The sequence below is a fragment of the Heptranchias perlo genome, chromosome 7, assembly GCF_035084215.1.
Source record: "Heptranchias perlo isolate sHepPer1 chromosome 7, sHepPer1.hap1, whole genome shotgun sequence".
Lineage (NCBI taxonomy): Eukaryota > Metazoa > Chordata > Chondrichthyes > Hexanchiformes > Hexanchidae > Heptranchias > Heptranchias perlo.
In genome coordinates this window covers 97,041,544-97,102,491 of record NC_090331.1, presented here as the reverse complement: position 1 = coordinate 97,102,491, position 60,948 = coordinate 97,041,544, and the positions used below count along the sequence as shown (strand labels likewise).

General features: G+C 48.2%; 2 protein-coding genes across 3 annotated transcripts in view; both read right to left on the bottom strand.

The window, feature by feature from the left end:
• Positions 1–1,625: 1,625 nt before the first annotated feature.
• Positions 1,626–33,580, bottom strand: rpe (ribulose-5-phosphate-3-epimerase). Of its 2 annotated transcripts, XM_067988146.1 has the most exons (6): positions 33,395–33,577; positions 27,334–27,413; positions 13,052–13,191; positions 3,755–3,889; positions 3,313–3,399; positions 1,626–1,999 (listed from the first exon to the last, which is right to left on the bottom strand). In XM_067988146.1, the coding sequence occupies exons 1-6, from the start codon at positions 33,514–33,516 to the stop codon at positions 1,877–1,879; spliced, it is 687 nt and encodes a 228-aa protein (XP_067844247.1). In that variant the 5' UTR covers positions 33,517–33,577; the 3' UTR covers positions 1,626–1,876. The 2 variants fall into 2 exon arrangements, with proteins under 2 accessions (XP_067844247.1, XP_067844248.1); XM_067988147.1 differs by lacking the exon at positions 3,313–3,399 and having other exon boundaries at positions 33,395–33,580.
• Positions 33,581–54,851: 21,271 nt separating this feature from the next.
• Positions 54,852–60,948, bottom strand: part of ftcd (formimidoyltransferase cyclodeaminase) — a 55,960-nt gene continuing 49,863 nt past the window's right edge. Inside the window, exons 13-14 of the mRNA XM_067988236.1 lie at positions 56,088–56,183; positions 54,852–55,088 (exon numbers count right to left, since the gene is read on the bottom strand). Coding sequence (XP_067844337.1) covers positions 54,990–55,088; positions 56,088–56,183 — 195 coding nt within the window. The 3' untranslated portion in view covers positions 54,852–54,989. The remainder of the gene's footprint in view (positions 55,089–56,087; positions 56,184–60,948) is intronic.

The following is a 60,948-nucleotide window of genomic DNA, read 5'->3' as shown; positions in this document are numbered from 1 at the left end:
GTGATGGGGTCACTGATAAAGTAACACTCCACTTTTGTTGTTTAAAAATTTTATTAACGGTGACCTGCTCACAACCATGTCAATCTTTACATTTCTGGGCTTCAACTGTCTAAAAGACATCAGCTTTCACAGTACAGGCCCTATTTTCACAATGGACTGAAAGCCCAGACAAGTCGAATATAAAGGCAAATGAGTAACAATTTTAAATTAAGCTTTTAAAAAATTTAATGTTTTAGTTACATCATCTCCTGATATGAGAAACTTTAGAATTTATTTTAGCCATCAGTGTATCTGAACTGCTTATACCGGCTGGCTATCTAAGGATTAATGTGTGACCACCAGATATGACTAGGGACTCAATCTTCCTGTTGCACTCAGGCCAGTGCAAAACAAGGCTCATATGAGGTTGGCTCAAATTTGTCCAAAATGACTTCAGTTCTAATATTCTCTCGAAATAAAAAAAAAGCTTTGCAGACATGACAAGAGTTGAACAGTGATGTCTGCTCTACCATAATTGAATTTGTACCTGGAGACAGAACAAGAGTTGGAACAACCTTGTAAATATTAAGTGAAACCATTGCTGGTTAAAATCTGATGACAAATGAAGAAGGAAGGAAAGCTTTCACTGATGATTAGTCTTGGAGTAAATCCCTCCTCCCCTCCCCCATCAGTAATTTTAGCAGAACTGTAAGTTTGTACTTACATGGAAGTAACATCCTCCCTCCACACACCCATATACAGCTTTAAAGCTTTGGAATGCAAAAGACCCATTGAATTATAGCTCTCTTTCACATGACATGGCAAGCAATGCAGCTCGTCCTCTGCTGCCCACAGAACAACTCCTTTATGCTGTGCAATGTGGACAGACTACGATATAGTTAAACCCTCAGCACACGTTTACTCATTTTTTCCTAAAATCGCAAATCAGTTGGATTCCTTATTTCCATCAGTCATCCCTTCAGAGAGGCGACAGACTTTTAAAACCCAAATTTAACTAAGGCTGATGATTTAGCATATGTTAAAGTTTTGGACATTTTTATCCTTCTACATCAAGGCTTACAGAAAAGTCTTGGTAATCTCTCATTTCTCGATTTGTTGGGAGTGGTTCACCAATCTTCATTTAAAGTCTCATTAATAGTCACAGTATTTAAAATATGCTGCTCAAAACATTTGTGCTACCCAAAGGTTTGACTCGTGCTTTATGCCAAGTTAGCTGATCACAGCTGGGGCACTGATAGGTGCATTACAGCACTCGTGGGTTAAGGATAACAGGAATGGGTTCAGTTGTGATACCAACACTCACCATTTAGGCTCACACATGACAGGTGACTTGGGGCAAAGTACTACAGCCAATGCCTTCAGCAGAAAATAATTCGTGAAAGTTTTACTTTGCTGGAAAGTTGCCTCGTTCAAGGAGTGTTTGATCAGTTCTTTACAAAAATGATGAAATATTAAGTGAGGTGGTGCTGGGACTTCAACATCTAACCTTTTAGTTGAGACATAAAACTTCTGTTTCTAAAAGGAAAATATTTCCTCAATTCCTTGCAGAAACCCATATAAAATGGAGCAAAATTACTGGAGCTTAATGAACATCAGTTCATATACTTCTCACACAAATACTTCCATGTTGTAATATTTTGCCATAGAGACATCTTTATTCAAACCAGAAAGGGGATTGAGAGAGGAGGGTTTCAGCCACAGAAAGTAATTTGTTGTTAAACATTTTCAGAGTACCTTGCCATCAGTGATCTGCAATTCTTTCACACTGTTTCAGTTTGTTGCATATTAGTTTAATACAACAACAGTGTTTTAAGTCCATCTCCACGCTAGCTGCAGGCACAGTAGGTTTACAAACCTACAGTTGCACTGTTGAATTTCACCTGTCCAGACAGCGCTTCTGAATAGCTTCCACACAAGCATTTCGGAGCAGGTTTATCACAGATCTGGGATCATCACTCTTCATGACTGCGCTGCCAGACACTATCATGTTTGCTCCAGCCTAAAAGAATTTCAGATTAAATATCACACAACAAAGCCAACGTTTGTGAAGCTCTAAGCTGCCTGTTGATAAATAGGCATTCTGTAGTTTGTTGAACACAAATAAAAATCACCCTGTGACACCATAAAGATATAATCTAGGGATATTTAATCAACATAGGAAAGTACTGTACTTTAGAAATGAGCACTGAAGGACTTGCATTTCCCTTCAGTTCTGTAGTATGGAGGAAATAAGGTAACCTTATGTAACCTTAAACTCAGTAACTTCAAGCTGTGTCTTTGCTAAAGTGAAGTGTATAATTGTTGAAAGAAAACAAAAGGGAAGGGAGAATGCTCAGAGCACCTCACAGATAATGAAGTACTTCTGAAGTGTAGTCACTGTTGTAATGAAAGAAATTTGGAAGCCAATCTGCACACATCAAAGTCCCACAAACAGCAATGAGATACACGACCACAATCTATTTTAGTTATGTTGGTTGAGGCCTAAATCTTGGTCAGCAGACTGGAAGAACTCCCTGCCCTTCTCTGAACAGTACTATGAAATCTTTTACCTCTAGCTGAGGGGGCAAACGGAGTCTCAGTTTAATGCCCCATCTGAAGGTTCAACCATCCAGAAAGTATCTAATCTTGTGTTTTAAATAAAACCAGCATGTCTTGAAGTGAAACAGTGTAAAGGTTTTGTACGAAAGACAGAACTAGAGAGCGTAAAAGGTGCACGTCAAAGTCACCGTTTTGCAGAGCTCTCCTGATGCCGCAATGTGGAGAGTCACTTCATGAGGGACAAAGAGCCGTGCAGACCAGAAGTTCCCAGAGTCAATTCCTGCTCTGTGCATTGTCAGCTGATCTCAGCCAGGACAGCAGTTCAGGTACTACAATTGGCTGAACACTCCTGGACCAGGGAGAATAATCACCCTGCTCCCAATTACTACCCAGTGACCCACTGCTGTAAAATGTACCTGTGGATGTTGGATGCAGACAGGAGCAGTATTATCTGGGGCTCCCCCCATGGCCTGCTGACATTCACTGTCTAGGCTCACACGTTAAAAGTTAAAGAATGAGGTAACAGGCGGCTGCCGATACCCATCGGAGGGTTAGCACCTTCAGGAAAACAATCTGGCGCTCTGCATCCATGTCCAGACACTCAGCCTGTGCTCCAGGTGAAGGATGGCATTGAGAAAATGTTACAGATGGCCGGTGGGCTGGCAGCTGGGTTTTTAATGGCCTTGCAAAATGGGGAGCAAAGGAATTTGATCCTATTGAGGCAATTATACATCAGAGATTGTGTGCGATTTGATTTTCGTTAGGGTGTAATACCTCTGCACATTTATGAATAGTGTCCGGCCCCACTCCTCCATCAACTTCAATATCCAGAGAAGGAAACTGCGTTCTCAACCAGTGGACCTAAAACAAAAGTCAAACTTAAGTTGCTTTTTGTCCCAAAACTCTTCCACAAATTGACAATCAATAGGGGGGGGGGGGGGGGGGAATTCCAGCCAAAGTGTCACACAGCTGAATGGGAACAAGCTTGTAACTGGTATACCAAGAAATTCTACACCTGCATTCGGATAGAAAAGAATGTGAAGAATTACATTGCAATTGTTTTATTTAATCAGAACTGAGCTGCTACACCCAATACAGCAGAAACTAACCTGTCCCAGCAGAAGTTATCTTGTAACTTTGTAAATGAAACTGATCAAACAGTGCAGCATGCCACAAAATACAAACAGTTTAAAGCATACCAAAATGGACCTTTTACCTTTGACATCATGTCATCCATGAATTTTTGACCTCCAAACCCAGGTTCCACAGTCATCACCAAGGCCATGTCGATCTGATTGGCCCATGGAGCCAAGCATTCTACAGTTGTCCCTGGTTTAATTGCCAGCCCCACCTGGAGAGGATGAAGACAAGGCACTGCATCACCAGCACGATTATCACACGATGCAGAGCTCTGCACTTTACATCAGCTTTAGACACTCACTCAGCTATTAATGTGTCCTTGCAGCAGTCAAGTAAAGGAAAGCCTGTAGAACGAGGCAGCACACTGAGTTAGAACAATGTTGGGAGCTGACAGAGACACCACCCACACTGATAAGATGGGTCGCCTCCCTCTGGCAGCTATAGGATCTGAATTTGGGCAGTTTCAAAGCAGTTCCTGTGGGACTGGAACTATTTGATTGTTCAAAACTTTCAAAATTCTGTTTAGAACCACAGAAAGGTTACAGCACGGAAGGAGGCCATTCAGCCCATCGAGTCCGCGCCAGCTCTATGCAAGAGCAATCAGGCTAGTCCCACTCCCCGCCCTTTAAATTTTTTCCTTTCAAGCAGGTACTTATCCAGTTCCCTTTTGAAGGCCTTGATTGAATCTGCCTCCACCACCCCCTCGGGCATTGCATTCCAGATCCTAACCACTCGCTGTGTAAAAAAGTTTTTCCTCATGTCGCCTTTGGCTCTTTTGCCAATCACCTTAAACCTATGTCCTCTGGTTCTTGACCCTTCCGCTAATGGGAACAGTTTCTCTCTATCTACTCTGTCTAGACCCTTCATGATTTTGAATACCACTCTCAAATCTCCTTGCAACCTTCTCTGTTCCAAGGAGAACAACCCCAGCTTCTCCAGTCTATCCACGTAACTAAAGTCCCTCATCCCTGGAATCATTCTAGTAAATCTCTTCTGTACCCTCTCTAAGGCCTTCACATCTTTCCTGAAGTGCGGTGCCCAGAATTGGACACAATACTCCAGTTGTGGCCGAACCAGTGTTTTATAAAGGTTCATCATGACTTCCATACTTTTGTACTCTATTCCTCTATTCATAAAGCCCAGGATCCCGTTTGCTTTTTTAACCGCTTTCTCAACCTATCCTGCCATCTTCAACGATTTGTGCACATATACCCCCAGATCTCTCTGTTCCTGTACCCCTTTTAGAGTTGTGCCCTCTAGTTTATATTGCCTCTCCTCGTTCTTCCTACCTGCATTTTTCTGTGTTAAATTTCATCTGCCACGTGTCCGCCCATTCCACCAGCCTGTCTATATCCTCTTGAAGTCGATCACTATCCTCCTCACTGTTCACTACCCTTCTAAGTTTTGTGCAAATTTTGAAATTGTTCCCTGTACACCCAAGTCCAAGTCATTAATATAGATCAAGAAAAGCAGTGGTCCCACTGACCCCTGGGGAACACCACTGTACACCTCCCTCCAGTCCGAAAAACAACCGTTCACCACTATTCTGTTTCCGTCCCTTCGCCAATTCCTGTATCCATGTTGCTACTATCCCCTTTATTACATGGGCTGCAATCTTGATGATAAAACTACCGTGCGGCACTTTATCAAACACCTTTTAGAAATCCACGTACACCACATCAACTGCATTGCCCTCATCTACCCTCTCTGTTACCTCATCAAAAAACTCTATCAGGTTACCTAAACATGATATGTCTTTAACAAATCCGTGCTGCCTTTCCCTAATCAATCCACCCTTGTCCAAGTGACTGTTAATTCTGTTCCGGATTATCGTTTCTAAAAGTTTCCCCACCACTAAGGTTAAACTGACTGGCCTGTAGTTGCTGGGTTTATCCTTACACCCTCTTTTGAACAAGGGTGTAACATTTGCAATTCTCCAGTCCTCTGGCACCACCGCCTTATCTACAGATGTTTGGAAGATTACGGCCAGTTCCTCCGCAATTTCCACCCTTACTTCCCTCAGCAACTTAGGATGCATCCCATCCGGACCGGGTGACTTATCTACTTTAACTACAGCTTCCTTTACTGAGACTCTGGCAGCATCTTCCTTGGTAAAGACAGATGCAAAGTATCCATTTAGTACCTCAGCCACACCCTCTGCCTCCATGAGTAGATCTCCTTTATGGTCCCTAATCGGCCCCACCCCTCCTCTTACTACCCGTTTATTATTTATGTGCCTGCAGAAGACTTTTGGATTCCCTTTTATGTCGGCCGCCAGTCTATTCTCATACTCTCTCTTTGCCCCTCTTATTTCCTTTTTCACTTCCCCTCTGAACTTTCTATATTCTGCCTGGTTCTCACTTGTGTTATCAGCCTGACATCTGTCATACGCCCCTTTTTTCTGCTTCATCTTACTCACTATCTCTTTTGTCATCCAAGGAGCTCTGGCTTTAGTTGCCCTACCTTTCTGCTTGTGGGAATGTACCTAGACTGTACCTGAACCATCTCCTCCTTAAAGGCCTCCCATTGTTCAATTACAGTTTTGCCTGACAATCGTTGATTCCAATTTACCCGGGCCGGATCTGTTCTCATCCCATTGAAATTAGCCCTCCTCCAATTGAGTATTTTTACTTTACAGTGGTCCGTGTCCTTTTCCATGGCTATTCTGAACCTTATGGTACTATGATCGCTGTTCCTTAAATGCTCCCCCGCTGACACTCGCTCCACTTGGCCCACCTCATTCCCCAGATTCAAGGCCAGCAATGCCTCCTTCCTCATTGGGCCAAGTATGTTTTTACATAAACCATTTTTTCTGTTCATCAAAGTGAAGTAGGCAGTGAGGAGGACACAAAGAGACTGCAAAAGGATATAAACAGGTTAAGTGAGTGGGCAAGAAGTGGTAGGAAGGATAGAAAAACAGAATATTTTTTAAATGGTGAGAAACTTAAATGTTAGTGTTCAGAGAGGCTTGGTGTCCTCGTACAAGAAACACAAAAAGTTAGCATGCAGGTACAGCAGGCAATTAGAAAGGCAAATAGCATGTTGGCCTTTATTGCAAGGGGGCTAGAGGAGAAGAGTAAGGAAGTCTTACTACAATTGTACAGGGCTTTGGTGAGACCTCACCTGGAGTACTGCGTACAGTTTTGGTCTCCATATCTAAGGAAGGATATACTTGCCTTAGAGGCGGTGCAATGGAGGTTCACTAGATTAATTCCTGGGATGAGAGGGTTGTCCTATGAGGAAAGATTGAGTAGAATGGGCCTATACTCTCTGGAGTTTAGAAGAATGAGAGGGGATCATGTCTGACTAATTTGATTGAATTTTTTGAGGGGGTGACTAGGCGTGTGGATGAGGGTAACGCAGTGGATGTGGTATACATGGATTTCAGTAAGGCCTTCGATAAAGTCCCCCACAGGAGACTGGTCAAGAAGGTACGAGCCCATGGAATCCAGGGTGCCTTGGCACTTTGGATACAAAACTGGCTTAGTGGCAGAAGGCAGAGGGTGATGGTCGAAGGTTGTTTTTGTGACTGGAAGCCTGTGGCCAGTGGGGTACCACAGGGATCGGTGCTGGGTCCCTTGCTGTTTGTGGTCTACATTAATGACTTGGATATGAATGTAAAAGGTATGATCAGTAAGTTCGCTGATGATACAAAAATTGGTAGGGTGGTAAATAGCGAGGAGGATAGCCTCAGTCTGCAGGACGATATAGATGGGTTGGTCAGATGGGCGGAACAGTGGCAAATGGAATTTAACCCGGAAAAGTGCGAGGTGATGCACTTTGGAGGGACTAACAATGAATGGGAGGACCCTAGGCAAGACAGAGGGTCAGAGGGATCTTGGTGTGCAAGTTCACAGATCACTGAAGGCGGCGGAACAGGTAGATAAGGTGGTAAAGAAGGCATATGGGATACTTGCCTTTATTAGCCGAGGCATAGAATATAAGAGCAAGGAGGTTATGATGGAGCTGTATAAAACACTGGTTAGGCCACAGCTGGAGTACTGTGTGCAGTTCTGGTCACCACACTACAGGAAGGATGTGATCGCTTTGGAGAGGGTGCAGAGGAGATTCACCAGGATGTTACCAGGGCTGGAGCGCTTCAGCTATGAAGAGAGACTGGGAAGATTGGGTTTGTTTTCCTTGGAGCAGAGGAGGCTGAGGGGGGACATGATTGAGGTGTACAAAATTATGAGGGGCACAGATAGGATGGATACTAAGGAGCTTTTTCCCTTCGTTGAGGGTTCTATAACAAGGGGGCATAGATTCAAGGTAAAAGGCGGGAGGTTTAGAGGGATTTGAGAAAGAACTTTTTCACCCAGAGGGTGGTTGGAGTCTGGAACTCACTGCCTGAAAGGGTTGTGGAGGCAGGAACCCTCACAACATTCAAGAAGCATTTGGATGAGCACTTGAAATGCCATAGCATACAAGGCTACGGACCAAATGCTGGAATATGGGATTAGAGTAGACAGGGCTGATGGCCGGCGCGGACACGATGGGCCGAAGGGCCTCTATCCGTGCTGTATAACTCTATGACTCTATGAAACATACAAGATTCTGAGGGGGTTTGACAGGGTAGATGCTGAGAGGTTGTTTCCCCTGGTTGGAGAGTCTAGAACTAGAGGGCATAGTCTCAGGATAAGGGGTCGGCCACTGAAGACTGCGATGAGGAGGAATTTCTTCACTCAGAAGGTTGTGAATCTTTGGAATTCTCTATCCCAGAGGGCTGTGAATGCTGAGTCATTGAGTATATTCAAGGCTGAGATAGATTCTTGGACTCTAGGGGAATCAAGGGATATGGGGATCGGGCAGGAAAGTGGAATTGAGGTTGAAGATCAGCCATGATCCGATTGAATGGTGGAGCAGGCTCGAGGGGCCGTACGGCCTACTCCTGCTCCTATTTCTTATGTTCTTACAAAGTTAATACAAGCCAATGAAAAGTGTCCAGGGCCAATGTCCGTCACTCCTAGGTCAGGTACAGCACGGTTATGTGCAAAATAATCGTACCAAATTAGAGGCAGTGTTGTGGGCTCATGTCCACTAGAAAATGGACTGAGACTGCTAGACTCATTTCACATAGGATCTTTACAACTACAAGAGACTTTCATCCCAACAAGATCTAGCTCCAGGTCTCAGAAGTGAAAGGCCAGTCTAGTATCTAACCGACTGCATCACAGACATCCCAGATATTAACGTCAATTTCTCTTTCTACATCTTTGTTTTAGGTTTAAAGCCACAATACCTCATACCTATGCGTCATTCTGATGATGAAAATACACAAACCAGGTGTATTTCTATAGGAACTGGCAGTGAAACTACAAAAACAAGTCTTAATGTTCAGAGTTCGCTGCACAACAACCAGGGCTTGGTGGGGTTACTGAGAGCAACTGCAGGACAAGAGACCAGTGAAGGACAAGAGCAGCAGGCACATGGGAACAACACCACCTGCAAGTTCCCCTCCAAGTCACACACCATCCAGACTTGGAAATAACTCGCCGTTCCTTCATCGTCGCTGGGTCAAAATCCTGGAACTCCCTTCCTAACAGCACTGTGGGAGAACCTTCACCACACGGACTGCAGCGGTTCAAGAAGGCGGCTCACCACCACCTTCTCAAGGGCAATTAGGGATGGGCAATAAATGCCGGCCTCACCAGTGACGCCCACATCCCGTGAACGAATAATAAAAAAAGTTAAACGGGCAACATTCAATCTGAGCTGCTTGTTTATCGCAGTGACGGGTGATTGACCTGAATAGAGTCCTGTTTGACTTCACTAGCAAAAGGATTCTAGTATTTGAGGACAGGCACAGAAAACATCCAACATCACTGGAAATAATGACTGACAGTGTGGCCATATGTTTACATGGCAGGAGGTATAATATCAGAATCTTACAGCGCAGAAGGAGGTCATTCGGCCCATCGTGCCTGTGCCGGCTCTTTGAAAGAGCTGTCCAATTTAGTCCCACTCCCAGTCTTTTCCCCATAACCCTGCAAATTAGTCCAAGTATTTATCCAATTGCCTTTTGTAAGTTCTTATTGAATCTGCTTCCACCGCCCATTCAGATCTTAACATCCCTCTGTGTGAAAAAATTTCTCCTCATTTTCCCTCTAGTTCTTTTCCAAATTATTTTAAATCTATGACATCTGGTTACCGACCACTTGCCAGAGGAAACGGTTTCTCCCAACTTGCTCCAACAAAACCCCTCATAATTTTGAATATCTCTGTTAGGTCTCCCCTTAACCTTCTCTGCATCATCCGCAAACTTTGAAATTGTACTCCCTATACCCAAGTCCAGGTCATTTATACACAACAAGAAAAGCAATGGTTCTAATACCGATCCCTGGGGGGACCACACTGCAGACTTCTCACCAGTCAGAAAAACATCCATCAGCAAAGATAAGTACAAATGACGAAGACCATTGGGCCCATCGGTCCAGAGAAACTTGATCTCCTCTCCCTTCCCCCAGAGTATCTAATGGCCTATTGAATGACTCCTGAGTTTTTGTCTCAAAGGCCATTCATTGCTCAGGCCTTGTGTGAAGCAGTGCTGCTTTAAAATACTGATTCGAGGTGTGCTGGAACTTCTTTTTAACAAAAGCTTCCCCTGGTGGACCAATGGGCTGCAGTTGGGGCTCCACAATTGGGCTCAAGCAACCTTAGTTAGGGAGAGGAAGAATCAGCCAGGTTTCTCACTCCTTGCCACCACCCAGTGACTCTTGCTAGGAAGCGACAGTGAGTGATAACAGATTGGCCGAGATGCCCTCTCATTATCCAGCCTGGGACGTAAAGAATAATGACATGCAGTGTGACAAATCAAGAGACAGTGGAGCGGTCGGGAGAGAGGCGGTGGTGAGGTAGAGCTCAGTGTAGTCAGCGTACATGTAGAATCTGACGTCATGTTTTCAGATGATGTCGCCGAGGGGCAGCCTGTAGATGAGAAATAGGAGGGGGTCAAGGATGGATCCTTGGGGGACTCGAGGTGACAGTGCGGGAGTGGGAAGAGAAGCCATTGCAGATGGTTCTCTGGTTATGACTGGATCGATAAGAATGGAACCAGGCGAGCGCAGTCCCACCCAACTGGACGACAGAGGAGGTGTTGGAGGAGGATGGTGTGGTCAACCATGTCAAAGGCTGCAGACAGGTGGAGAAGGATGAGGAGGGACAGTTTACCACGGTCACTGTCACATAGGATGTCATTTGTGACTTTAATAAGGGACATTTCAGTACTGTGGCAGGGGCAGAAACCTGATTGGAGGAATTCAAACATGGAATTGTGGGAAAGATGAGCGCGGATTTGAGAGGCTAAAACACGTTCAAGGACTTTGGAGAGGAAAGGAAGGTTGGAGATGGTGCAGTAGTTTGCAAGGACAGAGGGGTCAAGGGTGGGTTTTTTAAGGAGGGAGGTGATGACGGCAGATTTGAAGAGGAGCAGGACAGTACCTGAGGAGAGGGAACCGTTAACAATATCAGCTAACATGGGGCCAGGAAGGGAAGTTGGGTGGTCAGCAGTTTGATGGGAATAGGGTCGAGGGAGCAGGAAGTGGGTCTCGTGGACAAGATGAGTTTGGAGAGGGCATGAGGGGAGATAGAAGAGAAACTGGAGAAAGATGTAAGTTCAGGACTAGGGCAGGGGGAAACCGTAGAGGAAGTTAGGCTTCGTGGGCTAGGGGAATGGAGGGAAGTGGCAGAGGCAACTGAATGGATGGTCTCAATCTTAGCGACAAAGAAGTCCACGAGCTCCTCACACTTGTTGGAGGTGAGGGTGAAGAGGGCAGGGAGAGGGGTTTAAGAAGACGGTTTGTAGTGAAGAGAAGCCGGGGGTTATCTTTACATTCCAGGATGATCCTGGAATAGAGAGCAGTTTTGGCAGAGGATAGTACTTTATGTGATCTAGTCAGATCTGGCGATGAATGGTTAAACCAGTCGTCCGCCATAAAAGTTCAAGTCTGTGTCCCTTGGACTTAAGGGAGCAGAGAGGAGGGCTGTACCAGGGGGAATGACCAGGGTGAGAGAGGGAGTAATGGTTTTAATGGGGACAAGGGTATCAAAGGTGGAGGTGAGGGCGTGATTGAGCAGATCGATAGCTGTAGAAATGTCATGGTGAATGGAAGCTAGACTATTGGGAATTTGAAAGTGAGATTGTAAGTGACTTGGGGCAAGAGTTTTATCCAGGGGCAGACACAGAGGAAGTGGGGTTAGGAGGGGAAAGGGGGATGTGGATGGAGAGGGATACAAGGAATTAATCAGAGATGGCCTTATCTGTGATTAACACCTATCAATTACCTTCAATATTGTGCGATACTTTTAATTCATCAAGTCACATCACCCCCAACACCACTGACAGACCTGTACCAACCAGTACTGTATCCCAGTGTTATACAGTGACAGACCTGTACCAACCAGTACTGTACCCAGTGTTATACAGTGACAGACTTGTACCCACCAGTACTGTACCCCAGTGTTATACAGTGACAGACTTGTACCCACCAGTACTGTACCCCAGTGTTATACAGTGACAGACCTGTACCCACCAGTACTGTACCCAGTGTTATACAGTGACAGACCTGTACCCACCAGTACTGTACCCGTTATGCAGTGACAGACCTGTACCCACCAGTACTGTACCCGTTATGCAGTGACAGACCTGTACCCACCAGTACTGTACCCGTTATGCAGTGACAGACCTGTACCCGCCAGTACTGTACCCTTTATACAGTGACAGACCTGTACCCTCCAGTACTGTACCCGTTATACAGTAACAGACCTGTACCCACCAGTACTGTACCCCAGTGTTATAGTGACAGACCTGTACCCACCAGTACTGTATCCCAGTGTTACAGTGACAGGCCTGTACCCACCAGTACTGTACCCCAGTGTTAGTGACAGGCCTGTACCCACCAGTACTGTACCCCAGTGTTACAGTGACTGACCTGTACTCACCAGTACTGTATCCCAGTGTTAGTGACAGGCCTGTACCCACCAGTACTGTACCCCAGTGTTACACAGTGACAGAACTGTACCCACCACTACTGTATCCCTGTGTTATAAAGTGACTGACCTGTACCCACCAGTACTGTACCCCAGTGTTGTACAGAGACAGACCTGTACCCACCAGTACTGTACTCCAGTGTTATACAGTGACAGACCTGTACCCACCAGTACTGTACCCCAGTGTTGCTCAGCTTAAAATGCTCTCTCCAGACACAACCCAAATTTGGAAGGGTAGTATTGACAGCTGCTTTTGTACAGTGTAAGGGAACTTAGCAGTTAGTTTTGCACACTGACCATTCCCATTTATTGAAATCCCAGCACAGCACTGAAGCTATTTATACTTTACCACATAATTCTCTCAAAGTAAGAATCCCTTTACACTTACCTTCATATGATGTTCTCGTATATCTTTGATGAGTGGCCCTGGGTTGTTTGTAGCCTCCAGGTGGAATGTGTACTGACTGGCACCGGCCGCTGCCATCGGCTTCACCCACTGCTCTGGCTTTGAAACCATCATGTGCAGATCTGTATAATAAACAACCCGCAGGAGGCAGTGAACAGTTTTTAATCATTCCTATCTACCAATTGCTTTTAACAGTTAGATTTACAAATCTCACTACAGTGGCAAACCGAGGGTCCTGCAAATGAAGATAACAACTGTTTTACAGATGCTGAGCAAGACCTGCACTTTACAACAAGCACAGCGTTTAATGTAGAAAAACAACTGGAATCGCTTCACAGAGGCAGAATCAGACAAAAATGGATGTCAACACAGAGGAGAAGATATCAGGAAAGGTAATCAAAGGCTCGATCAAAGAGATGGGTTTTAAGGAGGTGAGGGAGATAGAGACTGGGAGGGAATTCCTGAGCATGGGGCTGAGATGGCTGCCAATTGAAAATATTAAACCCCAATTCTGAAGTGTGCACATTGCCTCTCAGTATAACACTGTGCAGAGGGCCCCTTCACCTCTCAGTATAACACTGTGTCGAGGGCCCCTTCACCTCTCAGTATAACACTGTGCAGAGGGCCCCTTCACCTCTCAGTATAACACTGTGCAGAGGGCCCCTTCACCTCTCAGTGTAACACTGTGTCGAGGGCCCCTTCACCTCTCAGTATAACACTGTGTAGAGGGCCCCTTCACCTCTCAGTGTAAGACTGTGTCGAGGGCCCCTTCACCTCTCAGTGTAAGACTGTGTCGAGGGCCCCTTCACCTCTCAGTATAACACTCTGTAGAGGGCCCCTTCACCTCTCAGTATAACACTGTGTAGAGGGCCCCTTCACCTCTCAGTATAACACTGTGTCGAGGGCCCCTTCACCTCTCAGTGTAACACTGTGTAGAGGGCCCCTTCACCTCTCAGTGTAACACTGTGTAGAGGGCCCCTTCACCTCTCAGTGTAACACTGTGTAGAGGGCCCCTTCACCTCTCAGTGTAACACTGTGTAGAGGGCCCCTTCACCTCTCAGTGTAACACTGTGTAGAGGGCCCCTTCACCTCTCAGTATAACACTGTGCAGAGGGCCCCTTCACCTCTCAGTGTAACACTGTGTCGAGGGCCCCTTCACCTCTCAGTATAACACTGTGTAGAGGGCCCCTTCACCTCTCAGTATAACACTGTGTAGAGGGCCCCTTCACCTCTCAGTGTAACACTGTGTAGAGGGCCCCTTCACCTCTCAGTATAACACTGTGTCGAGGGCCCCTTCACCTCTCAGTATAACACTGTGCAGAGGGCCCCTTCACCTCTCAGTGTAACACTGTGTAGAGGGCCCCTTCACCTCTCAGTGTAACACTGTGTAGAGGGCCCCTTCACCTCTCAGTATAACACTGTGTAGAGGGCCCCTTCACCTCTCAGTATAACACTGTGGAGAGGGCCCCTTCACCTCTCAGTGTAACACTGTGCAGAGGGCCCCTTCACCTCTCAGTATAACACTGTGTCGAGGGCCCCTTCACCCCTCAGTATAACACTGTGTCGAGGGTCCCTTCACCTCTCAGTGTAACACTGTGTAGAGGGCCCCTTCACCTCTCAGTATAACACTGTGTCGAGGGACCCTTCACCTCTCAGTGTAACACTGTGTAGAGGGTCCCTTCACCTCCCGGTGTAACACTGTGTAGAGGGCCCCTTCACCTCTCAGTGTAACACTGTGTCGAGGGCCCCTTCACCTCTCAGTATAACACTGTGTAGAGGGCCCCTTCACCTCTCAGTATAACACTGTGTAGAGGGCCCCTTCACCTCTCAGTATAACACTGTGTAGAGGGTCCCTTCACCTCCCGGTGTAACACTGTGTCGAGGGCCCCTTCACCCCTCAGTATAACACTGTGTAGAGGGCCCCTTCACCCCTCAGTATAACACTGTGTAGAGGGCCCCTTCACCTCTCAGTATAACACTGTGTAGAGGGCCCCTTCACCTCTCAGTGTAACACTGTGTAGAGGGCCCCTTCACCTCTCAGTATAACACTGTGTAGAGGGCCCCTTCACCTCTCAGTATAACACTGTGTCGAGGGCCCCTTCACCTCTCAGTATAACACTGTGTCGAGGGCCCCTTCACCTCTCAGTATAACACTGTGTCGAGGGCCCCTTCACCTCTCAGTATAACACTGTGTCGAGGGCCCCTTCACCTCTCAGTATAACACTGTGTAGAGGGCCCCTTCACCTCTCAGTATAACACTGTGGTGAGGGCCCCTTCACCTCTCAGTGTAACACTGTGTAGAGGGCCCCTTCACCTCTCAGTATAACACTGTGTAGAGGGCCCCTTCACCTCTCAGTATAACACTGTGTAGAGGGCCCCTTCACCTCTCAGTATAACACTGTGTAGAGGGCCCCTTCACCTCTCAGTATAACACTGTGTAGAGGGCCCCTTCACCTCTCAGTATAACACTGTGTCGAGGGCCCCTTCACCTCTCAGTATAACACTGTGTAGAGGGCCCCTTCACCTCACAGTATAACACTGTGTCGAGGGCCCCTTCACCTCTCAGTATAACACTGTGTAGAGGGCCCCTTCACCTCTCAGTATAACACTGTGTAGAGGGCCCCTTCACCTCACAGTATAACACTGTGTCGAGGGCCCCTTCACCTCTCAGTGTAACACTGTGTAGAGGGCCCCTTCACCTCTCAGTGTAACACTGTGTAGAGGGCCCCTTCACCTCTCAGTGTAACACTGTGTAGAGGGCCCCTTCACCTCTCAGTGTAACACTGTGTAGAGGGCCCCTTCACCTCTCAGTATAACACTGTGTAGAGGGCCCCTTCACCTCTCAGTGTAACACTGTGTCGAGGGCCCCTTCACCTCTCAGTATAACACTGTGTAGAGGGCCCCTTCACCTCTCAGTGTAACACTGTGTAGAGGGCCCCTTCACCTCTCAGTATAACACTGTGTAGAGGGCCCCTTCACCTCTCAGTATAACACTGTGTAGAGGGCCCCTTCACCTCTCAGTATAACACTGTGTCGAGGGCCCCTTCACCTCTCAGTATAACACTGTGTAGAGGGCCCCTTCACCTCTCAGTATAACACTGTGTAGAGGGCCCCTTCACCTCTCAGTATAACACTGTGTAGAGGGCCCCTTCACCCCTCAGTATAACACTGTGTAGAGGGCCCCTTCACCTCTCAGTATAACACTGTGTCGAGGGCCCCTTCACCTCTCAGTATAACACTGTGTCGAGGGCCCCTTCACCTCTCAGTATAACACTGTGTCGAGGGCCCCTTCACCTCTCAGTATAACACTGTGTCGAGGGTCCCTTCACCTCTCAGTATAACACTGTGTAGAGGGCCCCTTCACCTCTCAGTGTAACACTGTGTAGAGGGCCCCTTCACCTCTCAGTATAACACTGTGTAGAGGGCCCCTTCACCTCTCAGTGTAACACTGTGTAGAGGGCCCCTTCACCTCTCAGTATAACACTGTGCAGAGGGCCCCTTCACCTCTCAGTATAACACTGTGTCGAGGGCCCCTTCACCTCTCAGTATAACACTGTGTAGAGGGCCCCTTCACCTCTCAGTATAACACTGTGTAGAGGGCCCCTTCACCTCTCAGTATAACACTGTGTCGAGGGCCCCTTCACCTCTCAGTATAACACTGTGTCGAGGGCCCCTTCACCTCTCAGTATAACACTGTGTAGAGGGCCCCTTCACCTCTCAGTATAACACTGTGTAGAGGGCCCCTTCACCTCTCAGTGTAACACTGTGTAGAGGGCCCCTTCACCTCTCAGTGTAACACTGTGTAGAGGGCCCCTTCACCCCTCAGTATAACACTGTGTAGAGGGCCCCTTCACCTCTCAGTGTAACACTGTGTAGAGGGCCCCTTCACCCCTCAGTGTAACACTGTGTAGAGGGCCCCTTCACCTCTCAGTATAACACTGTGTAGAGGGCCCCTTCACCTCTCAGTATAACACTGTGTCGAGGGCCCCTTCACCTCTCAGTATAACACTGTGTCGAGGGCCCCTTCACCTCTCAGTATAACACTGTGTCGGGGGCCCCTTCACCTCTCAGTATAACACTGTGTCGAGGGCCCCTTCACCTCTCAGTATAACACTGTGTAGAGGGCCCCTTCACCTCTCAGTATAACACTGTGTAGAGGGCCCCTTCACCTCTCAGTATAACACTGTGTCGAGGGTCCCTTCACCTCTCAGTATAACACTGTGTAGAGGGCCCCTTCACCTCTCAGTGTAACACTGTGTAGAGGGCCCCTTCACCTCTCAGTGTAACACTGTGTAGAGGGCCCCTTCACCCCTCAGTATAACACTGTGTAGAGGGCCCCTTCACCTCTCAGTGTAACACTGTGTAGAGGGCCCCTTCACCTCTCAGTTTCACACTGTGTCGAGGGCCCCTTCACCTCTCAGTGTAACACTGTGTAGAGGGCCCCTTCACCTCTCAGTGTAACACTGTGTAGAGGGCCCCTTCACCTCTCAGTGTAACACTGTGTAGAGGGCCCCTTCACCTCTCAGTGTAACACTGTGTCGAGGGCCCCTTCACCTCTCAGTATAACACTGTGTAGAGGGCCCCTTCACCTCTCAGTATAACACTGTGTAGAGGGCCCCTTCACCTCTCAGTGTAACACTGTGTCGAGGGCCCCTTCACCTCTCAGTGTAAGACTGTGTAGAGGGCCCCTTCACCTCTCAGTATAACACTGTGTCGAGGGCCCCTTCACCTCTCAGTATAACACTGTGTAGAGGGCCCCTTCACCTCTCAGTATAACACTGTGTCGAGGGCCCCTTCACCTCTCAGTATAACACTGTGTCGAGGGCCCCTTCACCTCTCAGTATAACACTGTGTAGAGGGCCCCTTCACCTCTCAGTGTAACACTGTGTCGAGGGCCCCTTCACCTCTCAGTATAACACTGTGTAGAGGGCCCCTTCACCTCTCAGTATAACACTGTGTCGAGGGCCCCTTCACCTCTCAGTGTAACACTGCGTAGAGGGCCCCTTCACCTCTCAGTGTAACACTGTGTCGAGGGCCCCTTCACCTCTCAGTATAACACTGTGTCGAGGGCCCCTTCACCTCTCAGTATAACACTGTGTCGAGGGCCCCTTCACCTCTCAGTGTAACACTGTGTCGAGGGCCCCTTCACCTCTCAGTGTAAGACTGTGTCGAGGGCCCCTTCACCTCTCAGTGTAAGACTGTGTCGAGGGCCCCTTCACCTCTCAGTATAACACTGTGTAGAGGGCCCCTTCACCTCTCAGTGTAACACTGTGTAGAGGGCCCCTTCACCTCTCAGTATAACACTGTGTAGAGGGCCCCTTCACCTCTCAGTGTAACACTGTGTAGAGGGCCCCTTCACCTCTCAGTGTAACACTGTGTAGAGGGCCCCTTCACCTCTCAGTGTAACACTGTGTAGAGGGCCCCTTCACCTCTCAGTATAACACTGTGCAGAGGGCCCCTTCACCTCTCAGTGTAACACTGTGTCGAGGGCCCCTTCACCTCTCAGTATAACACTGTGTCGAGGGCCCCTTCACCTCTCAGTATAACACTGTGTAGAGGGCCCCTTCACCTCTCAGTATAACACTGTGTAGAGGGCCCCTTCACCTCTCAGTATAACACTGTGTAGAGGGCCCCTTCACCTCTCAGTGTAACACTGTGTAGAGGGCCCCTTCACCTCTCAGTATAACACTGTGTAGAGGGCCCCTTCACCTCTCAGTGTAACACTGCGTAGAGGGCCCCTTCACCTCTCAGTGTAACACTGTGTCGAGGGCCCCTTCACCTCTCAGTATAACACTGTGTAGAGGGCCCCTTCACCTCTCAGTATAACACTGTGTAGAGGGCCCCTTCACCTCTCAGTGTAACACTGTGTAGAGGGCCCCTTCACCTCTCAGTATAACACTGTGTCGAGGGCCCCTTCACCTCTCAGTATAACACTGTGCAGAGGGCCCCTTCACCTCTCAGTGTAACACTGTGTAGAGGGCCCCTTCACCTCTCAGTGTAACACTGTGTAGAGGGCCCCTTCACCTCTCAGTATAACACTGTGTAGAGGGCCCCTTCACCTCTCAGTGTAACACTGTGTCGAGGGCCCCTTCACCTCTCAGTATAACACTGTGTAGAGGGCCCCTTCACCTCTCAGTATAACACTGTGGAGAGGGCCCCTTCACCTCTCAGTGTAACACTGTGCAGAGGGCCCCTTCACCTCTCAGTATAACACTGTGTCGAGGGACCCTTCACCTCTCAGTGTAACACTGTGTAGAGGGTCCCTTCACCTCCCGGTGTAACACTGTGTAGAGGGCCCCTTCACCTCTCAGTGTAACACTGTGTCGAGGGCCCCTTCACCTCTCAGTATAACACTGTGTAGAGGGCCCCTTCACCTCTCAGTATAACACTGTGTAGAGGGCCCCTTCACCTCTCAGTATAACACTGTGTAGAGGGTCCCTTCACCTCCCGGTGTAACACTGTGTCGAGGGCCCCTTCACCCCTCAGTATAACACTGTGTAGAGGGCCCCTTCACCCCTCAGTATAACACTGTGTAGAGGGCCCCTTCACCTCTCAGTATAACACTGTGTAGAGGGCCCCTTCACCTCTCAGTGTAACACTGTGTAGAGGGCCCCTTCACCTCTCAGTATAACACTGTGTAGAGGGCCCCTTCACCTCTCAGTATAACACTGTGTCGAGGGCCCCTTCACCTCTCAGTATAACACTGTGTCGAGGGCCCCTTCACCTCTCAGTATAACACTGTGTCGAGGGCCCCTTCACCTCTCAGTATAACACTGTGTCGAGGGCCCCTTCACCTCTCAGTATAACACTGTGTAGAGGGCCCCTTCACCTCTCAGTATAACACTGTGGTGAGGGCCCCTTCACCTCTCAGTGTAACACTGTGTAGAGGGCCCCTTCACCTCTCAGTATAACACTGTGTAGAGGGCCCCTTCACCTCTCAGTATAACACTGTGTAGAGGGCCCCTTCACCTCTCAGTATAACACTGTGTAGAGGGCCCCTTCACCTCTCAGTATAACACTGTGTAGAGGGCCCCTTCACCTCTCAGTATAACACTGTGTCGAGGGCCCCTTCACCTCTCAGTATAACACTGTGTAGAGGGCCCCTTCACCTCACAGTATAACACTGTGTCGAGGGCCCCTTCACCTCTCAGTATAACACTGTGTAGAGGGCCCCTTCACCTCTCAGTATAACACTGTGTAGAGGGCCCCTTCACCTCACAGTATAACACTGTGTCGAGGGCCCCTTCACCTCTCAGTGTAACACTGTGTAGAGGGCCCCTTCACCTCTCAGTGTAACACTGTGTAGAGGGCCCCTTCACCTCTCAGTGTAACACTGTGTAGAGGGCCCCTTCACCTCTCAGTGTAACACTGTGTAGAGGGCCCCTTCACCTCTCAGTATAACACTGTGTAGAGGGCCCCTTCACCTCTCAGTGTAACACTGTGTCGAGGGCCCCTTCACCTCTCAGTATAACACTGTGTAGAGGGCCCCTTCACCTCTCAGTGTAACACTGTGTAGAGGGCCCCTTCACCTCTCAGTATAACACTGTGTAGAGGGCCCCTTCACCTCTCAGTATAACACTGTGTAGAGGGCCCCTTCACCTCTCAGTATAACACTGTGTCGAGGGCCCCTTCACCTCTCAGTATAACACTGTGTAGAGGGCCCCTTCACCTCTCAGTATAACACTGTGTAGAGGGCCCCTTCACCTCTCAGTATAACACTGTGTAGAGGGCCCCTTCACCTCTCAGTATAACACTGTGTCGAGGGCCCCTTCACCTCTCAGTATAACACTGTGTCGAGGGCCCCTTCACCTCTCAGTATAACACTGTGTAGAGGGCCCCTTCACCCCTCAGTATAACACTGTGTAGAGGGCCCCTTCACCTCTCAGTATAACACTGTGTCGAGGGCCCCTTCACCTCTCAGTATAACACTGTGTCGAGGGCCCCTTCACCTCTCAGTATAACACTGTGTCGAGGGCCCCTTCACCTCTCAGTATAACACTGTGTCGAGGGTCCCTTCACCTCTCAGTATAACACTGTGTAGAGGGCCCCTTCACCTCTCAGTATAACACTGTGTCGAGGGCCCCTTCACCTCTCAGTATAACACTGTGTCGAGGGTCCCTTCACCTCTCAGTATAACACTGTGTCGAGGGCCCCTTCACCTCTCAGTATAACACTGTGTAGAGGGCCCCTTCACCTCTCAGTGTAACACTGTGTAGAGGGCCCCTTCACCTCTCAGTATAACACTGTGTAGAGGGCCCCTTCACCTCTCAGTGTAACACTGTGTAGAGGGCCCCTTCACCTCTCAGTATAACACTGTGTAGAGGGCCCCTTCACCTCTCAGTATAACACTGTGTAGAGGGCCCCTTCACCTCTCAGTATAACACTGTGTCGAGGGCCCCTTCACCTCTCAGTATAACACTGTGTAGAGGGCCCCTTCACCTCTCAGTATAACACTGTGTCGAGGGCCCCTTCACCTCTCAGTATAACACTGTGTAGAGGGCCCCTTCACCCCTCAGTATAACACTGTGTAGAGGGCCCCTTCACCTCTCAGTATAACACTGTGTCGAGGGCCCCTTCACCTCTCAGTATAACACTGTGTCGAGGGCCCCTTCACCTCTCAGTATAACACTGTGTCGGGGGCCCCTTCACCTCTCAGTATAACACTGTGTCGAGGGCCCCTTCACCTCTCAGTATAACACTGTGTAGAGGGCCCCTTCACCTCTCAGTATAACACTGTGTAGAGGGCCCCTTCACCTCTCAGTGTAACACTGTGTAGAGGGCCCCTTCACCTCTCAGTATAACACTGTGTCGAGGGTCCCTTCACCTCTCAGTATAACACTGTGTAGAGGGCCCCTTCACCTCTCAGTGTAACACTGTGTAGAGGGCCCCTTCACCTCTCAGTATAACACTGTGTCGAGGGTCCCTTCACCTCTCAGTATAACACTGTGTCGAGGGCCCCTTCACCTCTCAGTGTAACACTGTGTAGAGGGCCCCTTCACCTCTCAGTGTAACACTGTGTAGAGGGCCCCTTCACCTCTCAGTGTAACACTGTGTAGAGGGCCCCTTCACCTCTCAGTGTAACACTGTGTAGAGGGCCCCTTCACCTCTCAGTGTAACACTGTGTAGAGGGCCCCTTCACCTCTCAGTGTAACACTGTGTAGAGGGCCCCTTCACCTCTCAGTGTAACACTGTGTAGAGGGCCCCTTCACCTCTCAGTGTAACACTGTGTCGAGGGCCCCTTCACCTCTCAGTGTAACACTGTGTAGAGGGCCCCTTCACCTCTCAGTGTAACACTGTGTAGAGGGCCCCTTCACCTCTCAGTGTAACACTGTGTAGAGGGCCCCTTCACCTCTCAGTGTAACACTGTGTCGAGGGCCCCTTCACCTCTCAGTATAACACTGTGTAGAGGGCCCCTTCACCTCTCAGTATAACACTGTGTCGAGGGCCCCTTCACCTCTCAGTATAACACTGTGTCGAGGGCCCCTTCACCTCTCAGTATAACACTGTGTCGAGGGCCCCTTCACCTCTCAGTGTAACACTGTGTCGAGGGCCCCTTCACCTCTCAGTATAACACTGTGTCGAGGGCCCCTTCACCTCTCAGTATAACACTGTGTAGAGGGCCCCTTCACCTCTCAGTATAACACTGTGTAGAGGGCCCCTTCACCTCTCAGTATAACACTGTGTCGAGGGCCCCTTCACCTCTCAGTATAACACTGTGTCGAGGGCCCCTTCACCTCTCAGTGTAACACTGCGTAGAGGGCCCCTTCACCTCTCAGTGTAACACTGTGTCGAGGGCCCCTTCACCTCTCAGTATAACACTGTGTCGAGGGCCCCTTCACCTCTCAGTATAACACTGTGTCGAGGGCCCCTTCACCTCTCAGTGTAACACTGTGTCGAGGGCCCCTTCACCTCTCAGTATAACACTGTGTCGAGGGCCCCTTCACCTCTCAGTGTAACACTGCGTAGAGGGCCCCTTCACCTCTCAGTGTAACACTGTGTCGAGGGCCCCTTCACCTCTCAGTATAACACTGTGTAGAGGGCCCCTTCACCTCTCAGTGTAACACTGCGTAGAGGGCCCCTTCACCTCTCAGTATAACACTGTGTAGAGGGCCCCTTCACCTCTCAGTGTAACACTGTGTCGAGGGCCCCTTCACCTCTCAGTATAACACTGTGTCGAGGGCCCCTTCACCTCTCAGTATAACACTGTGTAGAGGGCCCCTTCACCTCTCAGTATAACACTGTGTAGAGGGCCCCTTCACCTCTCAGTGTAACACTGTGTAGAGGGCCCCTTCACCTCACAGTATAACACTGTGTAGAGGGCCCCTTCACCTCTCAGTGTAACACTGTGTAGAGGGCCCCTTCACCTCACAGTATAACACTGTGTCGAGGGCCCCTTCACCTCTCAGTATAACACTGTGTAGAGGGCCCCTTCACCTCTCAGTATAACACTGTGGAGAGGGCCCCTTCACCCCTCAGTATAACACTGTGTCGAGGGCCCCTTCACCTCTCAGTGTAACACTGTGTAGAGGGCCCCTTCACCTCTCAGTGTAACACTGTGTAGAGGGCCCCTTCACCTCTCAGTGTAACACTGTGTAGAGGGCCCCTTCACCTCTCAGTGTAACACTGTGTAGAGGGCCCCTTCACCTCTCAGTGTAACACTGTGTCGAGGGCCCCTTCACCTCTCAGTGTAACACTGTGTAGAGGGCCCCTTCACCTCTCAGTGTAACACTGTGTAGAGGGCCCCTTCACCTCTCAGTATAACACTGTGTAGAGGGCCCCTTCACCTCTCAGTGTAACACTGTGTAGAGGGCCCCTTCACCTCTCAGTATAACACTGTGTCGAGGGCCCCTTCACCTCTCAGTATAACACTGTGTCGAGGGCCCCTTCACCTCTCAGTATAACACTGTGTAGAGGGCCCCTTCACCTCTCAGTATAACACTGTGTAGAGGGCCCCTTCACCTCTCAGTATAACACTGTGTAGAGGGCCCCTTCACCTCTCAGTATAACACTGTGTAGAGGGCCCCTTCACCTCTCAGTGTAACACTGTGTAGAGGGCCCCTTCACCTCTCAGTATAACACTGTGTCGAGGGCCCCTTCACCTCTCAGTGTAACACTGTGTCGAGGGCCCCTTCACCTCTCAGTATAACACTGTGTAGAGGGCCCCTTCACCTCTCAGTATAACACTGTGTCGAGGGTCCCTTCACCTCCCGGTGTAACACTGTGTCGAGGGCCCCTTCACCTCTCAGTGTAACACTGTGTAGAGGGTCCCTTCACCTCCCGGTGTAACACTGTGTCGAGGGCCCCTTCACCTCTCAGTATAACACTGTGTAGAGGGCCCCTTCACCTCTCAGTATAACACTGTGTAGAGGGCCCCTTCACCTCTCAGTATAACACTGTGTAGAGGGCCCCTTCACCTCTCAGTATAACACTGTGTAGAGGGCCCCTTCACCTCTCAGTGTAACACTGTGTAGAGGGCCCCTTCACCTCTCAGTGTAACACTGTGTCGAGGGCCCCTTCACCTCTCAGTGTAACACTGTGTCGAGGGCCCCTTCACCTCTCAGTATAACACTGTGTAGAGGGCCCCTTCACCTCTCAGTATAACACTGTGTAGAGGGCCCCTTCACCTCTCAGTGTAACACTGTGTAGAGGGCCCCTTCACCTCTCAGTATAACACTGTGTAGAGGGCCCCTTCACCTCTCAGTGTAACACTGTGTAGAGGGCCCCTTCACCTCTCAGTGTAACACTGTGTAGAGGGCCCCTTCACCTCTCAGTATAACACTGTGTAGAGGGCCCCTTCACCTCTCAGTTTCACACTGTGTAGAGGGCCCCTTCACCTCTCAGTGTAACACTGTGTAGAGGGCCCCTTCACCTCTCAGTGTAACACTGTGTAGAGGGCCCCTTCACCTCTCAGTGTAACACTGTGTAGAGGGCCCCTTCACCTCTCAGTGTAACACTGTGTCGAGGGCCCCTTCACCTCTCAGTATAACACTGTGTAGAGGGCCCCTTCACCTCTCAGTATAACACTGTGTGGAGGGCCCCTTCACCTCTCAGTATAACACTGTGTAGAGGGCCCCTTCACCTCTCAGTATAACACTGTGTCGAGGGCCCCTTCACCTCTCAGTGTAACACTGTGTCGAGGGCCCCTTCACCTCTCAGTGTAACACTGTGTAGAGGGCCCCTTCACCTCTCAGTTTCACACTGTGTCGAGGGCCCCTTCACCCCTCAGTATAACACTGTGTAGAGGGCCCCTTCACCTCTCAGTATAACACTGTGTAGAGGGCCCCTTCACCTCTCAGTATAACACTGTGTAGAGGGCCCCTTCACCTCTCAGTTTCACACTGTGTCGAGGGCCCCTTCACCCCTCAGTATAACACTGTGTAGAGGGCCCCTTCATCTTTCCAAAATATCTTGGGGTTAATTAGAATTTTTATGATCAAATTTGATACCACAGTTTTTACACAACATCAAGGATAAGCGGCTGTAACAAGTTTCAGCTGTTCAGAAATATCCAGGTCAGGTTTACAATTCATTTATATACTGTTGAAGTCAGAGCATGCACTGTATGACAGAGTTACTCAAAGGGTGATAAATGTTTGCAATAATCTACCGGCTGATGGAATCAAAATAGGGATTTAAAATGCAGTTGGACGCTGTGCTGAGCACAATACCAGAGGGTCGAGTTTCAATAGGCCAAACAATACTTTGCTCAAATGAGACAGTTAAAGCCCTTACAACAGTGCTCACCCATACCAGAGCAGCACGCTTGGAAGCCAAGTATTTTCAAAGAAAGTCAGCTTATTTGGAGTATTCCAAATCCACACCCTGGCTTTGGTTTCAGCCTCGAGAAGATAAGGAACTGATACCAGGGGGAAAACTGCACTGCAAATATCAGCACAAAATTAATGGATACGGTCGTCTGCCCTCAAACAACGAAGAGTGCATCAGTGGCAAAAACAGCAGCTATAAATGGAGCCATTCTGGCAGCATTGCAAGCTCATGGGCCCATTGGACAGTGGACAGATAGAGTGGCAGTTTGGTAGGTTAAACTCGCTCAACACAATGGGTATTCCGGATTCCACACAGCTGCACAGGCACACACACACCAACACTGCATGTACGGTGTACAGTGGTGGTGTGGAGGAAGTCACAACATCCCATTACCTGTGGCCTGCACAGCCTGGCTGGTGTGACATTATTTCACAGGCCTCACTCATCACAAGTTACTTAAAACAAGGGCACTGGAGAGCGGGATCATACAGGGAAATCATCAGAGTGAGGCACCCTTGGTTAATGATTGCGTCTCTGTGTAACTACCACCTCCCTTGTCCTGCCTAGCAGTCCTGTCCTGCCTGCCTGCCCAGCCATGAGCACCAATAATATCACTCGCACTTGCTGCTAAAATTAATAAGTGAGAGACAATACCATCTTAAGGTTTATCTTCATTTATAAAATTTATCATAAGACTCCTCAAGACAAATTCTAACAAATTTAAAAAAACACCACCGTTTTCAAACCAAGAGCCAAGCCACAATTTCAAATGACCTGCTGTAACCTTTCAGCACAAAGGGGAGGAGACACATGAATGGTTTACAGAGCTCATACTGAGTGCATATCGGAGGAACTGTGACTCTGCAAAAAACAGGTCAGTAGCAGTGCTCGCTGGGGGGGCAACAGTATTTATCCCCCCCTCGCTGGGGGGACAGTATTTATCTCAGCCGATAGAATCTCTGAATGTGGTGCCTTCTTGATAGTGTTTCCAAGGAGATGCGTTGTAAACAATGTGTTTCTGCCCCGAGCCGGGAGCGAGTGTGCACGGGTGAGGGCAGGTCAGTGACAGGTAAAAAGAATCCCTTCGAGAGAGTTAAAATCCACCGCCTCCTGGCCACAGAATCTGCAGTGCTGACATCAATCACCGGCTTACTCTCCAATAAAACACTGGCCTCCAGCTCGTTCTGCCAGAAATAAACGCAGCACTAAAGACGCTAGAATCGGCAACTTTTGAAATTGACGTTAATGCAAATAGTTAATGGTTTTCACTTTTGGGCCGATGTCAGTGGCTGCCCGTTTTAAACGTGGATGTTTTAAGTGGTGGGGACTGTATTATCAGTTGGTAGCAACCAACTGGGAAAGCAATGCAAAGCCAGGCTTTGCTTTGTGCCAATATTTCAAGAATTTTTTTTAAATTTACCCTCCCGGCTACATTGCTGAGACAACCATCAGAGAGAGCCAGCTGCAGGTAGAGGTACAGCAGTTGAAAGTCTTACCAAAGAAAGGCTCTTGTCCCAGTTCCTTACGAAGACATTCTACCACAGGATGACCAAAGGTGATATTGGGCACAAAATGTCTGGAGGAGAGAGGAGGACACGTGTTCTTGAAAGCAAACTTTGAATCGAGACATTTCTATAATGCAGTACTGTACCCCAGTGTTATACAGTGACAGTACTGTACCCCAGTGTTATACAGTGACAGACCTGTACCCCAGTGTTATACAGTGACAGACCTGTACCCCAGTGTTATACAGTGACAGTACTGTACCCCAGTGTTATACAGTGACAGTACTGTACCCCAGTGTTATACAGTGACAGTACTGTACCCCAGTGTTATACAGTGACAGTACTGTACCCCAGTGTTATACAGTGACAGACCTGTACCCCAGTGTTATACAGTGACAGACCTGTACCCCAGTGTTATACAGTGACAGACCTGTACCCCAGTGTTATACAGTGACAGACCTGTACCCCAGTGTTATACAGTGACAGACCTGTACCCCAGTGTTATACAGTGACAGACCTGTACCCCAGTGTTATACAGTGACAGACCTGTACCCCAGTGTTATACAGTGACAGACCTGTACCCCAGTGTTATACAGTGACAGACCTGTACCCCAGTGTTATACAGTGACAGACCTGTACCCCAGTGTTATACAGTGACAGACCTGTACCCCAGTGTTATACAGTGACAGACCTGTACCCCAGTGTTATACAGTGACAGACCTGTACCCCAGTGTTATACAGTGACAGACCTGTACCCCAGTGTTATACAGTGACAGACCTGTACCCCAGTGTTATACAGTGACAGACCTGTACCCCAGTGTTATACAGTGACAGACCTGTACCCCAGTGTTATACAGTGACAGACCTGTACCCCAGTGTTATACAGTGACAGACCTGTACCCCAGTGTTATACAGTGACAGACCTGTACCCCAGTGTTATACAGTGACAGACCTGTACCCCAGTGTTATACAGTGACAGACCTGTACCCCAGTGTTATACAGTGACAGACCTGTACCCCAGTGTTATACAGTGACAGACATGTACCCACCAGTACTGTACCCCAGTGTTAGTACCAGTACTGTACCCCAGTGTTAGTGACAGTACTGTACCCCAGTGTTAGTGACAGTACTGTACCCCAGTGTTAGTGACAGTACTGTACCCCAGTGTTAGTGACAGTACTGTACCCCAGTGTTAGTGACAGTACTGTACCCCAGTGTTAGTGACAGTACTGTACCCCAGTGTTAGTGACAGTACTGTACCCCAGTGTTAGTGACAGTACTGTACCCCAGTGTTAGTGACAGTACTGTACCCCAGTGTTAGTGACAGTACTGTACCCCAGTGTTAGTGACAGTACTGTACCCCAGTGTTAGTGACAGTACTGTACCCCAGTGTTAGTGACAGTACTGTACCCCAGTGTTAGTGACAGTACTGTACCCCAGTGTTAGTGACAGTACTGTACCCCAGTGTTAGTGACAGTACTGTACCCCAGTGTTAGTGACAGTACTGTACCCCAGTGTTAGTGACAGTACTGTACCCCAGTGTTAGTGACAGTACTGTACCCCAGTGTTAGTGACAGTACTGTACCCCAGTGTTAGTGACAGTACTGTACCCCAGTGTTAGTGACAGTACTGTACCCCAGTGTTAGTGACAGTACTGTACCCGTGTTAGTGACAGTACTGTACCCGTGTTAGTGACAGTACTGTACCCGTGTTAGTGACAGTACTGTTCCCGTGTTAGTGACAGTACTGTTCCCGTGTTAGTGACAGTACTGTACCCGTGTTAGTGACAGTACTGTACCCCAGTGTTAGTGACAGTACTGTACCCCAGTGTTAGTGACAGTACTGTACCCCAGTGTTATACAGTGACAGTACTGTACCCCAGTGTTATACAGTGACAGTACTGTACCCCAGTGTTATACAGTGACAGTACTGTACCCCAGTGTTATACAGTGACAGTACTGTACCCCAGTGTTATACAGTGACAGTACTGTACCCCAGTGTTATACAGTGACAGTACTGTACCCCAGTGTTATACAGTGACAGTACTGTACCCCAGTGTTATACAGTGACAGTACTGTACCCCAGTGTTATACAGTGACAGTACTGTACCCCAGTGTTATACAGTGACAGTACTGTACCCCAGTGTTATACAGTGACAGTACTGTACCCCAGTGTTATACAGTGACAGTACTGTACCCCAGTGTTATACAGTGACAGTACTGTACCCCAGTGTTATACAGTGACAGTACTGTACCCCAGTGTTATACAGTGACAGTACTGTACCCCAGTGTTATACAGTGACAGTACTGTACCCCAGTGTTATACAGTGACAGTACTGTACCCCAGTGTTATACAGTGACAGTACTGTACCCCAGTGTTATACAGTGACAGTACTGTACCCCAGTGTTATACAGTGACAGTACTGTACCCCAGTGTTATACAGTGACAGTACTGTACCCCAGTGTTATACAGTGACAGTACTGTACCCCAGTGTTATACAGTGACAGTACTGTACCCCAGTGTTATATAGTGACAGTACTGTACCCCAGTGTTATACAGTGACAGTACTGTACCCCAGTGTTAAACAGTGACAGAACAGGTTCATATTTTCATTAATTCACACATTCACTCAGAATCTATCAGATTTCGAAGCATCGTCACTTCAAACCCAGTTATCCCACTTCAAAAGAAGACAGCTTTCTCTATGGTCCAGTGGGTAAAAATAGGTTCAGTTCTCCATGTACCATGTATGGTGATCACAGCTGGGCCTGCGATTAGGGTGCTACACCTAGGCTTCACAGCCCTAGACTGGGGGCAATCAAATCAGCAAAAGTTCTCATACCTGACTGTCACGTAGCAACTTCTGATGAAAATCATATATCAGAGAGGGTTGGGCTCCACTGCACTGTACTGTACTGTACTTCACGGTCCAACGTCCCTGCCGACACACCCTGTCCAGACTCACACCAGAAGAATGGCCATTCAGGCAAGGTACTGGAGGGGTGCTGATACATGTGGGGCAGGACTCAGAATATGCCAGCTCCCAAAGGAATGAGAAGAGGATATAAAGAAAAATGGCACCAATATGTTCAGGCATTATTTTATAAATAGTTGTTAATTATACAGCTTATGCAAGTATAGTAACACAGGAATACCTAAACTAAAAAAGACTAAGGACCATCTAGGCCCCTTCTACCATCCTGGTAGTCGCAAGATACAACAATAATGGAATTGTTGACTACGCATGGCACAAACACTGAGTACAGTATTGGTGGGCACAGGTCTGTCACTGTATAACACTGGGGTACAGTACTGGTGGGTACAGGTCTGTCACTGTATAACACTGGGATACAGTACTGGTGGGTACAGGTCTGTCACTGTATAACACTGGGGTACAGTACTGGTGGGTACAGGTCTGTCACTGTATAACACTGGGGTACAGTACTGGTGGGCACAGGTCTGTCACTGTATAACACTGGGGTACAGTACTGGTGGGCACAGGTCTGTCACTGTATAACACTGGGGTACAGTACTGGTGGGTACAGGTCTGTCACTGTATAACACTGGGGTACAGTACTGGTGGGCACAGGTCTGTCACTGTATAACACTGGGATACAGTACTGGTGGGCACAGGTCTGTCACTGTATAACACTGGGGTACAGTACTGGTGGGCACAGGTCTGTCACTGTATAACACTGGGGTACAGTACTGGTGGGCACAGGTCTGTCACTGTATAACACTGGGGTACAGTACTGGTGGGTACAGGTCTGTCACTGTATAATACTGGGGTACAGTACTGGTGGGCACAGGTCTGTCACTGTATAATACTGGGGTACAGTACTGGTGGGTACAGGTCTGTTAATAATACTGGGGTACAGTACTGGTGGGACTGATTTCTAATGACAAGCTGAGTGCATCACCCACAAATCTAATTGGACAATATAAAAGCATATTGGCTTAAACGGGATTTTCCGCACTGCCCAAAGGGGCTGTCGTTACTGGATCGTTTCAGTGTTCAGCCAGGTTCCTGGTCACAATATTTGTGAATATCTGGTTGCTGCAATCAGCTCCACAAAGTTAATGTACAACGTCGCTAACTATAATCTCATTACTGCAAGTTTGCTGGGAGATAATGCTACAATCTGCAGATAAGATTTACTGTTGGCTATTTACTAGGATTTTGTACATACAGAACTAATAAAGCTACAGTTTGATCAGCAAAAATCTGGTGCATTGATTTCAGCCCTGGCCAAGTGGAACATTTTTAAAGACACATGCTGAGCACTGAGAAACACATGCCCATTGTTCCCAAATGTAGACTAAACATGATCCCAAATGGATGTACACAGTAAACAGAGGAAAAACAATCTTTAAATTTCCCACAGGAAGAAAGGGGAAGAGATTGGCACTGGGATGAATATGGGAATATGCAGATTTGTAGTGAAAAGGTGGTCAGGGCAACCTGGGAAAAAGCATAACTACAAATGCAGAACAGAACAGTAAGAAATCCTTTACTATAACAGGTGGCAGTCAGAGGAGAGGTGACAATGAATAATTCTTCCAAGTATTCAATGAAGTAACATGCTCTTCCTAAATGGTGAGAGCCCAGGTAAAATCAATGATAAAATAAATGAGATGGGAAGCAGACAGGCTTAAATTCCTCAGGACTCAGAAGACCCTGAGAAGGGGTGAGATTTGAGAGGTATTGATGGTGATTATGAGGGAGTCAGAGGACGCTGGGGAGGTTCGGGTAGATTGCAAACAGGCTAACTTGGTGCCCATAGTCAAAAAGGGTGACATAATAAACCCAGCAACCACAGACCCACTAGTCCTACATCATAATAACAGTTTCAGACAGGAAATGACCATCAGCCCACCGATCCACAGTATAATCCTCAATCTCAGTGACTGACAACAATCTGTCTAGTTCGATGAAATCCATTAAGGTTTCTAGTTCCACACTTGTAATCTATTCCACACACTAACCTGCCCTTCAATAAAAAACTTCCTCATTTCATTTGTTGTCCTTAAGTTGTAAATATGCTTCCTTACGCTTAAATTAATAGTGGGTAAAATAGGGGGTCCTGGACCCTCACCGCCCCCCCAAAACAGGGGGGGTCTGGGCCCTCACCGCCCCCCCAAAATAGGGGGGGTCCCGGACCCTCACCGCCCCCCCAAAATAGGGGGGGTCCCGGACCCTCACCGCCCCCCCCCCAAAATAGGGGGGGTCCCGGACCCTCACCGCCCCCCCAAAATAGGGGGGGTCCCGGACCCTCACCGCCCCCCCAAAATAGGGGGGGTCCCGGGCCCTCACCGCCCCCCCAAAACAGGGGGGGTCCCGGGCCCTCACCGCCCCCCCAAAACAGGGGGGGTCCCGGGCCCTCACCGCCCCCCCAAAACAGGGGGGGTCCCGGGCCCTCACCGCCCCCCCAAAACAGGGGGGGTCCCGGGCCCTCACCGCCCCCCCAAAATAGGGGGGTCCCGGGCCCTCACCGCCCCCCCAAAATAGGGGGGTCCCGGGCCCTCACCGCCCCCCCAAAATAGGGGGGGTCCCGGGCCCTCACCGCCCCCCCAAAATAGGGGGGGTCCCGGGCCCTCACCGCCCCCCCAAAATAGGGGGGGGGTCCCGGGCCCTCACCGCCCCCCCAGAACAGGGGGGGTCCCGGGCCCTCACCGCCCCCCCAAAATAGGGGGGGTCCCGGGCCCTCACCGCCCCCCCAAAATAGGGGGGGGGTCCCGGGCCCTCACCGCCCCCCCAAAACAGGGGGGGTCCCGGGCCCTCACCGCCCCCCCAAAACAGGGGGGGTCCCGGGCCCTCACCGCCCCCCCAAAACAGGGGGGGTCCCGGGCCCTCACCGCCCCCCCAAAACAGGGGGGGTCCCGGGCCCTCACCGCCCCCCCAAAACAGGGGGGGTCCCGGGCCCTCACCGCCCCCCCAGAATAGGGGGGTCCCGGGCTCTCTCCTCAGGGGGTCACCGGCTCCAGCCGGAAATCCCCACCCGGGCCCTGGAGCCTCCGACAGCGGCGGCCCGGACACAAGGCCCCTCCTTACCCGTCCATCACATCCAGGTGCAGGTAGTCGGCCCCGCAGTCCAGCATGCGGCTGCACTCGGCCCCGAGCCGGGCCAGGTCGCTGTTGAGGACGGACGGCCCGATCTTGCAGCTCTGCGCCATCGCCCGCCGCTGCCTGGAGACCGCGCGAGGCACCCTGGGACCCGCCCTCCTCCCGGCCTGCCCCGCGGGCCCGGCCCGGACTACAACTCCCGGCCTGCCCCGCGGGCCCGGCCCGGACTACAACTCCCGGCCTGCCCCGCGGGCCCGGCCCGGACTACAACTCCCGGCCTGCCCCGCGGGCCCGGCCCGGACTACAACTCCCGGCCTGCCCCGCGGCTCTGCACATGCTCAGTCGGTGCATTGTCTGCCTCGATTGGCCAAGTGTGGAATCACAGCACAGGAGGAGGCCGCTCGGCCCATCGTGCCTGTGCTGGCTCTTTGAAAGAGCCATCCAATCGGTCCCACTCGCCCGCTCTTTCCCCATGACCCTGTGATTGTTTCCCTTTCAAGTATTTATCCAATTCCCTTTTGAAAGTTACTATTGAATCTGCTTCCCCCGCCCGTTCAGGCAGTGAATTCCAGATCATCTCTCCTCTGGTTCTTTTGCCGATCACCTTCAATCTGTGTCCTCTGGTTACCGACCCGTCCGCCACTGGAAACAGTTTCTCCTTATTTACTCTATCAAAACCCTTCATGATTTTGAACAGCTCTATGTAATCTCCCCTTAACCTCCTCTGCTCTAAGGGGAATAATCCCAGCACACTTGAGGGTTCCCGCGACCGGCAGGCACCGCAGGGACTGCAGTGCATCCTGGATCGATAGAATAAAATTATTATTTGTCACTTACCTTGGTTTTATTGATTTGCTGCACATAAAACACCCCCCACCCCACTTATAAAAGGGGGGGAAAAAAGAAAAAAAGAACCTGGCTGCACTTCCATCCCACACTCCTCAGCTGAGCGCAGTGGCGAAAAAAATTAAAAGCTGTTTTTGATAAAACTCAATGTCTTTAGAATCCTCCTTTCATTCAATCACTTCCATTATCCTATTTCATAAGTTTCTTTGCTTCATTTTAACCTACTGGTTGTTTTACCTGTCTGTTTTTTAACCTCTCCAATGATTTTGCCCAAAAAAAACTCCCCAGCTTCTCCAGTCTCTCCACGTAACTAAAGTCCCTCATCCCTGGTACCATTCCAGTGAATCTCTTCTTCACTTTCTTGAAAGTCTTGACATCTTTCCTAAAGTGCGGTGCCCAGAATTGGACACAATGCTCCAGCTGGGATCTAACCAGTGTTTCATAAAGATTTAGCATAACTTCCTTGCTTTTGGCCATGATTTTAGCATGGAGGTGGGAACTCAGCGGGTAAATAGTTGTGTGGGAAACCCGGAAATAATTTTAGCGAGTCGGTTTGAGTCACCACAATTCAATTGCGGGCACTTAATTTTGCTTCCATGCTTCACGTCTCCAAGCAGCGCAGCGGGCATTCTGCATACCTAATTGCCCTTGAGAAGGTGGTGGTGAGCCGCCTTCTTGAACCGCTGCAGTCCGTGTGTTGAAGGTTCTCCCACAGTGCTGTTAGGAAGGGAGTTCCAGGATTTTGATCCACCGACGATGAAGGAACGGCGATATATTTCCAAGTTGGGATGGTGTGTGACTTGGAGGGGAACGTGCAGGTGGTGTTGTTCCCATGTGCCTGCTGCCCTTGTCCTTCCAGGTGATAGAGGTCACGAGTTTGGGAGGTGCTGTCGAAGAAGCCTTGGTGAGTTGCTGCAGTGCATCCTGTGGATGGTACACACTGCAGCCACAGTGCGCCGGTGGTGAAGGGAGTGAATGTTTCGGGTGGTGGATGGGGTGCCAATCAAGTGGGCTGCTTTGTCCTGGATGGTGTTGAGCTTCTTGAGTGTTGTTGGAGCTGCAGTCATCCAGGCAAGTGGAGAGTATTCCATCACACTCCTGACTTGAGCCTTGTAGATGGTGGAAAGGCTTTGGGGAGTCAGGAGGCGAGTCACTCGCCACTGAATATCCAGCCTCTGACCTGCTCTTGTAAACTACAGTATTTATGTGGCTGGTCCAGTTAAGTTTCTGGTCAATGGTGACCCCCAGGATGTTGATGGTGGGGGATTCGGCGATGGTAATGCCGTTGAATGTCAAGGGGAGGTGGTTAGACTCTCTCTTGTTGGAGATGGTCATTGCCTGGTGAATTGTGTGGTGCGAATGTTACTTGCCACTTATCAGCCCAAGACTGGATGTTGTCCAGGTCTTGCTGCATGTGGGCAGGGACTGCTTCATTATCTGAGGGGTTGCAAATGGAACTGAACACTGTGCAATCATCAGCAAACATCCCCACTTCTGACGTTATGATGGAGGGAATTTCATTGATGAAGCAGCTGAAGATGGTTGGGCCTAGGACACTGCCCTGAGGAACTCCTGCAGTGATGTCCTGGGGCTGAGATGATTGGCCTCCAACAACCGCTACCATCTTCCTTTGTGCTAGGTATGACTCCAGCCACTGGAGAGTTTTCCCCGATTCCCATTGACTTTAATTTTGCTGAAGGACATATCTGTGTCCAATTCTGGGCACCGCACTTTAGGAAGGATGTGAAGGCCTTAGAGAGGGTGCAAAAAAGATTTACTAGAATGGTAGCAGGGATGAGGGACTTTGGTTACATGGAGAGACTAGAGAAGCTGGAATTGTTCTCCTTGGAACAGAGAAGGTTAAGAGATTTGACAGAAGTGTTCAAAATCATGAAGGGTTCAGATAAAGTAAATGAAGAGAAACTGTTCCCATTGGCAGAAGGATCGAGAACCAGAGGACACAGATTTAACAAAAGAACCAAAAGCGACATGAATCATAGAATCATCAAATTTATGGCACAGAAGGAGGCCATTCGGCCCATTGTGTCTGTGCCGGCCGAAAAAGAGCCACCCAGCCTAATCCCACTTTCCAGCTCTTGGTCTGTAGCCCTGTAGGTTACCGCCCTTCAGGTGCACATCCAGGTACTTTTTAAATGAGTTGAGGGTTTCTGCCTCTACCACCCTGTCAGGCAGTGAGTTCCAGACCCCCACCACCCTCTGGTTGAAAACATTTCTCCTCAGCTCCCCTCTAATCCTTCTGCCAATCACTTTAAATCTATGTCCCCTGGTTATTGACCTCTCTGCTAAGGGAAATAGGTCCTCCCTATCCACTCTATCTAGGCATCTCATAATTTTATACCTCAATTAAATTTCCCCTCAGCTTCCTTTCTTCCAAAGAAAATAACCCCAGCCTATCCAATCCTTTTTCATAGCTAAAATTTTTTAGCCCTGGCAACATCCTCGTAAATCTCCTCTGTACCCTCCCTAGTGCAATCACATCTTTCCTGTAATGTGGTGACCAGAACTGTACACAGTACTCAAGCTGTGGCCTAACTAGTGTTTAACCTCCCTGCTCTTATATTCTATGCCTCGGCTAATAAAGGAAAGTATACCGTATGCTTTTTTAACCACCTTATCTACCTGTCCTGCTACCTTCAGGAATCTGTGGACATGCACTCCAAGGTCCCTCACTTCCTCTACACCTCTCAGTATCCTCCCATTTATTGTGTACTCCCTTGCCTTGTTTGCTCTCCCCAAATCCATTACCTCACACTTCTCTGGATTGAATTCCATTTGCCACTTTTCTGCCCACCTGACCAGTCCATTGATATCTTCCTGTAGTCTACAGCTTTCTTCCTCACTATCAACCACATGGCCAACTTTTGTATCATCTGCAAATTTCTTAATCATGTCCCCTACATTTAAATGCAAATCATTGATAAATACACAAAAAGCAAGAGACCTAGTACTGAGCCCTGTGGAACCCCACTGGAAACAGCCTTCCAGTCACAAAAACACCCGTCGACCATTACCCTTTGCTTCCTGCCACTGAGTCGATTTTGGATCCAACTTGCCACTTTCCCTTGGATCCCATGGGCTTTTACTTTTCTGACCAGTCTGCCATGTGGGACCTAGTCAAAAGCCTTGCTAAAATCCATGTACACTACATCAAACGTGTTACCCTCATCGACCCTCCTTGTTACTCCTCAAAAAATTCAATCAAGTTAGTCAGACATGACATTCCCTTAACAAATCCATGCTGACTGTCCTTGATTAACCCGTGCCTTTCTAAATGATGATTAATACTGTCCCTCAGAATTGATTCCAATAATTTGCCCACCACCGAGGTTAGACTGATTGGCCTGTAATTACTTGGTCTATCCCTTTCTCCCTTTTTAAACAACGGTACAATGTTAGCAGTCCTCCAATCCTCCGGCACTAGGCCTGTAGCCAGGGAGGATTGGAAAATGATGGTCAGAGCCTCCGCTATTTCCTCCCTGGCTTCTCTTAACAGCCTGGGATATATTTCATCTGGCCCTGGTGATTTATCCACTTTCAAAGATGCTAATCCCCTTAATACTTCCTCCCTCACTATGTTTATCCCATCCAATATTTCACACTCCTCCTCCTTAACTACAATGTCTGCATTGTCCCCCTCTTTTGTGATGACAGATGCAAAGTATTCATTAAGAACCATACTGTTGAAAACTTAAACTTAATATTATTTATTCTATACAATGCATTAACACCCAAACAAAAGTGAGACAAGCGAGAATTTATTAATTTACTTGTACAAGTGGAAGAGCACCTCAAGACAGTGGTTGAGGATACATCTTCGCTGAGTTAAAGAAACAGCTCACGTTTATACAGTTCAGTAACAACGCCCACCTGTCACACATATATTCTTTATTGGCTCAGGTAGTTAGTCAATCAAAATAGGGAACCCACCCTCTGGTTCCCATGGCCGACTCGATATTTTGGACGCAGGCCTGGGAAAGTGTTTTTTCCCTAAGAAACTGTCTTTATTATCAGTAAGTCTGTAGCTAGTCTCAAGGCTATATGGTCATCCATTCCTGTTAGTCAGACAGCTATCAGCATGAGAAAGCTCAAAGTAATTACACAATTGTGCTTCTTTGTGTTTTCGTGAGAAACTATTATGTCAGTTTTAAAGTGAATTAGCTGGTCAGTTAATATGGTCAAATATCCCGTCATGCATTTTTTACATTCGTGAGTTAGGTGTATTAGAGAGAGTTAATATGGTCAGGTATCTCTTTATGCATTTCCACATTACCCACATCTTCCGCCTCCACACATAGTTTACCTTTTTGGTCTCTAATAGGCCCTACTCTTTCCTTAGTTATCTTCTTGCTCTTTATAAATTTATAAAACATCTTTGGGTTTTCTTTGATTTTACTTGCCAATATTTTTTCATCCCCTCTCTTTGCTTTCCTAATTTCCTTTTTAATTTCACCCCTGCACTTTCTATACTCCTCTAGGCTTTCTGCAGTATTGAGCTCTTGGTGTCTGACATAAGCTTTCCTTTTCTGCCTTATCTTACCCTGAATGCTCCTTGTCATCCAGGGGGCTCTAGATTTGGCAGTCCCACCCTCTTTCTTTGTGGGAACATGTTTACTCTGAACCCCTTGAATCTCCCCCTTGAATGCCTCCCACTGCTCTGACATTGATTTACCTTCAAGTAGCTGTTTCCAGTCCATTTTTGCTGAATCGCTTCTCAGTTTAGTAAAATTGGCCTTTCCTCAATTGAGAATTTTTACTCCTGTTCTGTCTTTCTCCTTTTCCATAACTATGCTAAATCTAACTGAATTATGATTACTACCACCAAAATGCTCTCCCACTGATACTCCTTCCACCTGACCAGTTTCATTCCCTAAAACTAAATCCAGAACTGCCCCCCCTCTTGTTGGGCTTGCTACGTACTGGCTACAAAAGTTCTCCTGAATGCAATTTAAGAATTCTGCGACCTCTAAACCTTTTACACTGATTATACCCAGTTAATATTAGGGTAGTTGAAATCCCCTACTATTACTGCCCTATTGTTTTTGCACTTCTCAGAAATTTACCTACATATTTGCTCTTCTATCTCCTTCTGACTGTTTGGGGGTCTATAGTAAACTCCCAGCAGTGTGACTGCCCCTTTTTTGTTCTTCAGTTTAACCCATATGGCCTCATTTGATGATCCTTCTAACATATCATCCCTCCTGGAATTGTCCCTTTAACCAATATTGCCGCCCCCCTCCTTTTTTATCCCCCTCTCTATCTCGTCTGTAAACTCTGTAACCAGGAACGTTGAGCTGCCATTCCTGCCCCTCTTTAAGCCATCTTTCAGTAATAGCTAAGATATCGTACTTCCACGTGTCTATCTGTGCCCTCAGCTCATCTGCCTTATTCACTACATGAGGAAAAGCTTTTTATGCAGCGAGTAGTTATGATCTGGAATGCGCTGCCTGATAGGGTGGTGGAAATAGATTCAATCGTGGCTTTCAAAAGGAATTGGATAAATATTTGAAGGGAAAAAATTTGCAGGGCTACAGGGAAAGAGCGGGGTTGCGGGGGGGGAGGTAATGGAACTAACTGGATTGCTCTCACAAAGAGCTGGCTCAGGTTTGATGGGCCGAATGGCCTCCTTCTGTGCTGTAAGCATTCTATGATTCAACGATTCTATAAGTCCAGGAAGCTCAGCCTTTGCCTGTGGACCCTCTCACTTGGGTAGTGCCTCCTGCAATCTGGGCCCCTCCATTGTGCCCATCTCTGCTCCTCTACAGGTCCTTGTTCTGCACCTCTGTCTCGTGGACCTGCAGATACCAGAAATATACGCCGTGCCTGCCACGGATGGTGATGTGCCTCCTCCTCAGATGTAATGTGGAATACATCCATTGCGTCCCCCCCAATCCTGATTTTGTCAGTTTGAGGGGCTCCAAAATGTAGGTAAATTTGTCTGAACACAAGAATTCTCAATCTCAACAAAGAAATCTCAGTCTAAACACAACGTACTCCCAGCCAAACATCAGCCTGAGAGAACTGAGTGCTCAGCTGCAGTACCTCACCTTTTATTGAGATGTGTCAATCACAGGTTTAAAGGGGCAAATGAGCTTCGGCAGCAACTCGCCTCCATTTCAATGGCGTGTTTCAGAAGCCACAGGAAACACATTCAGGAGAAGTTTAATCAGTTTCTGTTGCAGAATCCACAAAAAGTTAAGTACCTAAAGTGTTTCAACCACCTGAATTACTCCTTCAAATATCGGCCCGCCTGTTTTAAGTGGGGATGGGTCTTCCGGGTTTCTGTTATTTGCACGCATCCTAACACGCCTGGGTTAAACCGGGAAGTGGGTTCGTTGGAGCCGGGATGTGGTCCCACTCCAAAAAAGGTGGTACTTTAACCTCCCACCTGCCCCCAACCCACCATTCTTGGGGGTTAAAATTACCCCCATGCCTCTATTAATAACGCCCAGGATCCCATATGCTTTTAATACTTCTCAACTTGACCTGCCACATTCAAAGATTTGTGTATGTGCAACTCCAGGTCTCTCTGTTCCTGCACCCCCTTCAAAATTGTACCATTTAGTTTATATTGCCTCTCCTCATTCTTCCGACCAAAATGTATCACTTCACACTTCTCTGCATTAAATTTCATCTGCCATGTGTCTGCCCATTTCACCAGTCTGTCTCTGTCCTCCTGAAGTCTGTTACTATCCTCCACATTGTTTACTACATTTCTGAGTTTTGTATCATCTGCAAACTTTGAAATTATACTCTCTATACCCAAGTCCAGGCCATTAATATATATCAAAAAGATTAGTGGTCCTAATACTGACCCCTGGGGAACACCACTGTATACTTCCCTCCAGTCTGAAAAACAACTGTTCACCACTACCCTCTGCTTTCTGACTCTTAGACAGTTTTGTATCTATGCTGACACTGTCCCTTTAATCCTTTAAGCTTTAATTTTGCTAACAGTGGTACTTTATCAAAGACCTTTTGAAAGTCCATATACACCACATCAACCGCACTACCCTCATCAACCCTCTCCGTTACTTCATCAAAGAACTCAACCAAGTTAGTCAAACACGATTTTCCTTTAACAAATCCCTGCTGACTTCCATTTATTAGCTCATACTTTTCCAAGTGACAATTAATTTTGTCCCAAGTTATTGTCTCTAAAAGTTTCCCCACCAGCGCCATTAGGCTGACTGGCCTGTCATTGCCAGGTTTATCCCTCTCCGCATTTTTGAACAAAGGTGTAACATTTCCAATCCTCCGGCACCATCCCCATATCTTAAGGAGGATTGGAAGATTGTGGCTGGAGCCTCAGCAAATTCCACCCTTACTTCCCTCAGTAACCTAGGATGCATCCCATCCGGACCGGGTGATTTTTCTACTTTGAGTACTGCCAATCTTTTAAGAACCTCCTCATTATCTATTTTTAACCTATTCAATATCATTACGACCTCCTCCTTTACTGCTACAATGGCAGCATCCTCTTCTCTAGTGAAAACCGATGCAAAGTATTCATTTGGTGCCTCAGCCACATCTCTGCCTCCACAAGAAGATTTTGTTTTTTGTCTCTAATCAGTCCCACCCTTTGACGACCCTTTTACTATTTATAGGTTTATAAAAGACTTTTGGGCTCCTTTTTATGTAAGCCACTAATCTATTCTCACATTCTCTCTTTGCCCCTCTTATTCCCTTTTTTAGATCTCCTCTGTACTTTCTGTATTTAGCCTGGTTCTCTACTGTATTATCAACCTTACATTTGTCATAAGCCTCCTGTTTCTGTTTCATTTTAATCTCTATATCTTTAGTCATCCAGGGAGCTCTAGTTTTGGATGCCCTTCCTTTCCCCCTTGTGGGAATGTGTATCCTCTGTACCCGAACCATCTCCTCCTTGAAGACCTCCCATTGTTCAATTACTGATTTGTCACCAATCTTTGATTCCAATCCACAATGGGCAAATCCCTTTTTAACTCACTGAAATTAGCCCTCCTCCAGTTAAGTATTTCTAAGCTTGATTGTTCCTTGTCCTTTTCCATTACTATTCTAAACCTAATGATATTGTGATCACTGTTCCCCAAATGCTCCCCCACTGAAACATGCTCCACTTCATTCCCCAGAACTAGACCCAGCACTGCTTCCTTCCTCATTGGGCTGGAAACACACTGATCAAGATAGTTCTCTTGTACACATTTCAGGAATTCCTCCCCCTCTTTGCCCTTTACTAACCCAGTACTAACTACTCTTTAGTTCTTGCATCTTTCCGTAATTTGCCTGCAAATTTGCTTTGAGGGAAGAGGGATTTAAACACCACACCCCAATTAAAACAAATCACGATCCCCCCGGAGGTAATGAATTCACTGGAGAAGGGTGAGCTAACTACAACAGCTCCAGTACGGGTTTTACTTACAGGGGAGATTAGGGGGAAGGTAACCTTTCCCCAGAGGGTGGTTGGAAGGTGGAATTAATTCTCTGCCACAAACTTGTTGAAATTGGGTTGCCAACTCTGGTTCGAGTTGTTCCTGAGCTTTGATTGCGTTAAATCTGATTGCGTGATGTCTCAACACATGATGATCGATCACGTGACGTCTGTAAATGTTACTGCATTTACCTTGGTCGGGTCCCCTGTAATTGAGTAATTTTGCTCATGGTTTCACTGGCAGCTGTTGTGTGAGAAGTTCCAAGAACCAGGAGGTCCCCCGTGCAGTGCTGGCCCTCCCTCCTGTAACTCCGTTACCCCAGATCCTTTTATATTCCTCCTTTTCAAATACTTATCCCAATCCCTTCTAAACAGGCAAAGAAGGGAAATCGAGGAGATGGAAGAAAGAAAACCGAGGGTGGGGGAGAAGGAGGGGGATTCGCAGAGGGGAAAAAGAGGTGATTAGAATCGTAGACAAGTTGAGTGAGTGGGCAAATACATGGCAGATTCAGTATAATGTGGATAAATTCGAAGTTATCCACTTCGGAAGGAAAAACAGAAAGGCAGAGTATTATTTAAATGGTGATAGATTGAGGAATGTTGATGTACAAAGGGATCTGGGTGTCCTTGTACACCAGTCACTGAAAGCAAACATGCAGGTGCAGCAAGCAGTTAGGAAGGCAAATGGTATATTGGCCTTCATTGCAAGAGGATTTGAGTACAGGAGCGAGGATGTCTTACTGCAGTTATACAGGGCCTTGGTGAGACCACACCTGGAGTATTGTGTGCAGTTTTGGTCTCCTTACCTAAGAAAGGATATACTTGCCATAGAGGGAGTGCAGCGAAGGTTCACCAGACTGATCCCTGGGATGGCAGGACTGTCATATGAGGAGAGATTGGGTCGACTAGGCCTGTATTCACTCGAGTTTAGAAGAATGAGAGGGGATCTCATTGAAACATATAAAATTCTGAGAGGGCTAGACAGACTGGATGCAGGGAGGATATTTCTCCTGGCTGGGGCGGGGGGTCCAGAAGGAGGGGTCACAGTCTCAGGATATGGGGTAGGACATTTAGGACTGAGATGAGGAGAAATTTCTTCACGCAGAGGGTGGTGAACCTGTGGAATTCTCTACCACAGAAGGCTGTGGAGGCTCAGTCATTGAATATATTTAAGGAGCTAGATAGATTTCTAGACACAAAAGGCATCAAGGGGTATGGGGAGAGAGCGGGAATATGGTAATGAGATAGAGGATCAGCCATGATCATATTGAATGGCGGAGCAGGCTCGAAAGGCCGAATGGCCTACTCCTGCTCCTAGTTTCTATGTTTATATAGATTCATAGAAAGGTTACAGCATGGAAGGAGGCCTTTCGGCCCATCGAGTCTGTGCCGGCTCTATGCAAGAGCAATCCAGCTAGTCCCACTCCCCCGCCCTATCCCCGTAGCCCTGCAAGTTTTTTCCTTTGAGGTACTTATCCAGCTCCCTTTTGAAGGCCGTGATTGAATCTGCCTCCACCACCCCCTCGGGCATTGCATTCCAGATCCCAACCACTCGCTGTGTAAAAAAGTTTTTCCTCATGTCACCTTTGGTTCTTTTGCCAATCACCTTCAATCTAAGTCCTCTGGTTCTTAACCCTTCCACCAATGGGGACAGTTTCTCTCTATCTACTCTGTCTGGACCCTTCATGATTTTAAATACCTTTTAAATTCCACCAGTAACTAACAGTAACTCACTGAAATTGCACTGATAACTAATAGTAATACTGGTAACACTTCGATTCCCCCCATAACCAATAGTAATACAATAACTCACTGATAGACTGTCTGTAACTGGTAGTAATGCTCCCACCCCCCGAAATTCACCCTGTATACAGTGAATATATACCTCAGGTCACACAAAGGGCAGGTGGATCAGTGTTTGGGGCACAGATAGAGTTGCCAACCTTCCCAGATTGTCCTGGAGTCTCCAGGAATTGAAAACTAATCTCCTGGATATTGCTGTGAACAAAACCCGGGAAAAATCATAAAGGCAATAAAAACTGTGTTTTTAAAAGGTGTTCCTTGAATACTTTTGCTTATTAGTTATAAAAAGTATCAGACAGGGAGAAAAGGCTGTTTGATTGACAGTCAAGAATCATCCAATCGGGTAATGAAGAGTCTATTTGCTTTCCAATTGGCTGGGGAAGACCGTGTGCAGCGAGGATGGACATGTCGGGCGACCAATGGCGGGAGTGTGAGGGCGGGCTGGTTGGTGCCAGAGGCCATGTGATACACCTCCAGGAATATGTCCAACCCTAATCACAGGGCACATTGTCCCAAACTCAGCTCAGCACCAACATTTCTAAACCACTCCCCGATCTCGGACTCAATAAAGGAGAGTTTTCATAGAATTATAGATATTGCAGCACAGGAGGAGGCCATTCGTCCCCCGGTACCTGTACTCTCCCCTGTAACCCTATTCCCCACAGATACTTTTATATTCCTCCTTTTCAAATATTCAGCCCATTCCCTTTTAAATGACGGTCTAGTCTTTGCTGCCACAGCCATGTGTGGTGAAGGATCCCACGGTCTAATAGCCCTCTGTTCAAAAACCTTCCTTTCTCTTCACCCTTGGTTCTTCCAGTGAGAGTCTTCAGATCCTCGCCTACCAGTCGAAACAATCTTTCACTATTTACCGACAGTAAGGTCCCCAGGTTTCCCTCACCCCTTCACTGCTGCTGCTGCTCCTCTCCCACTCACCCCTTTACTGGCTGCTCCTCTCCCACTCACCCCTTTACTGGCTGCTGCTCCTCTCCCACTCACCCCTTTACTGGCTGCTGCTCCTCTCCCACTCACCCCTTTACTGCTGCTCCTCTCCCCCTCACCCCTTTACTGGCTGCTCCTCTCCCACTCACCCCTTTACTGGCTGCTCCTCTCCCCCTCACCCCTTTACTGGCTGCTGCTCCTCTCCCACTCACCCCTTTACTGGCTGCTGCTCCTCTCCCACTCACCCCTTTACTGCTGCTTCTCTCTCGGCACCGCTCCCAATAACCACATTGCTGCTGCTGCTGCTCCTGTCTCCCAAGCCAACCCCACCCCATTCCCCAGTCTCCACCTCTCCCCCGAGCCCCCATTCCCCAGTCTCCATCTCTCCCCCGAACCCCTATTCCCCAGTCTCCATCTTCCCACGAGCCCCCATTACCCAGTCTCCATCTCTCCCCCGAGCCCCCATTCCCCAGTCTCCATCTCTCACCCGAGCCCCCATTCCCCAGTCTCCATCTCTCACCCGAGCCCCCATTACCCAGTCTCCATCTCTCAGCCGAGCTCCCATTCCCCAGTCTCCATCTCTCACCCGAGCCCCCATTCCCCAGTCTCCATCTTCCCCCGAACCCCCATTCCCCAGTCTCCATCTTCCCCCAAACCCCCATTCCCCAGTCTCCATCTCTCCCCCGAGCCCCCATTCCCCAGTCTCCATCTCTCACCCGAGCCCCCATTCCCCAGTCTCCATCTCTCACCCGAGCCTCCATTCCCCAGTCTCCATCTCTCACCCGAGCCCCCATTCCCCAGTCTCCATCTCTCACCCGAGCCCCCATTCCCCAGTCTCCATCTTCCCCCGAACCCCCATTCCCCAGTCTCCATCTTCCCCCGAACCCCCATTCCCCAGTCTCCATCTCTCCCCCGAGCCCCCATTCCCCAGTCTCCATCTCTCCCCCGAGCCTCCATTCCCCAGTCTCCATCTCTCACCCGAGCCCCCATTCCCCAGTCTCCATCTTCCCCCGAACCCCCATTCCCCAGTCTCCATCTCTCCCCCGAGCCCCCATTCCCCAGTCTCCATCTCTCCCCCGAGCCTCCATTCCCCAGTCTCCATCTCTCACCCAAGCCCCCATTCCCCATTCTCCATCTTCCCCCGAGCCCCTTTTCCCCAGCCTCTCCCATCCTCTGACTTCTAGTTCACTATAACTCCCCGACCCCCACCCACAGCGGGCCCTGAACCCCCGACCCCCACTTCCCCAGGTTACCAGTCACCTACTTTTCCCCCTCCCTCGAGCCCCAATCCCTCCTCCCTCGTCCCTATTCCAGCCCAGTCCCACTCCATCTCTCTCTCTCTCTCTCTTTCGCCTCCCCCCACTGACTCCCAACTGGTTCTCCACTAGTTGCTCCTATTTCCACTCACTCCGAAGTGGGGGTGGGCTCTCTGCGGTGGTGGGGGAGTGGGGGGGGGGGGGTGTCGCCTCCGAGACGGAGTATTCTCTGCGACGGCAGCTCGTGACATCATGGAACAGGGAGATTGATGGCTGATTCCGGGTGATTGATGGCTCATTCCGGGAGATTTATGCCCCATTCCGAGTGATTTATGCTCCATTCCGGGTGATTTATGCCCCATTCCTGCAGATTTATGCCCCATTCCGAGTGATTTATGCCCCATTCCGGGTGATTTATGCCCCATTCCGGGTGATTTATGCCCCATTCCGGGTGATTTATGCCCCATTCCGGGTGATTTATGCCCCATTCCGGGTGATTTATGCCCCATTCCGGGAGATTTATGCCCCATTCCGGGAGATTTATGCCCCATTCCGGGAGATTCCCGGGCAATCCGGGAAGGGTGGCATTCCTAAATTGAAGCAAAGCCCATACATTTTTTTAAAAGACAATTTGCTAGTTGCCTGAAAATGAAGTATATTTAAGTGTATGGGCAGAGTAAGATTAGATAAAGAGGTTTATATGGAGAAAAACACTGACATGTTGAGACTGCTGAGGGGCTCAAACCTTTGTTAGATCATTATGATTTGTTAGTACACAACTGTCACTATTAGACGTGATCATTATGATTTGTTAGTACACAATTGTCACTATTAGACGTGATCATTATGATTTGTTAGTACACAACTGTCACTATTAGACGTGATCATTATGATTTGTTAGTACACAACTGTCACTATTAGATGTGATCATTATGATTTGTTAGTACACAATTGTCACTATTAGACGTGATCATTATGATTTGTTAGTACACAATTGTCACTATTAGACGTGATCATTATGATTTGTTAGTACACAACTGTCACTATTAGGCGTGATCATTATGATTTGTTAGTACACAACTGTCACTATTAGACGTGATCATTATGATTTGTTAGTACACAACTGTCACTATTAAGCGTGATCATTATGATTTGTTAGTACACAACTGTCACTATTAGACGTGATCATTATGATTTGTTAGTACACAACTGTCACTATTAGGCGTGATCATTATGATTTGTTAGTACACAACTGTCACTATTAGACGTGATCATTATGATTTGTTAGTACACAACTGTCACTATTAGACGTGATCATTATGATTTGTTAGTACACAACTGTCACTATTAGGCGTGATCATTATGATTTGTTAGTACACAACTGTCACTATTAGACGTGATCATTATGATTTGTTAGTACACAACTGTCACTATTAGACGTGATCATTATGATTTGTTAGTACACAACTGTCACTATTAGACGTGATCATTATGATTTGTTAGTACACAACTGTCACTATTAGACGTGATCATTATGATTTGTTAGTACACAACTGTCACTATTAGGCATGATCATTATGATTTGTTAGTACACAACTGTCACTATTAGACGTGATCATTATGATTTGTTAGTACACAACTGTCACTATTAGACGTGATCATTATGATTTGTTAGTACACAACTGTCACTATTAGGCGTGATCATTATGATTTGTTAGTACACAACTGTCACTATTAGGCGTGATCATTATGATTTGTTAGTACACAACTGTCACTATTAGACGTGATCATTATGATTTGTTAGTACACAACTGTCACTATTAGACGTGATCATTATGATTTGTTAGTACACAACTGTCACTATTAGACGTGATCATTATGATTTGTTAGTACACAACTGTCACTATTAGACGTGATCATTATGATTTGTTAGTACACAACTGTCACTATTAGACGTGATCATTATGATTTGTTAGTACACAACTGTCACTATTAGACGTGATCATTATGATTTGTTAGTACACGACTGTCACTATTAGACGTGATCATTATGATTTGTTAGCACACAACTGTCACTATTAGATGTGATCATTATGATTTGTTTGCAAAGCCCATATTTAAACATTCAGAACTACGATTTCTCCCAAAACTGGGGCACAACAAATGACGCTAAGTTTTGAGCGAAATGTTAGGATCAAAAACAGTGATCACAAATCTAATAAATGTTTGTTTTGAGCCAGCAGACACCCAGGAACTGGGTTATATTTTAAGCTCAAGTCAGTTTCACTTGAGGATGCGCATTTTTATATTAAAATAAATACACATGATTATCATGAGGGCCTTTTCCCAAGTCTAGATCTGGACTAGGAGGCAGGACAAGGATGGGGCAGAGAGTGGGAACATACTCTGAGATTGGGCATTTGCTGCGGTGATGAAAATTAATTGAAAGCCTCAATAACCTCATTCAGTAATACCTCACAGAGGTGAATGGAAAAACAGCGACTCATTTTAAAAATCAGACTTGATGCCTTGATTACATTTCAGAAATTTCCAGACAACTCACTGAAAATACTGGGCTGTCTGATACTAACTAACTTTCACTTTGCTAATAAGTGACAGTTGACATCATATTTTATGGATTTTATACACAGATAAAAATTGTGTACAAAAGTGCAAAGTTAAGACTCCAAGTTGTCCAATTCAAGAATAATAAAATAGTGCACGTTAGAAATGTGAAAGATCTGAGATTGTGGATATTTTCAGTGAATGAAAACATTTTTAAAATAGTGAAATACTTACATTGCTGTCAATATCTACATATCCTAGAGATGATTAAAAGGATAGCTGTCCCTCCATGGAACCCTAAAGGCATTTTTTACTTTCATTGATGATTTTGCATGGAGGAACTACAAATGGTCAGAGAATTTTCCTTTTTGACAAACACCATTAAAATCACCCATTTCTTATCTTTTTTTCCCAACAAGCAAGAAATTTGAATCAAGCAAACCAAAATCGTTAACATCCGGATTTTTAATTCCTGGTGAGTTTGGTGCTGACAGTGTGTTTATACCCAGGGAAAACGTCTCTAAAATAGTTTTATTTAAAAGTAAAAATCAGTACCAAATTAAAATGGTCATTCAGTGCTTTATATATTTATATAAAGGATCCTGTGTTAAAACTATGATTATCTATGCTCTAAAATCCTTGGGTACTCCACTGAAAGTAATCCTGGTACATAATTTGCATGTCAGCTTGGCTCAGTTGGTAGCACTTGTTGGGTTTATACCAGATATTGTCACCTATCCCTTTGCCCTTTGGTGGAGGTATTGTAGGATATTCTCATATATCCCTTACCTCTTATACAAGTTCAGGGACTAGGGAACACTAAAATGTCTGATTAATACTCTTTGGCCCAGATCATCTCACGTTGTATCCGGTTAATTCGACTTGCTCCCGCACCCGTCAGCTCAAAAACATTTTGCCCTGTAAGTTGCTGGAAGTGCGAGCTGATAACGAGGGCAACAGGACATCTGGGACCTTGGTGAACAACGGAATAAACAGTCTATCTCCTTAATCAATGAAATTAAAGGATTGAGAAATAAACAGAGGAAGGACTGAGAAGGAGGGTGAATTCAATGTCAAATCAGGTACTGAAAGAGAAATAAAGAGAGGGAAAGAAAGATTGGGTTAAGAGAGAGAAAAAAGACAGAAAAAAATGTAAACATTTAATATTTGACATTTTTAAAATCTTCAACAACAATTGACTACCTGAAGGTTGATTGGCAATCATTAACAATTATTACATCATTAAAAGGGTCCTCACGCTGTTACGAACATAAGAAATAGGAGCAGGAGTAGGTCATACGGCCCCTCGAGCCTGCTCCACCATTCAATCGGATCATGGCTGATCTTCAACCTCAACTCCACTTTCCCGCCCGATCCCCATATCCCTTGATTCCCCTAGAGCCCAAAAATCTATCTCAGCCTTGACTATACCCAATGACTGAGCATCCACAGTCCTCTGGGATAGAGAATTCCAAAGATTCACAACCCTCTGAGTGAAGAAACTTTTCCTCATCTCAGTCATAAACGGCCGACCCCTTATCCTGCGACTGTGACCCTTGACTCTCCAGCCAGGGGAAACAGCCTCTTAGCATCTACCCTGTCAAGCCCTTTAAGAATTTTATACATTTCAATGAGATAATTACTAGATTTAACTTTCTGTGGCGAGTTTAATGGGCAATTAATGTGCAAATGCAGCAATGTCATGAAACTCACGGGGAGGTTAAGTGCGAGATGCCGTTTTCACAAAACTAACGGCGGAGTGGTGCAAATTGTCCAGCACCTTGTGGATATTCACAATTCACGGGGTATCACTTCCTCGCCACAAGTTGCTGGACAATTTGTAGATTAATAACAGCGTGCATCGTTCACACACCATTAATGTTTCAGCAAATTCCAGCCCATTATTAAATCAAGTCAACACTGAAATAATAAAACACCACCCCTTACATACAGTGCCCATGAGACTGGTACTGAGTCTAACTCACGTGCAAAGGACTCCTCAGGCGGTCGCAAGCTTGTTGTCCTGACTGCTTATGCTAGCCTCAGCAAGATTAGGTCAAAGTCCCCAAAGGAGCTCCAGTTTGTTGTATCTTTTATAGGTTTAATTACATTGGACAAATGTGGGTACAGTACGTCATCATATTCTGTGTGTTGATATATAAGCTCGTTTAGTGGTGAGGTTAGCTGCTATCGTTTGTTGCGCATATTCATTAATGTCTTAGGTTGTTTATTACACTCTGGACATTTCCACACGAGTGCTCCTAGCCGTCAACATCTTATCTCTTCCTGGTACATCCATAACACAACCCTATTCATACTCCCCTCCATAATCTTGAATCATAGAATGGTTACAGCACAGAAGGAGGCCATTCGGCCCGTCGAGCCCATGCTTGCTCGCAACAAGAGCAATCCAATTAGTCTGACTCCCCCGCCCTTTCCTCGTAGCCCTGCAAATTTTTTCGCTTGACTGAATTACTAGTCACTTACTATATTTCTCATCTCTTCTCATGGATGGTTAATGAGGTAATTTCTACTATCCACAAGGCCTAACCTCAGCTACTGCAGAATCAGTCTTTAACATGTGTGTATTTATTTTATATTAAGAAAAGCTTACTAAGGCTATTCCTCCTGCGACACCTATACTTAGAGCACTCACGTGGCTCTGAGTCAGAAGGTTTTGAATTTGAGCCCCAATCCAGCTCTGATGACCTTCAGAATGAGATATGAAATTGAGGTGCTGCCTGCCTGATCCTGTGGTGCAGGATGATGGTAAAGAGTCTATGGCACTAGTCTAAGATGATGTGGAGATGCCGGTGATGGACTGGGGTTGACAATTGTAAACAATTTTACAACACCAAGTTATAGTTAAATTGCTGGACTATAACTTGGTGTTGTAAAATTGTTTACAATAGTCTAAGATGAGCAGAGAGTTGTCCTGGCCAACATCCTTCCCTCAAACAACACCATTTAAAACAAATCTATCAATCATTCACCTCATTGCTGTTTGTGGGATCTTGCTGGGTGCAAAAAGTAATTAACTTTCCATGAAGTGCTTTGGGTGTTTCTCGGAGACACGATAAGGTGCTCCATAAATGCAGGCCGTTTCTTTCAGCATCGTTACTAGGAGTTCAGTAAAGTGAAACGGTGGGCGAGTGGAATTTTCATACTTTGTTCACTTGAACTGTAAAAGAGAAAGACAGACAGTCATTTCATGTTAATTTTTTCCTGACCTGGAGCCAGAAATTTACAAGCACCTTCCAATCCGTAGGCTCCCTTCACCAAACAGCATGAACTCTGATTGACTTCAGGCTATGTTTACTTATCGTCATTAGAGTTTGTGGCTTTAAAAAGATAGGCATCTTAAACCAATGCCACCTCATCAGCAGAATAACACATTGCGTGTTACATGTTATAAGAGTCCTGTCATTGTATATCAACACATCATCCAACTTACTGTGAGGAACACTACAAGAGAATCAGAACTTCGCAATAAAAATGTGAACTAAATTGCTATAATAAAACCCTATTTTGACAACTATCCTTATTAACAATTTTAAACAATCCATTTCCTTTCAAATTAATTGGAAATGTGATCTTGTTAGTTTACTTGTGCGAGATACATTCCATGGAAGAAAAAACGATTGAGATAGTTGAGGAATAGGAAGAGCAGGAAGGTCCAAGGTTCTGCTAACAGTATGTGCTGAGTAAACTGGTCTTCGTCATAGCAACGCCAGGGGTAACAATTGGCTAAAGTGCCCTGCGTTACGGAGGAGGGGGAAAGTTTGACAAGGATTCCTGCTCTTAACTGCTATCCAGCAAACCCTACAGGAAGTGCAGGTGCGTGTGATCACCAGGCAAGGTTGCTCCTCGTGGTCAAAGTTCGTGCTGACATTCAAGGCTCAATAATAGGAATATCTGAATAATGTATACAATAATGGGCCACAATTTGCTGTAGCAGGGCATCTAACGGCGTCTGCCCTTAGTTAGACTTGCCCTTGCACGCCTAAGTTTTAAAATTTTTTGGGTGGCAAGTTGCTGAAAGTGCGAGCTGATAACGTGCCAGCGAGTGAAACGGGGCATCAGGGACCTGAGTGAAGAGGGCAAGGAAAAGGGCATCTCCATAACCAATCAGATTGAAGGATTGGGAAATTAACAGCGCAAGGGCTGAGGAGGAAGTGTCAATTAGAGTGGGTGAATTCAATGTCAAATCAGGTACAGAAAGAGAAATAAAGAGAGGGAACGAAAGATTGGATTAAGAGAGAAATAAAGAGAGGGAAAGAAAGATTGGATTAAGAGAGAAATAAAGAGAGGGAAAGAAAGATTGGATTAAGAGAGAAATAAAGAGAGGGAAAGAAAGATTGGATTAAGAGAGAAATAAAGAGAGGGAAAGAAAGATTGGATTAAGAGAGAAATAAAGAGAGGGAAAGGAAAAGTTAAAAAAAATTAATTTAAAATTTGACTCTTTTAAAATCTCCAACAATTAAAAACTGAAGGAATGAGACTCCACACTTGTAATTTTCAGTGCCAGAGAAGTTGAGTAATTAAGACTTATTACATCGTTAGAAGGGTACTTAGACTGAAATGGACAAGACTTAACTTTCTGTGTCGAGTTTAGACTGTATCTATCATGAAAATAAGGAACTTCACGCCGTTCGATGCATTTCAATGGTGAGGTAGACAGCAAGGTGACATTTCGGCAAAGCAACTTCTGGATTTTTGAGTTTGACCGTGCATCTGCCCCTCGCCTGAAGTTGCTGTAGCATTTGCACATAAATAACGGCGAGTGCCATTATCCTCACCATTATTTTGACTGTAAATTATGGCCCAGTATATAACTGGTGAGGCCCCAGCTGGAGTACTGTGTCCAATTCTGGGCACCACACTTCAGGAAGGATGTCAAGGCCTTAGAGAGGGTGCAGAGGAGATTTACTAGAATGGTACCAGGGATGAGGGTCTTCAGTTATGTGGAGAGCCTGGAGAAGCTGGGATTGTTCTCCTTAGAGCAGAGAAAGTTCAGGAGAGATTTAATAGAGGTGTTTAAAATCATGAAGGGTTTTGATAGAGTAAGTAAGAAGAAACTGTTTCTAGTAGCAAAAGGGTCGGCAACCAGAGGACACAGATTTAAGGTAATTGGCAAAAGAACCAGAGGAGAGATGAGGAAAATTTTTTTACCCAGTGAGTTGTGATGATCTGGACTGCGCTGCCTGAAAGGGCAGTGGAAGCAGATTCAATAATAACTTTCAAAAGGGAATTGGATAAATACTTGAAGGGGAAAAATTTACAGGGGTATGGGGAAAGAGCGGGGGAGTGGGATTAATTGGCTAGCTCTTTCAAAGAGCCGGCACAGGCAAGATGGGCCGAATGGTACTGTATATGATTCTATGAATATATATGAATGATAGCCCCTTGGACAAGGTACTGGGGAGTGATCAGCACATGCGGTACTATACCCCAGGAAGAAGTCAAAACATTCAGGAAAGGAGGAAAGAAACAAAACAGGGGTCTAAATTTGGACCTCTCCATCTGGTTCCACTCCAAACTCGTGAAGTTAATACGCCCTCAAAGACCTCTGTGATCACCAAGAACAACTCAGACACCTTGTGAGCAATGTTATTCTTTTATTTACCCCTACTGACACACACACACACTCCGAGGGGCAACATTCCCCAGGTGTATAATAATGCAGCTACTCCAGATAACAGATAGCTCAAAACCGTGCTCCTTCTTGCTGCAGTCCAGTTTCTCACTCTTTCCCCGACTCTTTCCGTTTGTTGATCAGCTCTAAGACCTGCACTGTGCTTTGTTTAGCCTCTTCCAGTAGGTCAGAGGACCTCTGTCTAGCCTGTGGACAAGCAGGGAGAAAATTAACCCCTGTGGTGCTGGTGCTGGAAAACTGAAATAAGAACAGAAAATGCTGGAAATACTCAGCAAGTGAGGCAGCGTCTGTGGAGCAAGAAACAGAGTTAACGTTTCAGGTCAATGACCTTTCCTCAGGTTTCAGTTTTTTTTTACAATACTCCAGCTGAGGCCTAACTAGTGATTTATGAAGGTTTAGCTTAACTTCCTTGCTTTCATACTCTACGTCTCTATTAATAAAGCCCAGGATTCCATATTCTTTTTAACAGCCTTCTCAACTTGTCCTGCCACCTTCAAAGATTTGTGTACATACACCCCCAGGTCTCTCTGTTCCTGCACCCCCTTTAAAATTGTACCATTTAGTTTATATTGCCTCTCCTCATTCTTCTGACGAAAATACATCACTTCACACTTCTCTGCGTTAAATTTTATCTGCCATGTGTCTGCCCATTTCACCAGTCTGTCTCTGTCCTCCTGAAGTCTGTTACTATCCTCCACATTGTTTACTTCATTTGTAAACTTTGAAATTAGAAGAAGCTTTGTTCTGCATCTAACCCCATTAAACCAGTAACATCCAAGATTATACATTTCTAACTAGTTCTTCGGGCTTTTTTAATGCAAAATGAGATTTAGGCAGTCTGGAAAAAATGAATGAAGATCTGTACAAACTAGGTGATCACCTTCACCAGAAGGGAACAAGAAATGCTCACCAAAATATGAGATGGAGTACATTGGACTGAAATTGATTGTGATGGAAGTGACACATGAATCCTTCCCAAAGAGTTACCTGTTTAGGAGGGCACTCATTCACCAGTCTGCTAACTTTAGCAGTCCTCCAATAGTTGTTGCTACCGGCACTGAAGTTCATGTTTATTTACACCAGTTATTTTCTTTGATTAAAATTCCCCATTAAGTTCCTTTATTAGCTCCAGTATTTCCATTTCACTTCCCCGTCCGCCCTGTGATCCCACAGCTCAGTCAATACCTTGGCGTTGAACTCCTCCTCTTTGATATCCTTGAGGTTAATGATGACATTGTAATGGGCCCCAAATACTCCCAGCTCGAAGGCTTTAGCTGCAACCTAGAAAGAGACGGACAGTTTAGAAGGGAGTGGGGCCAGGAGTTGGCACTTTCACTTACCCCACAGTCACTCCACCGATTTTTGGAATGCTTTAAATCCTAACATAGGAGACGCTAGTAGGGGACACATCTCCAAAATATATTCACACTCCAATTAGCTCCCAGGCTTAGGAAAACTAATAGTGGGTTTTACAGCCTTGAATATAAACCAGCTCTTCACCAGATTGGGGAGTCCACATCCTTCGTGAAGAATGATCAAGGTAAGAGACTGCTGCCAAAACAGCTCGTCGATCGTCCACCTCCCAACACCAAAAACATTCAGATGGTGCGAGTGATCAGTGTTTGCTACAACCGGACCGATCTTATATAATAACTAACCAGAACGAGTTACAATTACATCTCTCAATACATTTCACAGCTGAGCGAACAGTGAGTGGACTGGAGGCGACCCACTCCCTGCTGAGACACGGCACTCCAACCGACCCCACTCCAACCTACCCCACTCCAACCGACCCCACTCCAACCTACCCCACTCCACTCCACTCCACCCTACCCCACTCCAACCTACCCCACTCCACCCTACCCCACTCCAACCTACCCCACTCCAACCTACCCCACTCCAACCTACCCCACTCCACTCCACTCCAACCTACCCCACTCCAACCTACCCCACTCCAACCTACCCCACTCCAACCTACCCCACTCCAACCTACCCCACTCCAACCTACCCCACTCCAACCTACCCCACTCCACTCCACTCCAACCTACCCCACTCCAACCTACCCCACTCCAACCTACCCCACTCCAACCTACCCCACTCCAACCTACCCCACTCCACTCCACTCCAACCTACCCCACTCCAACCTACCCCACTCCACTCCACTCCAACCTACCCCACTCCAACCTACCCCACTCCAACCTACCCCACTCCACTCCACTCCAACCTACCCCACTCCAACCTACCCCACTCCACCCCACTCCAACCTACCCCACTCCAACCTACCCCACTCCAACCTACCCCACTCCAACCTACCCCACTCCAACCTACCCCACTCCAACCTACCCCACTCCACCCCACTCCAACCTACCCCACTCCAACCTACCCCACTCCACTCCACTCCAACCTACCCCACTCCAACCTACCCCACTCCACCCCACTCCAACCTACCCCACTCCAACCTACCCCACTCCACTCCACTCCAACCTACCCCACTCCAACCTACCCCACTCCAACCTACCCCACTCCAACCTACCCCACTCCAACCTACCCCACTCCACTCCAACCTACCCCACTCCAACCTACCCCACTCCACTCCAACCTACCCCACTCCAACCTACCCCACTCCACTCCAACCTACCCCACTCAACTCCAACCTACCCCACTCCACTCCAACCTACCCCACTCCAACCTACCCCACTCCACTCCAACCTACCCCACTCCAACCTACCCCACTCCACTCCAACCTACCCCACTCCAACCTACCCCACTCCAACCGACCCCACTCCAACCTACCCCACTCCAACCTACCCCACTCCAACCTACCCCACTCCAACCTACCCCACTCCAACCTACCCCACTCCAACCTACCCCACTCCACTCCAACCTACCCCACTCCAACCTACCCCACTCCAACCTACCCCACTCCAACCTACTCCACCCCACTCCAACCCACCCCACTCCAACCGACCCCACTCCAACCTACCCCACTCCAACCTACCCCACTCCAACCTACTCCACTCCACTCCAACCTACCCCACTCCACCCCACTCCACTCCAACCTACCCCACTCCAACCCACCCCACTCCAACCTACCCCACTCCAACCTACTCCACTCCACTCCAACCTACCCCACTCCAACCTACCCCACTCCACTCCAACCTACCCCACTCCAACCTACTCCACTCCACTCCAACCGACCCCACTCCAACCGACCCCACTCCAACCTACCCCACTCCAACCTACTCCACTCCACTCCAACCCACCCCACTCCAACCGACCCCACTCCAACCGACCCCACTCCAACCTACCCCACCCCACCCCACTCCACTCCACTCTAACCCACCCCACCCCACTCCAACCCACCCCACTCCAACCTACCCCACTCCAACCTACCCCACTCCACTCCACTCCAACCGACCCCACTCCAACCGACCCCACTCCAACCGACCCCACTCCAACCTACCCCACTCCAACCTACCCCACTCCACTCCACTCCAACCGACCCCACTCCAACCGACCCCACTCCAACCGACCCCACTCCAACCTACTCCACTCCAACCGACCCCACTCCAACCGACCCCACTCCAACCTACTCCACTCCAACCTACTCCACTCCAACCTACCCCACTCCAACCTACCCCACTCCAACCTACCCCACTCCAACCTACCCCACTCCAACCTACCCCCACTCCACTCCAACCTACCCCCACTCCACTCCAACCTACCCCACTCCAACCTACCCCACTCCACTCCAACCTACCCCACTCCAACCTACCCCACTCCAACCTACCCCACTCCAACCTACCCCACTCCACTCCAACCTACCCCACTCCACTCCAACCTACCCCACTCCAACCTACCCACTCCAACCTACCCCACTCCAACCTACCCCACTCCACTCCAACCTACCCCACTCCACTCCAACCTACCCCCACTCCAACCTACCCCACTCCAACCTACTCCACTCTCCAACCTACCCACTCCAACCTACACCCACTCCAACCTACCCCACTCCACGCCAACCTACCCCACTCCAACCTACCCCACTCCAACCTACCCCACTCCAACCTACCCCACTCCAACCTACCCCACTCCAACCTACCCCACTCCAACCTACCCCACTCCAACCTACCCCACTCCAACCTACCCCACTCCAACCTACCCCACTCCAACCTACCCCACTCCAACCTACCCCACTCCACTCCAACCTACCCCACTCCAACCTACTCCACTCCACTCCAACCTACCCCACTCCAACCTACCCCACTCCAACCTACCCCACTCCACTCCAACCCACCCCACTCCAACCTACCCCACTCCAACCTACCCCACTCCACTCCACTCTAACCCACCCCCACCCCACTCCAACCTACCCCACTCCAACCTACCCCCACTCCAACCTACCCCAATCCACTCCAACCTACCCCACTCCAACCTACCCCACTCCAACCTACCCCACCCCACTCCAACCGACCCCCACTCCAACCGACCCCACTCCAACCGACCCCACTCCAACCTACTCCACTCCAACCTACCCCACTCCAACCTACCCCACTCCAACCTACCCCACTCCAACCTACCCCACTCCAACCTACCCCACTCCAACCTACCCCACTCCAACCGACCCCACTCCAACCTACCCCACTCCACTCCAACCTACCCCACTCCACTCCAACCTACCCCACTCCAACCTACCCCACTCCAACCTACCCCACTCCAACCTACCCCACTCCAACCTACCCCACTCCAACCTACCCCACTCCAACCTACCCCACTCCAACCTACCCCACTCCACCCCACTCCAACCTACCCCACTCCAACCTACCCCACTCCAACCTACCCCACTCCAACCTACCCCACTCCAACCTACCCCACTCCACCCCACTCCAACCTACCCCCACTCCAACCTACCCCACTCCACCTCACTCCAACCTACCCCACTCCAACCTACCCCACTCCAACCTACCCCACTCCACCCCACTCCACTCCACTCCAACCTACCCCACTCCAACCTACCCCACTCCACTCCAACCTACCCCACTCCAACCTACCCCACTCCAACCTACCCCACTCCAACCTACCCCACTCCAACCTACCCCACTCCACTCCAACCTACCCCACTCCACCCCACTCCAACCTACCCCCACTCCAACCTACCCCACTCCACCTCACTCCAACCTACCCCACTCCAACCTACCCCACTCCAACCTACCCCACTCCACCCCCCACTCCACTCCACTCCAACCTACCCCACTCCAACCTACCCCCACCCCACTCCAACCTACCCCACTCCAACCTACCCCACTCCAACCTACCCCACTCCAACCGACCCCACTCCAACCGACCCCCACTCCAACCGACCCCACTCCAACCTACCCCACTCCAACCTACCCCACTCCAACCTACCCCACTCCAAACCGACCCCCACTCCAACCTACCCCACTCCAACCCACCCCACTCCAACCTACCCCACTCCAACCTACCCCACTCCACTCCACTCCAACCTACCCCACTCCAACCTGCCCCACTCTCCACTCCAACCTACCCCACTCCAACTACCTACCCCACTCCAACCTACCCCACTCCAACCTACCCCACTCCAACCTACCCCACTCCAACCGACCCCACTCCCAACCCACCCCACCCCCTCCACTCCAACCCACCCCACCCCACTCCAACCTACCCCACTCCACTCCAACCTACCCCACTCCAACCTACCCCACTCCAACCGACCCCACTCCAACCGACCCCACTCCAACCGACCCCACTCCAACCCACCCCACTCCAACCCACCCCACCCCACTCCAACCTACCCCACCCCACCCCACTCCACTCCACTCTAACCCACCCCACCCCACTCCACTCCACCCCACCCCACCCCACTCCACTCTAACCCACCCCACTCCACTCCACCCCACCCCACCCCACTCCACTCTAACCCACCCCACTCCACTCCACTGCAACCCACCCCACCCCACCGCTCCACCCCACCCCCACCCCACCCCGCTCCACCCCACCCCACCCCACCCCGCTCCACCCCACCCCA

Coding starts and splice junctions, on each gene's coding strand:
- rpe (XM_067988146.1), bottom strand. CDS start 33,516: ATGGCGCAGAGCTGCAAGATCGGGCCGTCCGTCCTCAACAGCGACCTG. Junction 3,890..13,051: donor TACGAGAACATCATATGAAG/GTAAGTGTAAAG, acceptor CATCCTCTCCAG/GTGGGGCTGGCAATTAAACC. Junction 3,400..3,754: donor TGGATGACATGATGTCAAAG/GTAAAAGGTCCA, acceptor CTTTTGTTTTAG/GTCCACTGGTTGAGAACGCA.